We start from the raw sequence: 72,089 nt of genomic DNA on the forward strand, positions 1-72,089 counted from the left end.
TATGGCTTCCTTGAGGTCGGTGTGAAATTTTCATTCTTAAGAGAAGAAAAAATTGGTAAGACCACCCGAATCATTAACAGCGATTTAATAGCGCTGCACTTAAAAGGTGCCTTTGATAACGTGCTCTACAAAGGCATGCTAACTACAGTCAACAGTGTTGAATGTGGTTCGTTCGCTTACAACTACGCTCTCTTCTTTGTAAAAGGACGAGAAGCGCAAATCAGTATGCGTAGCTTGGTGCAAGAGGCCCTTCATATGGATGACATGGGCACCCCGCAACGGGGAGTCTTTTCTCCCCTCTTCCTCTATCTGCCTGTTCCTTACTTATCACAGAAACTACAGCACATCCCAAACTTGGAAGAAGTCTTCTATGCAGGGGACATTACCTTGTTAACTCTCAAACAAGACGTCCTGCGCAAGCTCCAAGATAAACTCAAAGACGTTCCTGACATCACTACCACACACACGCATGGCACGGGCCTCAAATGCGCACCCACAAGACAGAACTACTATTTATGAAGGGAGGCAACTCTCAAGACCCTGCCATCTCGTAAGAATACCTCCCAATCAAAGGCGAAAGGGTATAACCTACTTGCAAGCCAGTCTAAATTCTGGGGCTCCATATTCAACGTAACAGATGTACTCATCAGATGAACCTACTCAGTGAATGAAGGGATCAACTAGGTCACGTGATCCGGAGAGTTACCACTATAATATGCGGAACACAGGAAGCAGATTCTCTTTTCGTAGCCCAAGCATTCGACATTGTGTGCCTAGTCTGCATGACTCCATATATAAATCTGTTGCAAGAGGAGCGGGCGCGAGTGGAAACTAAGATCTGGAAATTAACCAAAACAGCCATGTATCTTCTAGTCTCGTTATCCATGCAGAACCTCTTGTTGTTGAGGCCTGCCGCGTCAACCAACTGATTAGACAAGGTAAAACACCTCCAAAAAGACCATCGTAACTCACATCACGCTTATCGACACCCACGCTGTACTATTACTCAGGAAAACACGAGCTACCTGAAGGTCCTTTACCGACATCCACCCAATACAAAAAGTGTGCACTCTACCAAGCACAAGGGGAGTCGACAACTACGTAGAAATGCACTCAATAAGATGTTTCAGTACAAAAGCTCTAACAGAGCCTACACAGACCCAGCCCTCGTACCTGATAATGAAGTGGTAGCCGTGGTATGTACTGGAACCCGCCACTGTAAAGTGCATCCTATTACCCCGTCTATAAGAGAAAAACACCAGTTGGTCAGCACGTGGTCACTGCTTTCGCCATTATCCGGTATCCTTGCTTCACCTATATACCGACTTCCTATGTCCCTGTAGTGCTCAGTAACGTGGTTCCATTTGCTCTGGAACTCGTACCAGCCTCAAGATGCAGCAATCACATGAAGTGAAGTGGACCATTAGCATCATCTGGGCTCTGTCCCGTACCTAGAACGAAGTGAGCGGTAATTCTTGATCCCATCACTTGGAACGTCAAGAAACGTACGCCCGCGCTATGGTTTCGGGGTACAAAAGCCTGGAGGAGCGACTGCACTTCCCACCCAACTCGCCAACTATAACAGAATCTCGAAATAGTCGCGGGAGCGACGCGGAACTTTTCCACAGCTTCATAATTTGCGTTGCAAGGGGGATAAGTCAAGTGATGCCTGCTCAAGAGCAACACCTACCCAACGCCATCCCGACCGAACATGCTGTACTTCGAGCTATACTCCCCTCATCTACATTCTCGAACTGTCAATAGGCCCGCAGCGCCAACTACGACTTGTTTCTGCTCTGTCCCAACCTTCCGGCACCTCAATACGCCTCATGGCTGCGCGACCCCTCCAACCCCTGGGAAACTGCCATCGGGGCTTAGGACGCGGAAGATCAGCGTCAGGTGATGTCCTTAGCAAATGAAGCCTGCAAGAGCAGTGCACTTTTGATGTAAGGACCAGCCCACGATAAACTCACGAAGTCGTCGGGGTGCTCCAATGGAGTCCTTTTCTGCTCCTCCTCTTAAAAAGCTCGAAAGCGCGACATCTTTGGTGGCCTAAATCGTGATCCCCTAACGGTGGTTAGTAGGTTTGTGTAGTTTAGGTGGTTAGTAGGTTTGTTTTTTGTAGGTCCAAAATTGCCCGGCTGTAATTTTTCCCTCTATATTTTCCATTATACTGTCCGTAATATTAAGCAGAGCTTGCTGTGTTGACTGTTTTTTTTTTAAGTCGTACTGATACGAGGAAATGACCTTGTGTGTGTTGAAGACGTTTGTTCGTTTATTATGTATTACATCTTGAAATCTTTTTGAAAAGAAAGCTAACACAGAGACTGGCCTGTAATTGGACAACTGATAATCGCCATCTCCTTTGTGAATTGGCCTAAGTCGCACTAGTTTCAATTTTTGAGAAAAAACTCCAGTCGATGAGGTCAAGTTAATAATGAAAGCTAAAACTTGAGTAATTTCACGGAAGATGTATTTGAGGGGAAGCGGTGACTAAATTTAAGAAAAAAAAATTGCCTCGCTTGCGTTTGCCGAAGTTAAAAAGAGCCTGGAAGGTGTGACGGCTCCAGCACAGTCCTACGTGTTCTTCGTCAATATCCGCAAGGTAAGCCCTGCTTTGATAAAATGCATATTCTATATGATTGCCATTTCCGCTAACTCTACCCGTCTGGCGTTCAAGCGAGCAACATGCGACTTGGTGCACTTCTTCCGGCCCGTTATTACATTCGCTGTTTCCCATATCTTTTTCGAATCGTTGCATATATCCTCGAAGAGGCCTTCATACTACCTCAGCATAGAATTTCCAGGTCGCTCTGCAGTTTCTTTCTATACTTATTGAATTGTAGAACCTGGTTAGGGTGAAGGGGGGTGCGCACAAAACCGTGACACATTGTTTTGACGCGATGCCGTTATTAGGGTCATTTTACTACGAAACAGTATATGTCTACCCCCTCCAGTTATCATTCTGGTGTCATTGATTTACTCGGCGCCGCACCGCGACCCTCCTCACCACCGCTTACACCTCTTTCACAACTATTTTCCCCCTCGCCTCCACCGATGCCCCTTTGACAAGTTGAGCAGTCGGCAGCTAACGGCAGCAGTGCGGTTATCAGATGATTCCAAAAAATGAACAGAAGCATGAATGGGCGTAAAAAATGCTGTGAAGATTACTACAATCTCTAAAATTAAATTTCTGCGCAGTGCGAGCGGCAGTCTTTTCGGTCACGGCGCATTTCGGCTGCGCTCAGGAAGTGTTCGCATGATCAGCGAACCTACGGCGGCGTGCGCTACTTCTGCTGCTACCTCGCAGTGTGCCGCCGCCTCCGGCAAGCATGTTGCAAATCGTATGTGAACCTCTCACGCAAATGTCACGTGGTTAGGATTAGCCACACACAAGGGAGCAACGAGCATGTTGTTGCATATCATGTTTTAAAATCCCGCACAAACGTCACGTGATTTTGATTAGCGGAGACCAGAACAGCGTCTGGGGGAAGTGTCAGGGGCAGGGCGCTCCTTGGTGGCGACACATAAAATATGTGTTACAGAAAGGCAGTGAGAGAGATGACGCCGTAGCCGCACGTTTCGTACTCCAGTTCAACCTTCGCTAGAAGCTCCTCTCTGTTTTCTTTCTTTCGTCGCTGCTGCGTTCGCTCCCTCGGTTATGCGGACATAAACCACCACGCTCCCGCGAAGCAAAGGTAACGGCTTCCAAAAGGGCTGCCCCTTAAGACTACGGAAACCGCCGTCACCATTTCCGCTCAAATTCCATTCGCCAAGTAGCTGTGAATCTCTCCCGATAGAAGAGAAACTTCCATATTTGGAACGCCAGCTTGAGCCCATATTGCTTTTTCAGCTTGGAAGGCCTTCTGAACGAACTTTTCGCCGGTGTCTTTCACCGGTGCGCGATCACCGGATGCCGGTTGATGCCTGCACGGTTTGCAGGTAGAAAAAAAGGGCCCATCTCCCCGCGAGGGGGACTCGAGTAAATGCGTCGCTTAGGGGGTGGGTGTATTGCGTTAACGTTTAGTGTTTGGGGAGTTGGTGGTAGTGAATGCGTTGTATCAGCAGCTTCTTGACGTAGTTTGAATGAGTCAAGGATCTAAGGCGCGTTCGTCGCCTTTCATTCTGTGTCGGTTTTGTAGCGCAGTGGGAAGAGCACCATGTACCTCGCGTTCCGCCCACAGGTAGTAAATGCGTTGTATCAGCAGCTTCTTGACGTAGTGTGAATGAGTCAAGGATATAAGGCGCGTTCGTAACCTTCCATTCTGTGTCGGCTTTGTGGCGCAGTGGGTAGAGCACCATGTACCTTGCGTTCCGCCCGCAGGGTCGTTGGATCGAAACCAGGCGCCGGTAAGTATTATTTTTTTATATAGTGTAGGAGGAGGGGTGCGGACCTGTTGTTGAGAGCGAGGAGGGTAGCGTGATGCGGGAGAGGAGGAGTGGGGGAGAGGGCGCACCTGGAATGGCTGCTGCGGACGCCGAGGCACGCCGACAACGCCGGGTGACATCGTGAGTTAAAGAAATGCTCTGCATTCAAAAGGGGGCGTGCACTCACAGCTATGCTTCATGCAGCTACCGATGAAATGCTAGTTATGCTAGTATTTAGGTGTCGGCATTACATCGCTCAATGCGGTTACTTGGCGGTCCTCCTCAATCGAGTGGTTCAGGTGTCGGTTGATGTGTTACACAGACATCCTAAACACACAGTAAGATGGATACAAGGTTGAAGGAAAGCGGACAGCCACATGTTTGTACTCGAGAGTAGACCTCAAGCGCTTTCAGGTTTTAAATCGTTATGGGACGGATGCAAGCCGTTCGTTTGGAGGAAGAACAGCAAGAATCGAAGCGTTGGCCCGAACACAAGCTCGAATAGGTGCAGAAACAACGGAACGCTGCTGGCACCGCCGTTGCTGCCTCAAATTGAGCTCGTAGAGTAACGGTGAATCCCTCCCGGAGAGAGCGAGAGAGAGAAAGAGAGAGAAAAAAACTTTATTTAAAAAAAAACCGGGTTAGCGAGGGGGGGGGGGTGGAGGACCAGAGGTCTGCCGTGACCGCGAGAGCTCGGCAGGTGACCAGCACTTGGGTGGACTCCTCGGAGCTGCCCAGGGCCTGCTTCCAGTGGGATGAGCAGGGGAGTGGGGAATATGGGACAGCAGGACATACGCAAAGAGAGTGATACAGACAAATCCAGCTGACCGCACTTGGGGCAGTAGGGTGTGTGGATTTGATGCGGATGTGTATGTATTTGTTGAGTACGATGAGCGAACGTGTGCGTTTGTAGTATCCGCCACGTGTGGGCAGCCTCGGGGAATATGCGTGGTTTGTGGGGTGGGACAGTACGGCGGAGTAGGCGATAATGAAGGGTAATTTCCCTGATACTGAGAAGAGACTGGGAAGTCTCGGTCTCGGGAGGCCCCTGTATCGGTGTACGAGAAACAGCGGCCCAGGAAGTAAGAGCTCGAGCGTGTGCATTAGCTGCCTCGTTAGCACCTATGCCGGTCTGGGCCGGGGACCACACCAGTTGCACGGGGTCGGTCGGGGGGAACAGCAAATTACCCGCTTGGAAGCCGGCGTGAGCCAATATCACTTCTTCTGGGGGCTTTCAGGGGAAAGTTTTGATGGGGTCGGCGCGATAAAAGTTTTGACGTGCGTGCGCAGGTTTGTAGTGGAAAATAGTGGGAGTGATAAGGGGAGGCGTGCACGTGGAGATATAGGTTTCATGCCCATGCTGATGGACGGCATGTCCGTGATGCTGGTGCGAAATTTAAACACGGACGTTCAACGGCCAAATGGGACCTGTCCGGAGTCCTTAGTGGTAGAGCGTATTCGGTTTCTGTTTTAGGCTATGCTCATAGGTCGGCGCCCTACCTATGAGAACTTCCAGATATTAGCTTAAGCAACATTATGCACTCTCCAAAGACCGGTTCCTGCAGGCAGAACACCCAAATACTTCAAGAACAGTTTCCCGCCTACAAGGATGACAGTTCACAGCACATTAAGAACCGGACAGGAGAGTCTAAATGTTTACGCCGCAGCTAACTAAAAGCCCGCGAACAAGCATCATCCTTCCCCTTGCAGGACACGAACCAACACATATATATACAAATCAAAAGGGTAAAGATGTTTTGTAGGAAATGCCCGACAATACTATAAAACTGGTATGTACGGGAAAACTTACAATTTCTTCCACGCGACCTGGTGATATTTGAATATATGCACGCAGGATAACAAGTGATGCATTACTTCTTCCACTTCCGTCAAAATATGGGCAGCATGCCTGACAACCTCATGGCCATATCAGCGTGAGCCTGTTCAGAGAGAGCCAAAAACGCTGCTGCGTCTGGGGCGTTGCGAATCGGGCTCAACCCCTGAGCTCCTTAGCATCTGTTTGCCTCCTTTTTCGTAACTTCAACCACGTCTTACACAATAAACAGCTTCTCTGTGCCCCCCTTCCGCTAAAAAACAAATGCCAAAAAGATTAGGATGGTCACGACGCTAGAGAATAAAACTTTGAACACCCTGCAAACGCAAATTTCCACGCCGGCTTCTTTGGCTACACAAGCGCAGGTGGCCTCTGTCCTTCCTGTGCCAAGGCAAATAGAAATAATTGCCGCTAGTTTCTCTCTCTTCACTGAACATAAGTACCATGGAAGCATACGTTGTAAAATCAGCAACTCCGTTTCAAAATGCTTCGGCGACGTCTAAGTAACGCTATCGCGTCGTACATTTAAGACCTAAGCGTAGATGCAATCTGCAGCTTTTTGACTTTTAATTCATTTAAAAAAGTTGTTGATCTATTCAGGGCTTCTGCACCCTCCTCCAATTTTTTTGTTGTGCCGCTGGTTGAAACGCTATGTCGCACCACGCTAGTATGTACCTTAAAAATCCCCCATGAGCTTTGTTTGAGCCATTTTGAGCGAAAACATCATTGCAGTCGAAAACTCTGACAATGTTTCTAAACTGCTCTAATCCAAAAGTGGTTATTCTACGTCGAAAACCTATTTAACATATATTGCCACTTCCAGTAATTTCCGTGTTTTGATAGCGCGATTACATCTGCTAATCATTTTTGATTTGTTTAAAATTAATTCGCGTAAAGCCTGGCTATATCATTTTCACTTGTTTGGAGAGCTACTTCCGTTCGAAGGGTCACTGTATTTCTGTTAAGTAGTCGGCCATTTTTAAAATTGTATAAAATTAACAGCTTACGAATGTATTCCTCTATTAGTCTTTATTATTACTTCGAGTTGCCGTTAAAAAGGTATTGCCGTTAAGAAGGCTTCGATATAGTTGAGGGACGGTCTGGGAGAATCATGAGCGAATAAGCGAGGTAGAGCCGATGTGATAATTACCTGATTTCATCTTGACCCGCCAACTTCACTTGTCTTCTCAGTATGGTAAATTGGTTGGTAATTTTTATTTGACTACATTGTTCCTTTAACCCACATAAAACACGTAGCCTAGTAGTGGGCACTTGCTCATCGGTGTAATGTTCCAGTCTCCTGCCGTGAACAATCCGACAACCATGCTTACGTATTTTAAAGATACAATAAGATTCTTCTGTGACCAAATTGCACAGCATGGTACACGGCCAAAGAACCAGTTTAATTGAACCACTGAAGCAACTGAGACTTGGACGGCGCCGCGGCCATCACAACAGGCAAAATCCTTTCAGCATACAGAATAATTCATGCAAGCCGCTGTTTAGTAAAAACAAAATTACGTAAGTAAAACGTAAGCAAAAGCATTCACACAGATTATAAGTCACACGACACATATAAATTAGACAAAAGGTTTTTTTCTTGCAGCCTACGTATTCAAAAAGGTGGCGCTAGCGTTGGTATAAGTTTTTACAGGTATCCTGCTTTATTGTTCACTTCTATGCGGTCTCCAAAAAACAGTTTGATTGTCGGAACTGGAACTGTGCCTAACGTTGTGGTATATCCGAAAAATAGTAACGTATCCGTGCAATGAGGAAATTCTAGGGCAGCCATAGACATCGTGAAAATATTAAATAGAATTGGGTTCGTTAAAGAAATGGAAGGACCAAACTTGTATTTAAATACGAGAAATTAGGGTGGATTCTAGTCCCGCCTGCGTATTGCACGAAGTTCCGAAGGTAAACGACTCTTCGCCAACTTACAACCAATTGTTGTATTGCGTAACCCAGTATGACATTTTATTAATTAAGAATGCTGTTTTCCATAAACGCATTCAATAGACGGCCCTTTGATGAACCTGACTTCAATACTGACGAGCGTTATTTACTGTTTTCTAAATACCTACCGAGCTGATCGTAGCCGATACAACGTGATAATGTATATGTGTATGGCTCTACCACTTTTCCTTTGCACCGCAATATGTTGTTTTGTCAAGAACAACACCTACGCACTATTTATTGTGATAGAAATTCCAATGTATTACAAATATTTTAAGCGACTGCAATCACACTTACAGATGTCAATGTACCGAGAAAAATGTATATTTAAAGCTCCCCAGTTTGGACGACATAGGAGAGCTTTTACAAGACAGTTTCCAAAAAAGCCTGTATCATATTAAGCTGCTTATTTTAGGATTTCTCGGAATAATGTTTGTTTCTGAGGTCGATGTTCTTTGGGGCAGCTCGTAAAACTTAATTCTGCAGGCATGTTCTTCGGCTCTTGGCAGCTAGGCGTAACCTTTACTACGTGAATTCGAAAAAATATTTCCCCCTTCGGATTTTTTATCACGCCAAGTTTCTTATAACATTTTCAGAAAGCGTTTTTTGTTACCCCAGGTATACTGGCCTCACGGTGATAAATGTTTGAACATAAAGTCTGTTTCACTGTAAAAAATCTTTCATGTTGACAATTTATTAACTGCAGGATGTGAAAGAGTTAAATCTTACTGAAATCAAGGTTTCTCCAATTGAAATAAGAATACATGCATCTGCAGTATTGCATTCACCCATTAGTGTAATACACCGTCATATTCGAGTTATGTTTTGCAAAAATGAATCAAACTGAAACAATACGCTTGATGTTGTAACGTGATCGATTAACCTAGTTGGTATTCCACTGTTTGTATAGTTGAGCGCAAACAAAAGACAGGGACTTGTGTAGTGTTCCTTCACAGTCCCTCTCTAGTTTTTTGCGCACAACTGTCTCCAGGCATTCGCGGATGATCTCCTTTCAATATTAGAACAAACACAATTTAATTAGAGTATCTGTCTCTTCAGATTACAAATTGAAGTTAGGGTTACAACCGTATTGGCAATGACATAGCAGTTATCATTATGCCACACGTAACTTCGCCAATAAGACCTGACACATACTAAAGTGGGCGGTAGCAGAGCGTCACTAATGACTTTATTACTCCTTTGCAGTACGCAGATTCAAGACTGGTAGATTACAAAAGAATTAAAAAGAATTTCCGGGAACCATTCTGTCGTTGTTGATGTCGACTGTTGATGTCGACTGTTGATGTCGTCTGTTGATGTCGCCACTATACCCCGCTCTACTCCGTCGACCCAGAATGTACTTTCACGAGGCTACCGGGTCTCACGAAACACGACGAAGCCGTAATAGATCACATACGCCTGAAGGTCGCCTAAACAAGCCTTTTTTGTTTCAATGCTTAAGCAGACCATCTCACCCTTCTGTCGACACTGTGGCTGTCTCGAAGATATTCACCATGTAGTATGTGTGTTACAACGATATGACGCACCCACACGCTCCTAGATAGTGACTTTGGGCAGGCTACCCATATCGCATCTTGGATTGCATGATGTGCTTGGTCCCTGGTCATGCACAAAAATGGCTTCACGTGCGACCAAGTCCTTCCTCAACTTCCTTCCCAGTTCAGGCGTAGTTCGTATTCTTTAACAGTGCCGATCATTTGATTCGACGTGTGGCACAGGACCGTGCTCATGGCCTTTTCACCCTCAAAATCTACATGGTGTCCCAGTGAACATTTCGGGTTTGTGTTCAGTATGGCTGCTATGCCAGCGCTGAACGTGCGATGACAACGTGTGGTCGCTCCGCGATTTTCTGAACAGTAGTCAAATTGAAACCAAAAATTTTTTAGCGCGTTTTACCACTACTTTTATTTTTACCCCGAAATCCTGAACTCTGCCTCCGAACCTCAAACGTCATTTTTTTTTCGTTTGCCTTATTATTCACCTGACGTAGCATGTTAGGCTATCTGCTGGACAGACCTCGTCAGCATCAATAAACTGCATTCTCTATCACTCTGTGTCAATGTAACGGGATCCATTAACCCGTCCGCAGATGTAAACATTTTGCAGGTAAACCTATTCACAAAGAAAAGGCATCCCTACAGTGTTAGATAAAGGAAGGGAAAGTTATTCTTTTTTTTCAAAAGGAAGACGGACTCAGACAAAAGACGGTAAAGACTGACGAGGCTATCTTCACCTGAAGTAGTTGACGGAACAGATATAAGCTGCAAAAACACTTTGCACGTAGAAGGTGCGGGGAACATATAAATACATAGGTGTAGGAGTGACACTTAGAAAAAACAACATTTGACAACATTGGCACAATAAAACCCAGAGCAAAAGTTTGTTCAAGTAAAAGTAGAAATATGCACACTATTGGTGAAACAAATTATACACATAACGTGCCAGTAAAGTACTTCAGCTGAAACAAAAATAAAAAATAAAAATGCACAACATATACGAATAGATACGCACGCAACTAGAAAACCATAGTTCAGATTTTTATATTTGAATGTTGCTTTTATGAGAGGTGGTTTGGTGTTTTTCTTGAAGATGTTTTACGATAAAAATTTCCCGCATTTCCCCGCGGGGAAGAATGTGTAAGTGCGATGCACGAGTTGAATTTGCGCGGTTCGGTAATGTTCGCGAAATAGAGATCCCACACACACACAACTACAAAGAAAGAAAGATGCATTTATTCACAGACACCTATTTGTGTTGTCGTTGTACTTGATTGCTAGAGCGGATCTCAGCTTTGAAATTTCGTCAGTACTCCTTTAAGCAGGTGCATTAGCCCTTCTCACGCCCGATTCTTGGCCAATCCCCCACGTGGGTATGTGCCATGTCAGCGGCCAGGCAGCATGCGCCCATCTCCCCCCGTTGCCAAGGAAGACGAGGAGATTCCTGGCCAATCCCCCACGTGGGTATGTGCTATGTCAGCGGCCAGGCTGCGCGCGCCCATCTCCACGTGCGCAGACATCGCCGGTGGACGCAGGTTCAGGGTCACTTAAGAAGTGCATTGCACTTAAAAGAATCGCCACTAAAGGGGAATTTGTTTAGGTCGTTGGGCACTTCAACTCTCATCTATTCCTTGGCGTAGTTCGTGTGCGTTCAAGGAATTGTTACTTTTAGCGCATGAAGATTGTAACTCCTTTTGCTATTAGACACATAGTGCAAGCGATTCCAGTGAATATATTGAAGTAGCAGCCGATAATACACATGGTAGGATTGTAATATGCCAAATTTAATAAACGAGGCATGCGTGCGTAAGTTGTTTTGTGCACCACAATTTCCCTGAATAGCATCTAAGGCGGTTTTCTTGCAGGAAAGATAGTTTTTGTTATGCTGTCATCAGACCAAACCCCATTGGGGGGGGACAGAATTTAGAAAGTAAACGAACACGGGTATGCTTTCCTGAATGTCTATATCGTCTTGTCGGCTGCAACCACTTCCATATGTCCTAGTTACTGCACCAGATGTCCATCGCATTGACTTTAAAAACACTTTCTTGGTGTCTATCAAGCAGAGGCAGCACGCGGGATTTAAGTCCTGCCAAAGTAGACGGCTTCAGTTTGCATATTTACCAACCCTTGCACATTTTTGCTGGGCGAAATTCTAATGTACAGGTATTTTTGTTCCGCTTATGCACCAGAAAAACGGGCACCGGTCCTGCGATAGAAGATAGCAAATCCTCGTCCTAATCAGCATACTTGTCCTCTGTGTGACAATGATTCGTATGGTGCTGAGTGCACCTCTATAACAATTTTTCTTACGAAACAGCAGCACCGCAGAACCTTAGAGCTCGCTGTTTCCACGCGGCTGGTATTATAGCTCCTTTCTTTCACTGATACCACCTCGTGTGATGGAATCAAAAAGCGCGTATGAGTCTGAGCCTATGAACGTATGAACGCTGGAGGCAGTCAAAACCATGCGTTTTTGTGTCGTTGAATCAGTGGTAGTAGTAAGATCCTAATGACTGTGGATCAGCTTTTTCGGGCCCTCTGCCGGGTTTTATGGGGGGGGAGGATCGAGAGTGGGGGGGGGGGGGGGGGGGGCTCCTTTCCTCCTGCTACGTTCCGAATGGGTGCAGCGTTGGGATTTTTCTAGCAACACATTACGCGGGTTTCTGAGTATCCCTCCTGCAGCGTCCCGAAAGTGAATAGCGGGGGGTCTGGTTAAACAGGTAACGTAAGCCTGCACTTAGCACTTCTTAAGGGTCGGTTGCGCAAGCGAATGGCGAAGGGGAGGGGCGCCAGCAGGAGTCCCGGTTCATGGCGCATCACGTTCTCTGAGCTAGGAGCTGGTGGCGTTTTTTCCCAGGTGATTGCCAAGTGATTTTCCCAAGGCGTTGAATATACCTCTCTACGTCCCATGTATCTCAACGCACTCCCAGTGCTTGCCGTTCGCAGACACCAACAACTACGCCAAGCACAATAACACTCACAAAATACCGCACACAAGTTCTTTTCAACCCGGGTACGCCAAAGTGAAGGCTTTGCTTCTTATCAGTTTCCATCTATGTGTGGGTCCACCAATCTTTAGAATAATTTTATGCGCAGGTTGCTATTGGCCGCCGACACAAACTTCCTTAATCAGAATTCTGGGTTCTTGAATTTGTTTTAGGGGCTGGGTGACTGCAACCAAGAAGTTATGGTACAGGAACACGCACTGCGCTTCCAACAGAGTATAGACGGTTAGGGGCCGCCAGACGCTGGCGAAAAAACACACAAAGCAGGAGAACAAGCAATACCCTGGTTCCCGTTTACTTTATTCAATGCCGATTTACTCTCGTAAAAGCTTACAATAGCAGCACCGTCATCATTGTAGCTCGACGTCCGTGCATGGGCTTGTCCTGTCTTTCGGGTTGTACAACCTGCTAGCTTGCTTTTACTGATGCTGTAGGATATCTGTAACTTCTTAATAATAATATGGGGACCAGGAATCAAACTTGCGCAATAACACATTTCACACACTACTTATTCCCGTCTGCGCAACCATCCGCGCTCAGCAAACATGTCTTGCGAGCGTGCCAGTTCGCGCTCGTCGTTCTCCTACCCCTTCACCCCAAAAGCTTTACGGAATGCTCAACACTTAACAAACAGACTGAAAAACCGAACCTCCTAGACCACGCACTCACAGAACAAGTGGAGGAACTATCTCAAACACGGAGCGCAGACGACGAAAGTATAGGTATGGTGGCCAACAAAGACACCTCACGGGATTCGTCACCTGCAGAAACCACAGCAACCGAGCATCAAACACCCACCCCGCCCTCGACACAGCCATCGGCATCGACTATTCCAAACATAACAAAGATTTTGACCCAAATGGCCACCGAAGTGACACAAATGGCCACACATTTCATATCCCGGTATTCTGAATCTTTCCTCGCACTCGAGCCTCCAGTGGAGACCCTTCAAATCGATTTCCCCATGTATAAGCATTGCGGCATCTTCCCCTCAGCCGAGTGGAGGTAGCCAATGGAGAAGAGGACCGACTCACAATATGGCCCTAAAAGGAGAACAATATGGCAGGGCACACACGGCTGATACCCTCAGAAACGACGTACGCAGCCTCGGCGAAGACGAATAACCAAAACAAAAGCTGCAACGCCAATTTACCATTGGAACTGCAGAGGAATAAAAAAGAAACTCAGTGAGCTTCACCTCCAGATCGACTACCTTGATCCTAACGGTGCGATCATTGCCCTTCAGGGAAGCAACGGTGGGCGCATGTTGTCGGAATAAAAGCACTCTTAGTCTGCAGCAATATTGTCACACAACACGTAACTCCTCAATGCGGTTGTGAACACGTCCTCATCGAAACCTTAAACCGCAGCATAGGCAACGAGCAAACCATTTTCGTCCCAAACGCCTGCTGCCACCCATAGAAAAAATCCTGATTTCGATAACAATTTGTCGCTGATAGCGACGAAAGAAGGCAGCCCGACAGCCGGTGTTGAGCCAGAGGGCCCGGCCCAAATTCGTTGCACGAGGCGACGCTCCAACAGCCGGGTCGATTCACGCGCTGACCAAACCAGACCAAACCGCCCGCGGCCGACAGGCCTAAACTTTCATCCCTGCAGAGTCGCGTCTACTTTTTCCGTCGTGGCGGCTCGACCGAGTTGTCTCGGGTGAGCGACCGGCAACTGACATGCGGCTACTTGCTTGGAGGTGGCTTTGCTGAGACGGCGACGGTGTAGTCTTCCCTTTCGCCGCCGGGATGAATCGGCTGACGCAACCGCTTCGCCTCCATTGGGCGGATTTGAAACTTCGGCCAGCGACAGTCCTGATTGCAGCGATTCAAAATTTCCTGAGGTGGCAACGGACTCCCGGGGGTATGAAAACCCGTCCGGAAGCATTCTTCCGTGGCTCTTGATGCCGGCACTTTTCGGAGGCACCGACTGGGGCGGCGCTGTCGCCTTTGTGCGGGCCATGTAGCGCTGTTGTTACCCTTTTACATACTATATAAATGTTGCTTCAAGTGTTCGTCGGCTCGAGATATTCATCGTTCGGTGCTGCGCCGCGTCGGTAGCGGACTGGTAGCGGTAGGGCACCGCTGCCACAACAGAGGTCGCAGCGGTGGTATGGCCAGTAGCAACACTGGTCAGCCTTTCGCTGGGCTGGTAATGAGGCCCTGCCCCTGCGGAAGGTGCGAGCTAGGCCCGTGAAGCCGTTCCCGTGCCATCGGCCTTTTTATCACAATCATCAACACACACTCCCCCGCCGCCAAGGTGCGCAGTGAATCGCGAGACAACATCTGATAGGCGCTAGCCGACCAAACAAATGCACTCATGCTCAATAGATTTAACCAGCCGGTCAAGTGCAGCACTAGGAAGTTGTGGCGGAGAAATGCGATTTAAATGCAGCAGCCAAAGACGAGCACAGTTGCATGTGGAGCCGAAAATCTTAATACAGGCCACAAGTGCGTCCAACGGAGTAAGTTTATCCCTGAGCCTTCCGCACCGGTGCGTCGCCCGTGGAGCTGGGCTTAAAGGACAAGCACCCTATGGTGTCGTTTGCTCACTTATATGCCAGGGTGGCACTTGCGATCCGAAAATCCATCCCATTCGAACCAATTAGAGCTCTTTCAGCATTCTTTGTACACTCTACAGTGCACGGGCCAAGAATTTGGGCCCGAGCCCAGCCCGGGCCCGGGCTTATCGCAGTATGCCCGGCTCGACCCGACGAAGAAGGCTGGCCCGAGACCTTAACATTTATGGCACGGGCCCGACCCAGCCGGCTGCGTATTCCCAAACCATATCCCGTAGGGGCCCAGGCCGACCACACTCCCCAAGCAGGGGCTCAGCCAAAGAGGTTAAAAAAATTGCAATTTTTTAACCTCCTTGGACGCAGCACCGTGACGTCTCTACCTATATGTGCGCGACATCATGCGAGGTGGATTTTTTCTTTTTTCCCCTTCCCCTCGTTTCGACTGCTTGGCAGGCGGCCGGTGGTTTCGCTCCGTGGGCGGGGCTGGCCTGCGGCGCTGGGGAAGCTGACGCACATGTGGTAGAAGCTAACCTTTTGTACCCGAGCCCCTGATCTCTCCGCGCTCTTCTTGCGCACCTTGACGCTTACCTCCGATCGTGTTCCTAGATAAGCGCTCGACTCGGTGGTCGAAGTGCTTGCGCGCGGATGGACGCTTTCCGGAAAGCAAACACCCTCATTGAAAGCTGATTCTACAGCACACAGAAGGGTATACAATTGAGTTGGGTGCTCTTTCACTATACACACCTCGAAACAAGATTTGGTGCTGCAGGTAAGGATTACAAGAAAGGCAGCCAATTACCCATGACTACATTTACAAACTGTCCTACTTTTGCGAAATATTACAGCTGCATGAGCTGCTACATTCTGGCACTTTCATAAGCACTATTACATTGAATTTCGTTAACATTAACTTCATTGCATTATTGTTTATCAGGAACAGTGCCACTAAGGAAAACATTGATATTTTGTTAACAGCAATAGAAGGTGGGAATCGTTCTTGCAAGGGTGATACATTCATAAGAAAGACACGAGCTCAAACGTACACGTTTTACACTCGGTCATGAATTCTGCATAATTTTCACTGCAGGTCATAACAATTTAGGGAAACAATATCGAAAATATATACCAACCAAGGGCTAAGTAATAGTCGGATTGTACAGCAACTGAAGTACTCGAAGAGTTTGATATATGTCTTCTCTACAGGGCTATTGACCACAGTCTCTTCACTGACGCCATCAGGGCGCAGTTTGATATCAGTAATCATGCGTGCTACCACTCACACTGTTGCCAATGTCCACTGGAGATTTTTGAGAATTTGTGCCTCATGCACACACAGATTTTGCTGCATAAGATACGATATTTATAAACAGACAGCTCCAGCAGGATCCGAATGGCGCCGATGCCGCCTCCCCCCCCCCCCCCCGTAATCGGAAAGGCTCACGAAATCGTTACCAGTTAATTTGGCTCTGTCCATTATACGACCGTAATCGCCACCAGCTTTTAACTCTACGTCCCGCCCCTGCGACTGAACAGGAACATGTTAGTCTGGTCCGTGACGATCCCCCCGCACTAGAAGCAATTACCGAGTACGCCCTTGAAAACAGACTCTACAAATTGGTGTAGCAGCCTGGCCGACTTCCCCGTTCGGTCTACAATGTTAACTGTCTGCAGCGTGCACTGTTTTCAGTGTGAACCTCATTGTCCACAGTGTGAACTAAATTTAAGTGTAAACTGTGCGTTTTGCTGCCACTGACTGACTTTAATGTGTTCATTTTGCGATTAGGACCCCAAGACTGCAACTGTGTTCATTGTGCGAGTTGTGACCTTCCCCTTTTCTCCTCATCCTTGCTCCCCCGGGGCCCCATGGCCTCTCATTTAATGCAGTGTTACACTCACTCAGATACGTATATTCTTTTCGCTGGGACTAATGAGCAGTTGCCCGTGAGCTTGAAGTCACGGTAGTCGCAGCAGAGATAAAATTGTCACTTTTAGAGATCCACTGATGGGTATAGATGAGCAGTTTGTGTCTGTTTCCTGCGACGCATTTTTAGCTACCACATATATATATTTCTGTAGTGTCTGGCCTTTTCATTCGCCAACATTGTGTCACAGCTCGTGCCTCAACTGTACGCCACACACGCAAAAAAGTATACAAATGTATAAACAAGAAATAGCAGGAATAAAAATATAAATAGTACAACACAAGTTGCCCACGGAGCGAAACCATCGGCCGTCCGCAAAGCAGCTGAAACGAGGGTAGGGGGAAAAGAGAAACAATCCACCTCGCATGAAGTCGCGCATATATAGGTAGAGACGTCACGGTGCTGCGTCCAAGGAGGTTAAAAAATTGCAATTTTTTAACCTGATAGGCTGCGCTCCTGCTTAACGGGTGTGGTCGGCATGTGTCCCTACGGGATATGGTTTAGGAATACGCAGCCCGGCTGCGTGTTGCCAACCCAAATACCGTATGGGCCCGCGCCTGATTGGGGCACCTTTGGAAGCAAAAACTACCTTAAGGCAGTAAAATGCATCGTAAGGGAAATGATAACACGTAAAAATTAAACGGGCAAAATAACCCCAATTAAACATAAGAATCATGCACATATACCTACTGCAGCTGTCCTTCGCTCCGCTACATACGCAAGAATTGAAACCGACATAATGGCGACCGAACTGCCGAACTAAAAAAAAAAAAGATGAACCAAAAACCCCCCAACTACAAATTCATGGTAATATTTAAAAATATTCAAGAAAAGTAGACAAAACCGAAATGGCCCAAGCCACTGAAAAGTAACAAAATAGAGCTGGAGCTCACCTAAAGGGAACAAAACCACCCGTATTCTGAGTAGAATTTCAAAATGTGCCATACATAAATTAAATCAAGCAATTAAAAATAAAATGGAACCTTGGGCATTTGAACCCTATTCTTACGATTGCTATCCAGAAATGGAACCTGTATGTAAGGGGACCAGCCGGTTCGTGTTTGTTTAAACAGGGTGTTTACTTGCTTTGTTGTTTCGTCCGTAGACGTTTTCTTTTCTCAAGAGTATATCGGGCTGTCCCAATCGGTCTCTTTTCTTTATCGAGGCGCAAAGTACACGCGTGCATTTATGCATATTTTATCGTTGCCGCTTTACTACGTTCTATACCGACTCATATCGCTTATCTATAAAGTTTCAATCATAATAAGTGTTACAGTTTAGGCAGCTGTTTACGCATTTAAACCACCCTACTCCCCTGTTGCCCTTTTCCTTTCGTCTTCATCTGCCGGCCACGACGCCCAAGGGCACAGGCCACCTTCTAATACCAGCTACCCTTGCCACAATGTTTTCTCGCCGAAACAAAGAGCAAAACTAAAGTTGAATTGACACCTCAGTCTTTGACAGCTTCACTTTTGTTGGCTCAGAGAAGGAAGAGCACCTCTGAATAGGGCACTGCTACAGAAAACAGATGGAGACGCAGGTGTATCTAGCAGTGTTTGCAGTTCAAAGTGTTCCATCTTCAAAATTCATTTTCACCGAAACTTAGAGCTGAAAACTTGTCACGCTGAATTGTCATTCGTTGTACTTCCTTGAGCGGTGTGTCGCTGAGCCGCATGTGTTGCTCAGTTCATCCCAAGACATGCAGTTGCAGATCTCTCACACTTACCGGCTTGCCTTACGCCCAAATGTGCCTCAGGGCCTAACGATCAGTCCCGTGGAATGTAAAGAGAAACCTGACCCGTGCTTTTACCGCGTCAGCAACATGCAGTTTCTGTAATATCATAGAAAACCTAACTATTGCATCACTGTGCCGGGCCAGCTCGGGCCGTCAGGACGGCCCGGCCCAGCCGAAGCATTTACATTTCGTGCCGAGTCCGGCCCGGGCACGGGTGAAAAGTAAGTCGGGCCGGCCCGGACTCGGGACGAAATCGGCCCAGGCTTTCAGGTAAGTCCGACCCCGTGCATACCTCTACTCTACAGTACGATTACTTGTCTAGCTGAAAATTCGATCCGTTGCTTGATAAGATTCTTTAAGCCTCCGTGTTAGCCGGAGATTTAAACGCACACATTAACTTTGGGGCTCTGGAAGAACTGATACCAGTGGCCGTTTAATAAAAACATCTTCTTCTCTCGCCTGAGGCATGTCTTTGTATTTAAAATCACAGAACATATTTTAACACCCTACACAACACGGACTCACGCGGACTAGGCAATCGATTCTGGTATTCTCTTTCCTTTCGTTGGGTGGGGGCCAGGCACTGAACCTTCAGATGTGACCATTTTCAGGTCGTCTTGATATGCCTAGACAAAGACTCCTGCAGTATCATCTGTTATAAAAAAATTAAGGAAAACGCTGCTGACTGGAAAAAAATGAGAGATCTCAGCCGTCGCTTAGAACACTTGGTTGTTTGTGAAGCCTGTAGCCCTGTCACAGCGCATAACCTTGAATTTGCAGAAACCTTCCTTCCAAAGACATGCGGTAACACACGTAGCCAAAGGCAGCCCTGGTGTAATAAAGTGTGTCGAAAAGCGCGCCAGATACTGCATAAGGCGTAGGTATTCTTAGAAGGTACCCGACTGCACAGAAACTTGAAGCTATCTACCCCAGGAGAGCCATGTGAAAGCTCACTTCCTGTTAGGCCAAAAGCAACACCACGAGGTCATTTTTCACAATGGTAAATGCTTCCACACAAACACGAATGGTTTGGAACAATATCAGAAAACTTAATAAACTTAACGGAGAAAGGACACACAACTGGCCTCTTCTACCACCATTGGTGACACTATAAAGGACCTGGAAACTGCGTTGGGACAACAGTTCCTACACGTCTCTAGCGATTCACACTACACAAGCACGAATATGCACTACAAAACGGCGGCCGAGCAAAAGGCCATACTTGACCATAAGCATTCAATCGACCCCCAAATCTCCATTCTCCTTCCGAGAGCTCACGACTGCGCTGACAAGTTATATACATTGTTTACACCATATTATATACACCATAATCAGACACCTTCATACTTACACAACGAATAGTCTCTTTTTTAACACAATATTGCCTTAAAGCATGCATTTGTTTGTTTATTTGTGTTTTGTTTTTGCCGCCCGTCTGCGCCGGCCTGTGTTATCGCTGATGTCTCTGTGCCAAGGGAGTAACGTGTTCTGTTCTTTCTTTCTGTGCTGGATGTGTTAATTCTTCTGATAGGGAGAGCGTTCCGAACAAATGTGAACAGCCTAGAGTAATCTTTGTTAATCCACAGTGTTCTGTTTCGACTATTCCAGAAACCTTCGCGCCGAGTGATAAATTCCCGCTGAGCAGATGCCGCGGCATTCTAATCGCCGACACCAGACTACGCACGTCACTTTGTTGACTGCTGTTTCGCCGCCTGTGTAATCTTTGAGTGGTTAGGGGAGCGCAAGTTTGCTCCTATAAACTTGTTTTTTTCTTTAAGACAGCTGCGTTGTCTTTGGCTACGTGACAATATCGCTTGCCGGACACTTTTCTAACGCATGGAAACAGGATATCGTGGTTCCACTGCTCAAGCGGGGAAAGGATGCCTCCTGTGTTTCAAGTTATTGTCCCACTGCCGTAACCATCTGATTGCATAACCTATTCAAAAAATAGATCAACACAACACTTTACTTCCTGCAATACAATGGTCTTCTTGACAGCTGCCAGGCAGGCTTTCAGCATAGCAGTTGAACAACGGACCAAGTTGAAGCTTTTGAATCGAATGTGGACAATCCCTTTGTTAACGCGAAACAATGTATATCGATTTTTTTTTATCTTGGGAAGGCCTACTACACTACTTTGCTCTACTGCATCCGGCGGACCTAAAATATTTGGCATTTTTTAGGGGCATGCGAATAGTCAATGGTTTAGTACTCGAATATAAATATGTTATAATCGTATTCGCTTCGAAAACTACGTTTCTGAAGCATTTGGAATATTCGAAATTGTTGGAATAATCGGCTATTGTTAAGGGGAGGACGCCGCTTTCAACTTTTAAAAAACCACGAAACGATCGTTTTCTTTAAAACCACATATTCGGCTTCTATGTTTTCTATCGTATGCGTTTGCAAAGTTTTTCAGCCAACAACCGCCGCAGAGTGGCTAAATAAATAGTTTTGCCTGCTGCGGTGACAAAATGTCATCTTGAAACAGCGAAAAAACGGCAATTTTCGGAGCGCTGAATCGCCGCAACGGTGCCACCAGGCGCGGCGATTTTAGTACCATTTGGTCGGCAGACGATCTTCTTTCTTTTCCTGGCCGTCTCTGTTATCTTCGTTTATTAACAAACGCACGAACGGCAGAAAAAGAAAGACGCACAAACGGTTTTCTCAAAACAGTTTTTTTTGCCACCTACGTCTCTGTTGCAGTTATTTATTCGTGACCGCTATGCCTATTTTTGATTCCATTCTTTGCATTACATTCTTTGATGAATAGTTCAAGTCGTGACAATCTTGGTTTCGGAGGTTTACTTTTTAAGTGCGAATCACTTTGTAAGCGACCCCAAACCATCCACCGCCGGCGGCGGCGGCGGCATCCGCAGTGCTTCTCTATATTTAAAAAAGAAACAGCATCCGGCGCCAGGTTTCGATCCGAGGACTTTGAGGCCGCAGCGCGACGCTCTACCGACCAAGCCACGGACGCGACGCTGATATCAGTGTTAGTGACGCGCCTAATATCTTTAACGCATTCAAACTACGTCGTCAGCGGCGTGCGTTGGCGACTCAGCGGCGTTATAGCGGCTTGATAAGTGCGCGGTGTACACGTGATACTACAAACCCGATGGAAGAGATGGAAGAGAAGGCGGCGAGGCGGTGGGCTGCGGGGGCCGAGCGCAAGCGCCGCAAGCGGGCCGACAACCGTGCATTCGCACTTTCACATTCTCCCCCTCGGGGAAATGCGGGGGAATTGTTTTAATCTTTTTATTCAAGTGGTAGTTCATGGTCTATAGGCATGTTGTACATTCACCTCTGAAAAACTGAAAACGAAATAAAATGTGTTATGAAAAATCTAAGACCGTCACAACCTTGCCCATTCATTTGGGAATGCAAAGCTTTTTGGACAAGATCTATATTATGTTTTATAGGCCGCTCAAGCACGGTACAAGGTGAAAAGAACAAAAAGTTTATCAGTAGCAAAGTTTTCAAAATATTACCTAGAAATTTTTATGCTGTTATCACAGAAGCATTTCCAGCTGCTGTGCTACTTTTTATCAAAAATTTCAAGGAAATCAAGCAGTTGATTTTGAAAGCCACGTCCCCCCTCAATTATTCGATATCCGATTCGATATTCGAATTTAGATATGCGTATTCGATTCGTTTTCGAAAAATTCGAAAAATCGATATTCCCACATCCAAAGTATTTCTGAATATAGGTTTAAACCACTTGAAAGTTACCCCTAAGAACGAACATTTAGAAGGGGGGTTGGAGCTGGAGTATCCGCACTGTACATAGAGGGAGGCGGCGTTCCGCAGGGGGGAGTGCTTCAATCAATCAATCAATCAATCAATCAATCAATCAATCAATCAATCAATCAATCAATCAATCAATCAATCAATCAATCGATCGATCGATCAATCAATCAATCAATCAATCAATCAATCAATCAATCAATCAATCAATCAATCAATCAATCAATAAAACAAACAAACAATAGATCAATCAATCAATCAGTATATTTTACAGAAATACATCTGCAGGCGTTCATTGGCTAAAGGCAGACTTAACAGCTTGACTGCGCCCAGTAACCCTTACATGGCTTGGCAATATAGCAGGGGCGAATTTTACACAAGGTGTAACATTTCAAATAAAGCACAAAAATAGCAAACTACTTTTTACTCAGTGTAATACAAATCAGGTAAATGCACCAGCACACCATGAAACAACCACTGCGGGATACACAATTCGCAAATATCCAGTTTTGTCACGCTCTGAAATACGAGGGAATGCATAAACAAAACTGTGGTATCGTAAAAACCACTTGCGCTTGAAACGGTAAATTGCACTTCCATAATATTAATGACATTTGTTATTCAACCATTGGTAATTTTCAGTTTTACTCTTTACTCGCAAAATAAACTTTTAACTGTCCTAGAGGCAAATACGCTAGTGAATTCTCTCAATTTATAGTTGATGGCAATTTAGGTTCTAGTAACTGCAACATGTACTTATTGCGGAATATAAGAGGGTGCCAGTTGTCGGTGTTACGGGCATTTATACAGCGATATTTCGCTTTGAGTGATGCCGAATGTAGACAAATGCGTTTTATTGGTAAGAAACAAAAGTAGGTGCGAAAAAGTCGGTATTGTGCACGTAATTTCCTTTGATTATGCTGCAATGAAAAAAGAAAATCCGACTGGAAGGACAATATTCCTGGTTTGCGATATTGCGAAAGTCTTTTTTGGATGATTAGTGTTTTACTGGTGGTTCGTTTCGTTGTAGTTGTCCACACCAAGCTAAAGTAAATTATACACAACGCAATTAGGGCATTGTAAAGTGTTCATTTTGCCATCTTCTTCGAGTAGGCGTGGTGTTAGACCTAGCTTGCCAGCCATGCAAGAGAATTTCTACAAGTGCTATCAACATGTTTATTCAAACTTGGTTGGACACTTTTCATCGCTAAGATGGGCACAGTTCGGAAAACTCTGTTTCATACACTTTGTTGCTCCCTTTATGAAAACGGTGTTCATATCCGTTTCAGGTACTGCAGATTGTCTATCTGTGAACGGCACGTACAACTCGCTACTAACAGGCTTGTAAATGGGGGTAACAAAAATGGTTTTAAGCTAAATCCCCAAAAGAGCACGTGTGGCTTACTTTCGAAGAGGCGCGGTAGTCTCTCTGAGTACGCCATCGGGCTTAATAGAGTAGTTGTTCCTGTGAAAAGGAGCACAGGTTTTTAGGCATTGTGGTAGATGAAAAGCCCCGATTTATTCCGTATGCAAAGCTATTAAAAAAAAAGTACACAGGCAATGAATGTATTGCCCCGAACGTTGCATTGGGTTTGTTTAGTTGTGTTTTGTTTTTACCGCACGGTTGGGACGGTCCGAGTAATCTGTGTGCCAAGTAAAACGCTTGTTCCATTCTTTTTTTATGCCACAAGTGTTATATCGTTTGATAGGGCGAGCGTCGGAACTAACGTCAGCAGCCTAGAATAATCCTCTTTGATCTACAATAATCCAGATTTAAAACGATGGTTCGAGAAACACTGGCGCAGAAAGATAAAAGCCTTCAGAGCAGACGCTGCGGTATTAGATTTACCGACACTCGCATGCGCACGCCACTTTGTTGACTGCTGCTTTGCCGCCGGTGTATTCTTTGACTTGTTAGGGGAGCACAAGTTCACTCCAATAAACTTGTTTTTCCTTCAATCCAACTGCATTATCTTTGGCTTTCTGAAATTTGGTAAAGGTGCTGGGTACATACACCCTAAACCTTCTTCAAGTCGCCAGCCAAGCCCAGTTCGTGCCAGCCGCTGAGAGGAAAGACTAAACCGGAGTTTGGACTACTGCTGGATAATATGAAGGTGGAAGACGTCCAGACTGGTGCCATGAACCCTGCATCCGCGATGACCAATGAAGTGAGCACTCCTGTGGTTCTGCAGCAACCCCGGGAGCCACCATCAATTCACGGGTCACCTACGGAAGATCCTCAGGAAGGGCTGGCGCATCTCGAAAGGGTCCGAACGTTCAACCCACGGGATGACGACGAAACACCCAGGCCAGTATTTTAGGCACGAATCTCCTCTTGCTCGTGCCCTATCCCGGCTGTACACGGCAGAATGATGATGATTGTGGCATTATCCCCTAGGGATTGGCCAATCAAAGATTGGCCGAAGATGTCATAACAGTCAACGCGTTCATTGCTTCCCAAAAGTGAGGAGAGGAAGAAGAAGAGGTTTTCGTTCGTCACTTGCGAGCTCAAGACTCTTGCTCGGGCCCTGTCCCGTCTCTCATTGCTGCCATACACGGCGGAATGATGATGACTGCGGCAATATGCCCCTAGGAATTGGCCAACCAAAGATTGGCCGAAGAGTTAAAAACATTCAGCGCGTTCGTTGCTACCCAACAAGGAGGAGAGGAAGAAGAAGAGGTTGTCGTTCGTCGCCTGTGAGCTGAAGACAGTACCGGGGGTACGCGACCCAAGATGCTCTGCAGAAGGCGACAGCGAAGGTGGCTAAAATGTCACACACCGAATTCACCAACTTACCTATGGAGATTCTCATCGTCCCAAACGAGCCCTACATAATCACCACAAACATCGACGTCGTCGACGGGCTTGTCAATGGAGTGGTAGAAAGCTTGACGTGTCGACTGTTTATATGATGTGTGGGCGAATGTTTCACGGTTTTATCGATAAGCATTTCAGCTGCGCCCCTCTCATCATCATTCACTTCGTGAAGATTGCGGGATTTTTTTTTGTACCTTGAAGGCTCAGCACGGATTCGGTTCGAAAACCACGAACTTACGCTAACGACCTGGGAGTTATTCAAGGCGCTACATTTCGAAGACGTTCACGACCCTGGTACCTAAGGAACGGGCCGAGCAGCTGCTGCAGCACCCACGCTGCATACCAATGGAAGCGTGCGCGTGTTCGTTGAGGAGTTGAAGAGACTTTTTCGCCTTGCGGACCCAGAAGAAAAGAAACTAAGGTTTCTGATGCGAAAGGTTAAGCAACTTCTCTTCGCATGCCTTGTCCGCAACACCGCGAATACCCTGGCGGAATTCGCGTCTGAGGCGGCCGTGTTGGAGAAGACGCTTGAAATACGAACGATGCATTACGACCGCCCAATCAATGCGTAGGTTTTGGAGATGATTGGTGCCGGGGCTATTAGCTCCCACAGACTACAAGAGACCACTCGTGCAGTGGTGAGGGGAGAGCTGCTGAAACTTTTCCCGACGACGCCACAACCTCAAGTCACTTCCCTGACTGACGTGGTCCTTGAAGAATTACAGCAGGCTTTGGGAACTTCTATGCCGTCCGAAGCACACCACGAACCACAGGCTATGACCTACTCCGCGGCTGTTTGTCGACCCCGCACTGTTCCAGCACGTCGTCAAGAGGCACAGCTTGTACCACCAACCAATGTCGCCCGCCGAACCCCCTGTAACCCGAAACAGCGCCAAGGAATACCAAGGTGTGGCAAACGGCCGATAATTGGCTGTGTTACCACTGCGGATAGGCCGACCACATCTACCGCCACTGCCCTCGCAAGAGGCTAGGTTTGCAAGGATTCTCCGTCGACGCACCACACTCTCTCCATGGCCTATGACCACGTGATATCGAGGAGTATCTCTCTCAAGCAAGCCGTGGCCCAGCCCATTTGAACCGCTCGCCGTCGCCCTACCCGTACCAATCGCCGAACCGCCGTAGCAATGCTCACTTCACCCGTGGAAGGTCCCCCAGCCCACGCGGGGGAAACTAAAAGCAGCAACTTCTGGAGGTGAAGTTTTTCTACCGCGAAAAACCGGAAAACCTCCAACGACGCAAGGACGCGCCGAAGACAGTGAATCACGACATTCCTTCATCCCGACGACCCGACCTAAGACGACGACTGCTACACGGCGGGATGCGTACCCGACATAGCCGAGACTGCCGCTGAGAAGACGATGACGACGCACAGTGCCCGACCGTCCACACATAAAAGCCGAGATGCTACGCCCCGACGCACCCCGGACTCGAGGAAGGCGGCATCCGACGTCAAGGTGCCCATCGACGGCTTTGATGTAGTCGCCCTCATCGACACGGGAGCCGACTACCTAGTAATGAGTGGGTCATTCGCGTCTAAGTTGAAGAAAGTTACGATAAGATGGGACGGCCTCACATACGCACAGCAGGAGGCCATCTCGTAACGCCAAGTGGAACGTGCACATCGCGCGTCACCATAGAAGTCACCACGTACCCTTCTGAGTTCATCATTTGCCTATCTTCTCCCGCGACGTAATTCTTGGAATGTACTTCTTGACTGACAATGGTGCAATAATTGATCGCGGACCAGGTCAATATTTTTCCTCCGATCATTCCACGACACCGGAACCGAACCCTGAACAGCGTGCTGCTGTAGGGATCGCCGACGATCACGTCACCCTGCCAACACGCGCAAGCTTGATGATCACCGTCTGCTGTGAGGATGGTGCTCCTGATGTTGACGCTATCGTAAAAAGTGACCAAAGTTTGCTTCTCGACCACGGTGTTTTCGTCGCAAGAGGCATTAGGCACTTTAAGCAATGCGAATCCCACGTTTTGCTCACTAATTTCACGGACGGAAAGAGAGAGAAAAAACTTCGTTATTTGGCAGAGCCTTGTGGGAGTGGAGCCTTCTTACATGTAGCTATGTGCCGTCCTTCATGCTACCCCTCTCTCAACCAGCAGGAGCTGATCGCAAAAGAGGGAGCTGAACAACAACATCTCCCACTGCTCGAGGGAATGAGGAGGGGCTCGAGGTGGCAAATCAGGGTTCTGGGTACAATAAAAAGTAATGTGCCTTGGTATTACTGATTGCGTACAGACTTTGCATTGGGCTTCCTGGTGATTTTAAAACATAAGGTGCACCAGTGTTTGAGTACAAGCATATAGACAAGGGCGCTGCAATAGCGTTCCTGAACACACGAATCTAGTGACGTGATTGCGCTAATGGACGTTGGACGCGCACGCGCAGATGCTTCCAAGCTGGCGCATCTTTTCGACGTTAACGCGGCGCTCCTGAGAGAAAATCGCGACAAATTATTGGATTTGCTGCGTCGCTACAGCGAGTGTTTTTCGCCGGGCTCAAAATTATGTCAGACACCTCTAGCGAAGCACCGAATTATAACCGAAGATGGAGCGAGACCAACCCGACAGTCATCGTTCCACGTGTCTTCACACGAGCGGGAAGCCATCCGGACACAATTCGAAGACATGCTCAGCGAGGACATTATATAGCCATCCAAAAGCCTGTGGGCTGCTCCGATCGTACTGGTGAAGAAAAAAGACGGCACATTGAGATTGTGCATTCACTATTGGTGACTGAAAAAAATCACCAAACAGGACGTTCACCCCCCCCCCCCCCCGAATCCACGACGCCCTCAACCACCTCTGCCACGCGAAGTTCTTCTCACCAATGGATCTCAAGACACGCTACTCGCAAATAGCGGGCGAGAGAGATTGAGAGAAGACTGCATTCATAACCCCGGATGGGGATGGCCTGCACGAGCTCAAGGTAATGTCATTTTGGCTATGCATGGCGTGAGGAACGTTTGAAAGATTCATGGACACTGATTGCTGGCCTGAAGTGGCATACCTGCCTCGTATACCTCGACGACGAACACCTTGCAAGGTTGGAGTGTGTAGTCGAGGCCATCCTTACGTCGGGGTTAACGCTGAAGCTTGAAAAGTTCCGCTATGCGTACGAGGAATTCAAGTTTTTGGGCCACGTCGCCAACGCCACGGGAGTCGTGCCTGACCCAGCCAAAACTTCAGCCATAGCGTACTTCCCAGGACCGAAAGACAAGAAGGGCGTGCGAAGATTTCTCGGGTTGTGCGCATACTATCGGCGCTTCGTCGCAAACTTCGCACGCATTGCAGCGCCACGCACGCGCTTAACGAAAGATAGCACCTCTTTCAGCAGGGAAAACGACCACGAAAAAGCATTCGGCGAGCTGCGAAAACGCCTGCAGAGCCCCCCCGTGCTAGCTCATTTCGACGAAAACGCCGACTTGAAAATGCACACGGACACCATTGATATAGGGTTGGGTGCCGTCCTCGCCCAAAGTCAAAGCGGTTGTGAAAAAGTAATCGCCTTTGCCAGCCGTGTTTGTGGAAGGGGGAGAAAAACTACTCTGCCTCCGAAGAGTGCCTAGCTAGCATATGGGACATTTCAAAATCTCGCCCATACGGCATGGTAGACCCTTGAAGGTTGAGGCAGAGCACCGTGCGCTGTGTTGACTCGGCAATTTGAAGGACCCGTGTGGCCGTTTTGGGATGGAGTTTGAACCTACAAGAATTTGACGTTACAATCGTCTATAAATACGGTAGGAAACACTCCGACACCGACTGCCTGTCCCGCGCCCCCGTCGACGCACCACCTCAAGACCCCCATGCAGACTGCTGGTTCTTCGGAGTTGTGACAGAGAGCGACCTAGCGGTCGGGAAGCGTGCCCACCCCCAGTTACGCGTCTTGATCGACTACCTCGAAGGACGCAATGTCGCCGTGCCTAGGGCCTTCAAATTCAACTTACAAGCATTGAGCCTCAAAAACTCCGTACTGGTGAAGAAAATTTTCAACCCCCGAACGAAAAGATGTTATGTTCTTTTAATCCCTGCAGACCTTCACGACGAAATTTTGGAAGCGTGCCACGACGGCCCGTCGTCCGGCCATCTCGGCACAGCACGCACAATTGGGAAAATCAAGGCGAAGTTCTTCTGGCCGCGCCTTACAACCGATGTGTCCCACTACAACCGGAGTAGCCGTGACTTCTAGCAACGAAAAACGTCGCCGGCAAGACTCGCCGGACTTTTGTAGCCGATCGCCATCCCATCGAGGCCGTTCCAACAGATTGGAATGGACCTTCTGGGCCCGTTCCCTGCGTCACGATCCGAGAACAAGTGGATTGTCGTAGCAACAGACTACATGACGCGCTACGCAGAGCAGTCGCAAAAATTCACAAAGTTTTTGATAAAACAAGTTGTGATGCGGCATGGAGCCCCTGAAGTCCAAATCACGGACCGCGCAACGGCCCTTACTGCGGCGCTGATGCAAGGAATATTACGCTACCACAACAAGGATCACTGAAGTACGACGGCGTACAACCGTCAAACGAACGGACTAACGGAACGTCAGAACAAGACGATTGCGGATATGCTGTCTATGTACGTCGACGTTGAACATACGACCTGGGACGAAGTACTCCCGTATGGCACGTTTGCGTACAACACGGCTATCCAAGAAACAACTCGGATGACGCCGTTTGAGCTTGTCGACAGAAACTTGCCGACTACGATGCTTGGCGACATGCTTGAGCGTGTAGAAGACGCCGCCTCAATGCCGGCGTCGCACGATACCTTCATCGTGTGGAGGATACCGGCCAACTCGCTCGAGTTCGCACAACGGACTAGCACCTCACCCCGGCGCCCCCATCTGACAAACAACGGCTATATATACATGAAGTGCACCTTAGGAGTATGTCTCATTCCATTGTCGCGTTTAAGTGCGTGTCTGTCGTTTCTGCTGTGGTGTGTTTCTGACGTTGTGGTTATGGTGTTTAATTGCAGAGAGTGATGCGTGCGAATGTGTGTCTCTCTGAATGACAGGTACCTCCCACAAGTCTTCTGAGGCCGTCACTTGAGTGTTTTGTGCCACTAAGTTTTAGCGCAAGAGTATTGGATCTCGAACTAAGCTCTGGTGTTGAGCAATCAAATGAGAGCACGGTCAACGGAGGATCTTTTTTTCTATCAATAAACAAACGCTTTCAGCACACTAAACCATGAGCGTAGCGATTCCCGTAGCGCTAAAAAATGCACCTCAAAGTATTCGAGCATGTTCATAGTAGCATGTTTGTACCGCTTAGGCGGTGCTTACATACGCTCAGCCATGCTCGCGATGAGATATACGTACGGTTCTGCGTTTTCGGATACATCCGATAAAATCCGAAAAAAAACTCGCCTGTAAATATGTTGGCCAGCTCGCGCTCCCACTGCTCAGGTAGGAAGAACGCCTCATCACTCGCGCCCAAGCAGCTGCGCTAGCTCGCGGCTATCTGGACTGAGAAAGCCACCCACTTTTATGCTCATTAAATGTTTTCCAATCCAATTCTGTAAATATGCTGTGAATTTGGATTTATCTGAAAAACTCCGAATACAGGGACCGCTGCCTGTGAAAACCAGACAACCTTTTTTTATTCGCCGGCATACTTGAACAACTTTTCCTATTCTATTTTTATATTTCCACTTTTGTTCGTTCTACTTACGTTCCCAAGCTTCACAAAGGAAGGCGCAGTTGGATCATTCTCATGAAAAACAAAATCTCTCCCCACAACAATAGTCGAACCAAGGTAAAGCACTTCTCACGTTCTCTGCCACTCCACTTCGGGCCATTTTTCCGTATATGTTCTTTACCTAAAATTTCATTCGCCCTTCTCTGACCTAATTACGCTAAAGATTGAACGTTTGCGTAAGCGCAAAGGAACCAGGACGAACGAAGTGGACGGGAGACTGCGCTACTATCAACTCGTTTAGTTTCACTGTGACGCCCTCTTTCATACGGCACGGTACACTGCGAATGAAAGAAAAGAGGGAAATAGAGGAGCACAAGCAAATACAACAAAAAAAAACTAAAAAGTGGAAGATTACAGTTCAAACACCCGCGTTAAAAATGTAGTTTAAGAATGCAAAAACTAGTGATTGTATAGGAATTTCAGTTCTTTCTTTGTCAGTGTTATGGAATCTGTGCTAACGCATTTGTCTTTCAATGAAACAATCTGGTAGGCCTCGATGATTTCTCTTGTTAGCTGATCCTCATCAGCTAACACTAACAGTGGAAAATATGCCTGCATATACTACGATGAGTTGTAAATGGATGTCACCACGAATGTTACAAATATTGACTGTGCAATAAAAAATTCTCTGCTGTTTGATTTTTTTATTGTTGTAAATGGCATTTCTTAAGAATGAATCCTCTACTACCCTAGTAATCCAAAAAAAAAACTCCGAATTCTGTGTACTTTGAAAGGACGCTCCGAAAAACCCCGCATTTGCAAAAATACATAAATTGCGACAAACGCCTTCCGAATTTGCTCAAAAATAAACTTCGAAAACGCAGAACCGTAGATATACAAAATCAGAAGTAAAAAGGAGCCCCGCATTGATCGCGCGTATTTACCAGTGGCCATTGTGGTTGAAGGGAGCATAATTACTCCCTCCGCTACAGGAGCAACGTTGCTCCTTTTGGGGAGGAACATTTATTACATCGAAGTTATTCCTTTTAGGGAGAACCTGTTACCCTTATTTTCTTAGAGTGCCGCATGCACAATGTTGCAAAGCTGGAGAAACAGCAGAGCTGAATGCCCCTTTACTTTCGTTGCATACCCGGCTGTTGCACCTCGTATTGTTTTTCCCAAACTTGCCGCTGCTATTTTTTTTAATGGCTGCCTCGGATCGTTCGTCCGCAGGCTTCCACATGTCTCCCAACGTGGACTGCGTTGGTGTTCGTAAACTGGTAGGTGTCTGTGCGACAATATGGCTAAGCATTGCAGCTGCCTTGCGGTCGGTCTTCAATCAATGGTATGCACTGCAATACCACTTCGATGCAAGGAAAAGTAAGGAACGCTGATATGTGGCAAATGTGCTTATTGAAATGCGCACTGATCCGCAAAGTTTACTTGTTTTAATATTTAAGCACAATCATTGAACAATTCGAGCAAATGTACAATCTAATTCAGTGCTAGGACCAGGACCCTGTCAGGGTAAATGAAGAAATAATTTACTCTGTGGAAATACTTCCGGCAAGAGTTGTAATGCCTTTCTTGATAGATCCTGACAAAACTGAATGGGGATCTCACACACTGCATGTCCAAGCACGTGGTTTGGGAGTTCTTTTTCTCGACACTCTTGACTAGGCTTCGCTCATTGATTCTGACAAAGTTTTCCTCTTGGAAAGGTGCTGCAAGTTCATTCTAGCTTGTATCAAAAGTGTGGTCAAGCTACTTTTTGAACCTAAAGTTTTTGAGGGACCTGCAGCTTCTTGAACCAAAAAATATAACAAAGCACTGATTCGATTTTTTCTACCTGTCGTTAGGCGCTTTTATCGAGAAAAGTGGAATTCCGGCTCTAGAATCTGAGTATCGCTTGTTCCAAACGAAAGTCGACAATCTGGCAGAGGGTACCCAGACCATGAGCGAATTCTGGGTGAGGATGAAAAAAGCAAGAAACGTTGTCGTTGAACAAGTTTTTAGCCAAGTATGGCTTACTAAAACCAACCTTCGAAATAGAATATACAACGAGACATTAGTAGCTCTCTTTCACTTGAAGTTTGGTCTGGCCAGGAACGGAGGCTGCTGCAAAAGATTTGACCTGGGCCAAGACGTTTTGTCCCGTTTTACTTCAAGCATTATGTATGGGGCAAGCAGTTACACCCCCACATAACATCATGAGGGCTAAGATCCTTCTCCAGCTAATGTATTCTATGTATACTCTCTAGCTTAGCGTATCTTCTTTGTTATGATGTTTATTTCCTTTAGTTTTTGCAGATATGAACCCGTGCTTGTAAATAAACTCTTACCCTGTTGTACATCCCTATGTGATTCTACGAAGCCTTGTCAGTTTCTGTATGTATATACTGGAAATAGATAGTTCTGTGTGCTGTTTTTTCCTTAGACTTTTGTTTGTAGCGTCAACAAATGTGATTCCACGAAGCGTTGCAGTTACTCTATGTAGCTGTATAGATTGTACATAGGTGTTGTGTCTGCTGTTTGTCTCTTAAGGTATTGGCTTGGTTGCATTAGTTATGCGACTCGACGTAGCCTAGTCAGTTTCTGTATGCAGCTCTATTGATTGTAAATAGAAGTTCTGTGTGCTGTTTTTCTCTCGACGTTTTGTTTGGGTTGCGTCAAGTTATGTGATTCTACGAAGCCTAGCCCTTTTCTGTATCTGTCTGTACATATTGTAAATAATTGTTCGCGGTGGTGTCTTTCTCTAATGCTTTGTGTGTGTTTTGCGAAGGGACAATATACTTTTTTTCTAAATCGTTCACAGGTATTGCTGGATCCTTTTCTGTAAACCATGTGACACAATACAGCTATTCCTGATTTGGAGTTTTTACTGGGAGGCGTATAGCAAAAATATCGAAACATCGTATAGTTGGGCGGGCAGTTATGCGCCGTACATTCTGACCCCGGTGAACTTCCGGCGGCGCATGACCTTCGTGATGGTATTTTACCTAGAATAAATACATGGTACGTGTGGGGAGATAACTACGCCGTTGGCACTTCAAATGTTATTGCTAAGAAAATGTTCTTGCCGAAAACTATTTTGTAAGCGCAAAAAAAGCACTGTCGGAAAAATTGTCATTTGGGATACTTATAATTTTATGCATTGGGCTACTTTAGGCTATTGCGTAGGCCGATTTAGCGGTTTGCGGTTGCAACGACTTGGCAACCCAGCAGGCGGAGCGAATTTGTGCCGGGTGCTAGATGCCACGAGCGGCCCGGGCTCCACCATCCCCTCTCTAACACCCCTCGATCCTACATACAATGCCATCCTATCCCACTACCTGCACTCCAGAAGGATCTATCCCCCTACTCTTAGCAACCAACAGTCTTATATTTGGCGCCGGCTACAAACCGGTACTTACTTTAACCACACGGTCCTCTCCCACATTTCTCCATCACTCTTTCAACACGACTGCCGCACTTGCAACATCGCTCTCACTACCTACCACTTGGTGCACTCATGCCTAGACAACCCTAAACCCCTCCTCAACCCATCACCTGAGCAGTGGGAGTCTGCGCTGACGAGCTCGGCTCTGGATCAACAACAAGCTATTGTCAACTGGGCACTGGAATCAGCGCGCGATCACGCAAACTAGCATTTACTTGAAATTACTGTATGTAGTTGTTTATGCATTGTAGAATGTTTATTTTTTGATTCCATTTATCAAAAAAATAACATGCACTAGTACGAGGTGTACATTTAATATGTACTTTAAATTGCTTTTGTGTAAAATGGAAAGTTCCCGTCACTCATTTTTGACTTATGGCTTGATAGTTGAAGTGATGAGCGTTCTGCGTATCTGTACATTGTGCCAAATTGGTACGGTTTCAGTAGAGACCCTCAGTATTGTAAATAAACAAAATAAAGAAATGTCTGCATAATGCCCCTAAAGGTCAACTCGCAAGAGTTCACTAAATAGGTTTGGGGGCAGCACCACATACAACATAAAAAATGATTAATGAGTCGAACAACGGCAAAAACGGAAAAATTGTAGTCCTTCAAAATACAGTGCGCAATACTTTTTTTCATATGAATAAGAATATTATTACTCAGTATATAAAAAAGAGTATACGTCAACGGTACACAAAAACGAAGTGTAGTAAAAATTGATTGAAGTGCTGCCGCCATCTAATCCCATTGCCGACTAATCAATCCCTGCATAAAAATTTAGCACTGGCCGACGGCTCACATCACCGGTGCGTGACCGCGCTGCCCAAGTCCAATGCTCCGGCGGCTGGTTCGCGTTGGACTCTGCCTTTTGATTCTTCTCCAGAGAACTCTGTTTTCCTTCTAATAAATCCCCTTGAAATTGGTGGAGGAGCCGGGTTTTGAAGTGAACCGTCCTACAGCCTTGGACTCCTCTGTCAGAAGCTACCAATGCCCGTCCCCCCCATTGACGCTGCTGACCAACCACCTCACCAGTTGCCATCGGTCATTTGCGCTGGGGCGTTCCTTCAGCGCAGCCCGCCGTTTTTCAGCAGCACGGGTGACCATGACGTTGAAGAATACTTGTCTTTTTACGAGCGAGTTAGCACCTACAACAAATGTGACGACGCTAGAAAGCTGAACAACTTCATATTTTGCCGCAAACAAGCCGCGCTCTTGTGGCATAACAACCAGTTAGCTTCCATCAACACCTGATCGGACTTCAAGACCAACTTCACTCGGTGCTTCGATTGATCCGCCGTAGAAAGCTCCGCACTGAACAACGCCTGCTTGCACGAGTGCTGCAACCGGGTGAGAACTTCTCTAGTTACATTGAAGACGTTGTGGATCTTTGTCGGCTCGTCAACACGTCGATGTCCGATGCTGACAATATCAAGCACATTCTAAAAGGAGTAGACGACGTCGCCCTTCAGATTCTCGTCTCCAATTAGCCTCAATGCCTGATTGACGTGGTTGGCCCGCGTCAAAGTTTTGATGAACTGCGCCGGCAAAAGACATTGGTACGCCATTCATTTGCGATGACCGAAACTATCTCGGGTCTCACATTCTCCAGTAACCAACTGCAACTCGAGGTGAAAATCAAAACATTTGTCCGCGAAGAGGCCGCACTTCAGCTATCGGTGGTGCAGTTTGCTGAGGAGGCTTCATCCAGCCTTCCTTCTGCTCGGCAGCCGATCATCAGAGAATAGGTTGCCGAGCACGTACCACCTGCTATCTTCGCTACCACAGTCGTCGCACCCCTGGCTGTTCCGCAGGTGGCAGCTACAGTCGCTGCAGCTTAAGCTGTCATGCTAATGACGTACGTCAACTGTTTCGCACAGGCAGTGCAACCATCTTTCTGCTTGTTTCGGTCAGTGATAATGGCGGTGGCACCTCCCACTTCGCAGCCAGCTCCCGAGTTTCCACCAAAACCACCAGCTGTACAGTACACGAATTCCTGGCGCACTCCTGACAACTGGCCTATATGTTTTTCTTGCTGCTGCCCCGGTCTGGTTTCCCATTACTGCCGCCTTGCAGTTTCATCTCCGGGCGTGTCCCAGATGTTCGCACATGCCCCACGACCAGCACATCATGACATGTCCTCGGAATCACCTCAATCCTCGTTTCCAGCCGACCGTCAGAGACCTCGGATTGTTGTCGCCCCATCGCCGCTCCCTATCGCCCATGAATAGCCACTCAGCCCCCACTCCAGAGGGAAACTGACTCACGCAGTTCCTGAGCCATGAGCTCCGTACCTGTCGAAATTCCGGAGCCATCACGTTCCTCCGCAAAATGTAATTGACGTGTTAATAAATAGAGTTCCAGCGCTGGTGGTTATTGATACCGAAGAAGCCGTGTTGGTCATCAGTGCTAAACTATGTCGCACCCTGAAGAAAAACACGGCGCCACTTCTGGAACTTTCTCTCCAAACTGCAAGCACAGAACATGTTACACCTTCGGCTGCGTGTACTGCTCGAGTCGCCATTCAAGACATTCTCTACCCAATTGAATTCGCCGTATGGCCTATGTGCTCGCATGAGGTTGCCCTTGGGTGGAATTTTTGTCGAACCATAACGCCGTAATGGACTACGCTCGCGCTGAAGTCGAATTCTGCTCACAAAATGATGCTCTAGCCCCAAACAATTCCTCTACTACCGGAGAAAAGCGGGTCGTCGAAGAAGGCGTGAATATCCCGCCGCAAAGTTCAGTTATCGTCGCCGTTTTTGCCACCACTCTGGCAGATGGACCTGTTTTATTTACGGCATCAGACGTTTCCGTTGCTCGTAAGGGTTTCCCGCTTCCGTTAGCTGGACTGACATTCCTATCTTGCCGCACAGCGATGTTTGTTTGGAATCAGGCGACCCGCCTTTTCAGCTTGCTTCGTTGGGAAACTGTCGGCAATATCAAACCGGTTGACTAATTTATTTAGCCTCAACGTTTCCGACAATGCACATTCACCGAAGCTAAATACGGTGAACTTGACTCATCCTACCGATACACCAACATCGGACAACATGTTCCAGAAGTTGATCCCCTCCCATTTACACTGCACGCAGCGCGAAGATCTTCTGGCTCTTCTAGGAAGTTTAGCCTACTTTTTAGTGCAAGAAAGCTCCTTTGAGCATAACATCAACGGTCGCCTATCACGTTGACACAGGTACCCACATGCTGTTGCGACAGCGACCCTACAATGTGTCGGCACCGGAAAGTTCCGTTATTACTGAGCATGTCGATGACATGCTCCAACGTTGCGTGATCCGACCTTCTCAATGCCTTTGGTCATTGCGTGTGCTGCTGGAGAAAAAAAAAGTTTGGTCCCTCAGATGCGGTGTTTGCTATCGCCGCCTTAACAAGATGACCCGGAAAGACGTTTATCCCCTGCCTGAAATAGATGGCGCCTTAAATTGTTTGCATGGCACCAAATCTTTCTCCAGCCTTGATTTACGCTCAGATTAATGACAGGTCCCGGTTGCTGAATCTGATCAACAAAAAAACAGCTTTTTTCACTCTAGATGGCTCATATGAATTTTAAGTCGTGCCGTTTCGCCTATGCAACGCACCTGCCACGTTTGAAAGAATGATGGATAACGTGTTGCGAGGTCTAAATAGTGGACATGTTTCTCTTACCTAGACAAACCGTCGTGTTTTCTTCGAATTTCATGACTCACCTGACTCGCCTGCACCAAAGATTGACATGCATAACTGCTGCTATAGTTCAACACAACCTTGGAAAGTGTAGCTTTGGTGCTCGCACATTGACTATTCTCTGCCATGTCATGTGAAAGGATGGCATCCTACCCGATCTCGAAAAGCTGCGTGCTGTCGCCGAGTTTCCCCAACCGACGTCAATGGCTGTGTTCGTGCTTTCGGCGCTTCGTACGAAATTTCGCGTCTATGTTTGCGCCACTGACCAAACTCTTATGTGGTGACAACGCCGTCTACTCCTGTTCCAAGGAGTGTGATGGAGTGTTCACAACCGTGCGGTGCATGTCGATTTAACCATCCATACTGTGGCACTACGATCTGGACGCTCTTACCGAAGTCAGTACTGATGCCAGCGGCGCAGGCCTTGGTGAAGTGTTCGCTCAACGCAGGCCTCACTACGAAGAGTATGTAGTCGCGTACGCTAACCAAACTGTAACAAAAGATGAACAAAACTACTCGGTCACCGAAAAGAATGTCTTGTCATCGTATGCACTATTTCCAAATTTCGACCCTATCTCTGCGGCCACCCTTTTCATAAAGGTACCGACCGTCAGGCGCTGTGATGGCTGTCGTCCTTCAAAGACCCCATGGGACGCCTTGCAGGAATGAGGTATTCGAGTTGTTCATAGAGCTGGCTGCAAGCACTTTGATGCCGACGCACTCTCTGGCTTTCATCTGCCTGCTAACCCGGGCCGTCTTGTGGGAACCTATACGCTCGTATCGTCATTGACCTTTACCGACATAGCGTCCCAGCAGCGTGATGATCCATAGATAGCGAAGATCATCGAGTTTCTGTCCACTACACCAACCTCTAAACAGCCTAGCGCCTTCGAAGCCAAACCTCCCACTTCGCCGTACGGGACGACCACCTTCCCTATCGCCACAATTATATGGGGAAGTGGCTTCTTGTGGTTCAGCGCAGTTTTCGTGGACATGTGTCCGCTGCTTACCACGCCGATCCCCAAATCACTCTCGCTGGACTTCTTAAAATGTACACGCGACTCTGCTAACAATACTATTGGGGAGCAATATACAGCTTCGTCCGCGAATACATTCGTGCCTGCATTGACTGTCAGCGCCGCCAGACGCCTGCTCCGCAACCAGCCAGCCCTCTGAAGCCTTTGTCATGCCCGCTTCGTCCTTACGACCGTGTTGGCATCGACCTGTACGGCCCCTTTCTATGTACTCTTTCTTGCAACGTGGCTCCAGCTCCCCACGATAGCAACGTACAAACAACCGGAGCTATTTAAAGATGCAGGAGCAAAATACTTCTTTTATAAGGCGCACACTGCTGCACACCGATGAAAGAAAACATTTAGGTGCTCCGCTGTCCCTGCCGTCATGCTGTAAACACAGGGACACGCAAGCAACGTAAAAGGGCGGTATCGTACGCACACTACTTTGTGAAATCGCGCGCGCTCGTTTTACGGCCGCTAAAATCAATACAAACTTTGGGTGCTGCGCGTGCGCAGTTAAACCGACGCAAAGGAATAGCGACCGGTAACACTTTCCGTAAGGTTGAAAAAACTCTCTAATGTTGACGGAAACTCTCGCGCATGCAAAGTCGACTCCCGCAATCACGGTATACGCAGTTCACAGTCCGTAAGAACTAGGAAACTAGCTCAACAAAAAATGGGGGGCGTCGTCCTTTCATGTGCGACCTACTCGCTCAAGTAACCATGGTAACGACGACGCTGTAAACCAATGCGGGTAGAACCGCCGCCGTCATAAATCGCGGAGATTCCGGCGGCCAACCATGAAATGATGTACTTCGCCTCTGACGAGGTCGGACTTCTAGGTCATAGCCAACCGCCGAACCAACAAATAGTTCTGTCTCGCCGGGGTAATAACGTTTGTTAGAGTGAGCGAATATGCTTACTATTTTTGGAGTTGCTTCTACAATATCTATAGAGTAGATTTCTGACGCAAACAAAACCACTTTGAAATCTATCTTAGGGCCCCTTTAACTCTGTGACGATGCCGCTCTCTGTGTTGTCCCCTTCAGAGCAGACGCCTTAGCAACGCTATGGGGCTGCTCGCTGGGGGTAGGTTTTGTTGCAGTTTGCTCTTGTGTGTGCGCCCAATTGACGTTTGGTGCCATTTACAGGAGTCCTAAAACCCTGTTTTACAACTATGCACCAATTGGGGACGCTTTGCTTTATTTTTTCTCTACAACGGGATATTCGTGCCGAATGAATGCTGCTCTCGCGTACTCGTAGCGCGGTGTTTACGTGTGCGGCATAAAGGTGCATTATGCAGCATCTCAAGATAGTTTGTGAGTACGATAAAATAGAACGTGAGCATCGCGAATTACTCTGTTATGGTGATTCCATTCTTGCATTCGTGTTATGGAGTTTTGGTCGTGCACTGCGGAGACTTCACTGAGGGCTTACGCAGAATTCGAGGCCTTATAGAAGATGTCATTTGTAAATGTCGCAGATGTAGCGTTGCGGTGGATTTCTTGCCTTCTCGGCATTTGTGTGGTGTCAATATTTAGACCAAGCTCAGTTTGCGCCCCGTATTTATTACCGGCATACCTGCAACCTTAATTTCGTGCCGTTTCCAGTGCTCTGACGGCGTTGTAACACATGTTTATTTCATCTCCATGTTTGTGAAGGCTTCTGTGCAAATATTAAAAACATAACGGTTTAAGTTGCCACACATATTCATTGATTTTTACCACGACGGCTGTACTCTTACAAGTGTCCGTGGCAGTGTACATGCGCAAGGCGTTCGCAGTCACGTCGAGCAGCCAGTCTCGATTTAGTCGGGCATATGTGGAACAGGTTGGCACAAAGGAGGTGCATTTCAAGAATGCTTAAATGGCCAACTGACCATTAGCTGTAGTGCCATCTTCTACAATAAGTGCCATACTTCAAGGACAGAAACGAGCTAATAAGCACCATTTTCCGAAATTATACGTCTTTCGGTCAACGTTCATTTGCAAGCTTTGCCGTCGCGCAGTATCCAAATTAGCAACCTGATTTTGAGCGTTAATCAGTAGCTTCCTTTAATTGTACTTTTCCCATATTGTTGTTATAATAAGTACCTAACCTTATTGAACAAATACGTTCATATAACCGGCCGATCAACCTCATCATCGTTATCCAATCTGTGTTGTAGATGTAGCTAGGTAAATCATAAGTATATGAATTTCACGGCATAAGTCATATTGAAACCGACAGAATAGGATTTATTGGTTGCTCGAAATATACTTTATAGGCTAACACTTTTCGATTAGCGGTTGGAGACTTGGAGCCGTATGTTAATATGTAGTTAGCTGAAGAAGCCTTTATGGATGGAGGCTTGTAAGTCCTTCGCCAAACGCTGTCTTAATGCCGGCAAAATGTTGCCTAATTATCACACGTCTAAAGGTTTACAGTTATATATTGCACTGTACCCAGCCGCAGAAGCTTTTATGGCTGCTTCTATTTAGCTTTAAATCAAATTCTCTCCAATAGCTGGCAGAAGACAGCCGTATGGTTCCAAGTTTGTAGACTTAGAGCGAAACAATAGCCCATAGCCAGCCAAATGAGCTTTTATGGCTTTCTCTCTATAGCTTTAGGACGAACTCTTTTCAATAGATGGCAAAGACAGCTGAACGGTTTCAAGTCTGTAGACTTAGAGCGAAACAACGGCCTATAGCCAGCCGAATGAGCTTTTATGGTTTTCTCTCTATAGCTTTAGGACGAACTCTTTTCAAAAGTTGGCAAAAGACAGCTGAACGGTTTTGCGTCTGTAGAGTTACAGCTAAACAACAGCCCATAGCCAGCCATAAGAGCTTTTGTGGCTGTCTGTCTTTAGCTTGAGGTCATATTTTTTCCAATAGGTGGCAAAAGACAGCTGAATGGTTTCAAGTCTGTAGACTTAAATCTAAACTATTGTCTATAGCCAGCCAAAGGAGCTTTGCCACGGCTGGTCTATAGAACTAAAGCCATACATATTTCTTTAGCTGGCTACAGTAACCTGAATAGCTGTGACTCTATAGACTAAACACACTAGGATGTTCTATAATCGTCTAACGATAATTGTATGGTTTACAGTCTTTAGTGCAGGATCTATAAAAACTTCAATAACTGGCTATAGCCTAATTTATGCCTTTTAATGGTGACCATAGAGACCCATAGGCGGCCATAGCTCACCATACATTTTTCAATAGACGCCCATAAGTCATTTTTGTATTGGTAAGTAGCTAGTGACCTACGTATCACCTGTAGAAACCTCATTTGCTTCAGCGTGCGACGGTTGTTTAATTACAGGCATATTCAATACGGCCAGTCGCAGTTTCGGTTTCAGCGGGTGCCGCTAAACGATGGATGTTGTGTGAACAAAGCTGACCACGTGACCATCGGAGGGATATCACAGAGCAGAGCTGCCGTAAAACTGTCGAATCCGCATCGCCGGCAGTTTGTGCGAATGCCCCCCTGTACTATCTCGTGAGCCGCTTAATTAAAAAGAGACCGTACGTGGGCGTAACGCAGGCGCTGCGAGTGCAAATGCTACCGCGGCTAATGAGCGTCGCTGGAGACAGTGGGTGGCAAGACGCGCGCTGGGAGCAGCCGATCGGTCTGCCTACAGGCCCGCCTACAGATGTGTTCGGCTGAGCACTGCGGCGGATATTCGATTGCCTCTGTCGTAAGCGGTGCAGATGACAATTTTAATGCAACCCGCTATCGCATCATTAACTCCTTTCTCATATAAGCTGCCATGGTTGGGACTTTGGTAGAATTTCCTGCAGCGATAACAAGCTATCACTCGAGCTACCTGCACCGGCCTGCGCCACTTCGCGGCCGTGACCGCCGCCTGCACAGCGACCGCGCGGCTCGCTCAGTGGGCTTTTCGTGTCTCCGGCGCGTTTTGGCGTCCAATGTAAATAAAAAGTAATAAAAACAGAGTGCTTGGAATCGCTGTAGAACTTAAGGTCTCGGCCAGCTGCCCGATGAGCCGACGAAATCACGGCGCCTCCGCCGCCAACGATCGGGTCGTTTGTTCTCGAGAGGAGAAGATCCGCCCTCCGATTAGAGCGGCGAGCCGGGCGAGCCGGCGAAAAACGCCGGCAGTGCGGAAGCAGCAAACGCAAACTCGTGACATGTTTGGATGTTGTTTATTTACGAAATATCCACGGGATGTCGATTGCGCGTCGTCCTCTGCTGCTGCTCTGTTGCGTTTCGCACACTTTAAACTTGATTTTAAATATGTTTTAGGCTGTATTCGCCGCTGATATTTTGCAGATGATGTATGGGTGTTACCACCGATCTATCTCCGAAGTTGTCTCGCCTTCAAAATTTTGTGTCAGTACCCCTATAAGGTTGACACAGGCTCACAAGCCAACTTGTTGCCTCAGTCTGTGTTCCAAGTCTAAATGCGAAGTCTAGGTTAAAGAAAAGCTCCTCTGTTCTGCTCTCATACAGTGGCGACGCTATCAAGCATATCGGGGTTACTACGCTACAAGTTGCCGCGAACGGCCACAGCGGTTACTTCGACTTCTTCATTGTTCAGAAGAGCAACCAGGCCATCTTGGGGCTGTCGGCGAGTGAAGACTTAGGACTAGTCTCTTGTCCTGTCGATGTAGTGAATGCAAGCAGCACCGCCCAAGTGATGACAGAATTTTCCGAGTTGTTTCAGGGCATCGGCTGTCTAGCACGCCAGTACCACATGGTTCTGCGTGAGGATGCAACACCGGTGGTCCAACCGGTAGGACGGGTGCCCCAGACGCTGCTCCAGCCCTTGCGAGAGGAACTGGACCGCATGGAGCATGAAGGCTTTGTGGTCAAAGTCAGCGAACCGACGGATTGGGCGAGCCCCTTTGTCACCGGGTGAAAAAAAGATTGTAATCTGCGTATCTGCATTGACCCCAGGCGCATTAATGAGTGCTTAAAACGAGAGCACTATCAAATGCCGAAAAGAGAGGACATTGTGGCTGAGCTGGCCGATGCCACATTTTCTCTCGCCTCGACGCGCAGTCCGGCTTTCATCAAATTCCGCTAGATGAAGCTAGTTCGAAGGTGTGCACAATGGGCACGCCGTTTTGGCGCTATCGCTTTCTAAGGCTACCTTTTGGGATCGCTTCAGCACCTGAGGTTTTTCAAAAGAACATGAATAAAATGTTCGACCAGGTCCCAGGAGTGCGAATATATATCGACGATATATTGATACGGAGTAGCACGAGGGAAGAGCACAATGCCCGCCTCCGCACAGCCTTGCAGTTGGCCAAGTGCGCCGGCCTAACGCTCAATGCTACTAAGTGGAATTCGGGGTCACCGAAACCGACTTCTTGGGCGACATGATAAGCAAAGGCGGGATCAGATCAAACCCCACAATGACAACACCATTAAGCGAGATGCCGCAACCAGTTGACAAAGCTGGTGTCCACAGGGTGCTAGGGGTGGTCAACTATTTTGGTAAATACATATCGCATCTGGCGCAAAGAACGACGCTCCTGCGAAGCCTCCTTAAGAAAGACACCATCTTCGAATGGTATGAGAAGCATTTCCGCGAATGGAAATCTCTTTCCGCTTAACTGAGCAATGCACCGTTCCTAGTCATTTTTCATCCTCCTAGGCAAACAAAGGTCGTCGCAAATGCTTCGAAAAACGGCATCGGTGCTGCTCTCCATCAGCGTTATGATGACAATTGGCGGCCCTTAGCCTAGGCGTCCCGCACAATGACCGAGACCGAGCAACGATACGCACAAATAGAAAAAGAGGCAATGGCGATTACTTTTGGGGGCGGGAAGTTTTTTCGCTTCGTATACGGTCGCAAATTCGTCATTGAAACGGACCCCAGACCGCTGATAGCGATTGTTTCGAGCGCCATTGGTGACATGCCGCCACGACTACAGCGGTTTTTTCTGCGCTGGCTGATATTCGATTATATTCTTCACTTTGTCCAAGGTAAACAGCTGCTCCTGGACGATAGTTACCTGGATCGTCGCAAGTTGAACTGGTTACTATGAATGGCTTCCCGAAAGATGTTGACGTTCATGCAGTGAGCGTGTCTTCAGAACTGGTAAGCAAGAAAATGTTTGCTCGTCTATCTGAAGCAACAGCCGCTGACCCAGATTTACGAACTGTGCTACACTGCATGAGAAACGGCGAAGAACTAAAAAGCTGCTTGAAACCACTCAGTTCAGAGTTGACCGAAGTTCAAGGAATTGTTCTGAAGGGAACAAAGGTAATCATCCCAAAAGAAAATCAGAGCTGAAATACTGGGTCGCATTTATGAAGGTCACTTAGACATAAATAGGTGCAAAGCAAGGGCCCGTCGACTCGTAGTCTGGCCCGGTCTGAATGGGGACATCGAAAAGCTCGTAAAAAGCTTTGCTGTTTGCCAAACATACGCGTACAGGCAACAAAGTGAACCAATAGTGCTCAGGGCAACACCAGACCATGCCTGGTACAGAATTGGCGTCGGCATCTTTATGTACGCCGGGAGCTCCTACATGTGCGTGTTTGATGGGTTTTCGAACTTTCCTCAAGTCGAAATGCTGCCGGACACAACGGCGGGTACTGTCATAAATAAACTTATCTCAAGTTTTCTAGATGTGGAATTCCGTTTGAAGTCTGCACTGATAACGGTCCCCCGTTCGCATGCTATCGCATCCCAGTTCTCTGTTTGCCTCCAGGTATGACTTCACACACGTGACTTCCAATCCAACATTACCGCGGTCAAACGGGCTCTCAGAAAAGAGAGTTCAAAGCGTCAAAAGGATCATGAAGAATACTGGTGAAAGGAAGGAAGACTTCTGGCTTGGTCTACTCAGCTAGCGCTCGATGCCACTGGACGTCGAGCGATAGTAGAATTGCTGGAGGGCAGGAGATTGCGTAATCGGCTGCCGGAATCGAGACGGTGCTCTGGACGCCAGGACATCAGGCCCCAGTCGTTCCAACTGAAGTCGTCGAGAGGGAAAACTGCCAGAACTGAACAAAGATGCAGTCGTAAGTGTTCCTGGGGATACATGGGATCGCAAGGTTCGTGTTTTCGATAAGGTGGCGCCAAGGCATTATCGCGTCCTTACAGAAGACAATCGGGTGTTTCGACGTAACCGGCAACACCTTTTCGCCACACGTGAATCTTTCCAGAGGAACGAATCGGAAGACTCATCCCACGACGAAGACATGTTCCAGGAAATTCGTTGTCGCAGTCAACGGTACAACCTGCATCAATGGGAAGTTCGCCGGAGCCGATGTCAACCCCAAAGCTAGAACACCAACCAAGGCAGTCCACCCGGCAAAGGCGAAAACCCTGCCGCCTTCGTTACGATGAGGACTTCAACCAAGTCACGTGTATATTCATGTCAAAGTTCTAACCTATCATACGGAGGGAGATGTATCGTGTTAGCTGCGCATGTGCCTTTTTTATGAGCTTTTGCTTATCACTACTTCTGTACCGCTTGGCTGTGATAATACAGCTGCCTCACGCTATATATACCAGCATGCTACCACAAAAACACGCTCGTGCATTTGTTGCTTCAACGCTGCGAGCTTACTGCTAGACGCCTGAGCAGTTCTACGTCGGAAGATTCTTTAACATATATTGCCACTTCCAGTAATTTTCGCGTTGTGATACGTTGATTGCACCTGCTACTCATTGTTGATTTGTTTAGAATTAATTCGCGTAAAGCCTAGTTGTATCATTCGCACTTGTTTACAGCGCTACTTCCGTTCGAATGGGCCCCTGTATTTCTGTTAAATAGTCGGCCATTGTCAAAATAGAATCAAATGAGCAGCTCATGAATGCATTTCTCTATTAGTCTTTATTTTTGCTTCAAGTTTCCGTTAAAAAGGTATGCAAAAGGCTTAGATATAATTGAGAGACGGTGTGTGAGAATTATGACCGAATAACCGAGGTAGAGCTGGTGTGATAATTACCTCATTTCATCTTGACCCGCAAACTTCACTTGTCTTATAAGAGGGTAAATTACTTGGTAAAGATTAGTAGACTACATTGCTTTTACCCACCCAAAACACGTAGCGTAGTAGTTGGCACATGCTCATCGGTGTACACCATTCCAGGCTCCTCTATCCGACGACCACGCTTACATGTTTAAGAGATACAATAACATCCTTCTGCGACCAAAATAAAGCGTGCCATGCAATTCGTGCACAGCATGGTACACGGCCAAAGAGGCAGTTTAACTGATCCACTGAAGCAATAAAGACTTTGACAGCGCTGTGGCCAGCACAACAGACAAAATCTTTCCACCAGACAGAATATATCATGCAAGCTGTTGTTTAGTAAAAACAAAATTATGTAAGTAAAACGTAAGCAAACGCATTCACACAGATAATGTCACACGACAAATGTAAATTAGACAAAAGGTTTGTTTGTAGCAGCCTACGTATCCAAAAAGGTGGCGCTGGCGTCGTTATAAGTTTTTATAGGTATCCTGCATCGTTGTTGTATTCTATGCGGTCTTCGAAAAGCAGTTCGATTTACGGAACTGGAACAGTGCCTACCGTTGTGGAATATCCGAAAAACGGCAAGCTATCCGCTTAATGAGGAAATTGTAAGGTGGCCATAATCTTCATGGATATGTTATATAGAAGTGGATACGCTAAGAAAAATGAAAGGCCCAATCTTGTCTTTAAATACCTCTAATTAGGCTGGTTTCTAGTTTTGCCTCCATATTACACGCCGTTCAGAAAGTGAAAACGACAGTTCACACACTTAGCACTACTTCTTGTACTACGTAACCCCGTATGAATATTTAGTAATTATGAATGTTTTTTTCGAATAAACGCTTTTAATAGACTGTCATTTCAGGTTCCTGACTTCATTGCTGACGAGCGTTATTTACTGGTCTCTAAATTCCTTCCGAGCTCATCGTAACCGATACGGCGTGATAATGTACATGTGTTTGGCTTTACCACTTTTCCTTTGGACCGCAAAATGTTGTTTTGTCAAGAACAACACCTCCGCACTATTTATTGTGATGCAAATTCAAATGCATTATAAATATTTCAGGCAAGTGCAATCACACTTACACATGTCAATGTACCGAAAAAAATGTCGTATATTTAAACCTCTACAGTTTCGACGACACAAGGAAGCTTTTAGAAGACAGTTTAGTAAAAAACCCTGTAGCATACCTAGCATCTTATTTTAGGCTTATTCGAATTTGTTTTTCTTTCTGAGGTCGATGTTCTTTGGTGTAGCTCCTAAAACTTTATTTTGCAGGCATGTTCTTCGGTTCGTGGCGGTTAGGCGTAACCTTTACGACGTAAATTCGAAAAAATATTGCCCCCTTCGCATTTTTCATCACGGCAAGTTTCTTATACTATTTTCAGAACGCGGTTTTTGTTAGCCCCCGTATACCGGCCTCACGGTGATAAATGCTTGAACATAAAGTCTGTTTCACTTTAAGACATCTGTCATGTCGGCAGTTTATTAAATGTAGGCTGTTAAGCAGTTAGATCTTACTGAAATCAAGGTTTCTCCAATTGAAATAACCATACATGCATCTGCACTATTTCATTCACCCATTAGGGCAATACACCGTCATATTCGAGTTACGTTTTGCAAAAATGTATCAAACTGAAACAATAGGCTCAATGTAGTAACGTGATCGATTGACCTAGTTGGTATTCCACTGTTTGTATAGTTGAGCGAAAACAAAAGACAGGGACTTGTGTAGTGTTCCTTCACAATCCCTCTCTAGTTTTTTGCGCACAACTGTTCCAACAAGAGGCTCCGGGCTTTCCCGGATGATCTCCTTTCAATATTATAGAAAACACAACGTATTTGTTGTATCTATCGATTTAAAGTTCACAAATGAAAGCTAGGGTCACAAGCGTATCGGCAATGAGATAGCAGTTATCATGCTGCCACACGTACCTTAAAAAGCTCTGACATACCATATTGGGTGGTAGTAGAGCGTCACTAATGACTTTATTACTCGAGTACGCATATTCAAGACTGGTGGATTGCAAAAAAAAAGGAGAAAAAGTTCCCAGAACCACGCTGCCATTGTTGATGTCACATGTTGATGTCGTGTGGTGATGTCGCCGCTACACCCCGCTCCACTCCGTCGACACGGAATGAACTTTCATGTTGCCACCTGGTCTCACCAAACACGACGAAGCCGTAATACATCACATAAGCCTGCATGTCGCCTGCACTCGCCTTTTCCGTTTCAATGCTTCAGCAGACCATCTCACCCTTCTGTCGACACTGTGGCTGTCTCGAAGATATTCACCATGTATTATGTGTGTTACAACGATATGACGCATCCCGACGCTCCTAGATAGTGGCTTTGTGCATGCTATCCGTATAGCGTGTTACATTGCATGATGTGCTTGGTCCCTGTTCATGCACAAAAATTGCTTCACGTGCGACCAAGGCCTTCCTCAACCTCCTTCACAGTTCAGGCTTAGTTCGGATTCTTTACAGTGCCGATCATTCGATGCGACGGGTGGCACAGGACCGTGTCAATCGCCTTTACACCCTCAAGCTCTACGTGGTGTCCCAGTAAACGCTTCGGGTTTGTGTTCAGTACGGTTTCTATGCAAGCGCTGATCGTGCCATGACCGCGTGTGGTCGCTCCACGGTTTTTCAAACCGTGGTGTAATTGAAAGCGAACATTTTCTTGCGCGTTTTACTATTACCTTTATTTTTACCCCGAACTACTGAACTCTGTCTCCAGACCTGAAATGTAATTTTTTTTTCGTTAGCCTTATTATTCACCTGAAGTAGCATGTTAGGCTATCTGCTGGACACACCTCGTCAGCATCAACAAACTGCATTCTCTATCACTCTGTGTCAATGTAACGGGATCCATTAACCCGTCCGCAGATGTAAAAATTTTGCAGGTAAACCAATTCACAAAGAAAAGGCTTCCCTACAGTGTTAGATAAAGGAAGGGAAAGTTATTCTTTTTTTCAAAGGAAGACGGACTCAGACAAAAGGCGGTAAAGACTGACGAGGCCATCTTCCCCTGAAGTAGTTGACAGAACAGATATAAGCTGCAAAAACACTTTGCACGTAGAAGGTGCGGGAAACATATAAATACATAGGTGTAGGAGTGACACTTAGGAAAAACAACATTTAACAACATTGGCACAATAAAAAGCAGAACAAAAGTTCGAACATGTAAAGTACAATTATGCGTATGATTGGTGAAAGAAACTAGACACATAACGTGCGACTAAAGTACTTCAGTTGAAACAAAAATAAAAAATAAAAAGGCACAACATATACGAATAGATACGCATATAACTAGAAAACCATAGTTTCGATTTTTATATTTGAATGTTCTTTTATGAGAGGTGGTTTGGTGTTTTCTTGAAGATGTTTTATGATAAAAAGAATCGCCAGTAAAGGGGAATTTGTTTAGGTAGTTGGGCACTTAATCTCTCATCTATTCCTTGGCGTAGTTCGTGAGCGTTCAAGGAATTGTTAGTTTTAGTACATGAAGATTGTAACTCCTTTTGCTATTACACAGAGTGCAAGCGATTCCAGTGAGTATATTGAAGTAGCAGCCGATAATACACATAGTAGGGTTGTAATATGCCTAATTTAATAAAGGAGGCATGCGTGCGTAAGTTGTTTTGTGCACCACAATATCCCTGAATAGCATCTAAGGCGGTTTTTTATCGGAAAGGTAGTTTTTGGTATGCTGTCCTCAGACCAAACCCCATTCGGGGGAATATGATTTAGAAAGTAAGCGATCACGGGACTGCTTTCCTGAATGTGTATATCATCTTGTCGGCTGCAACCACTTCCATATGTCCTAGTTACTGCGCCAGATGTCAATCGCGTTGACTTTAAAAACACTTTCTTGGTGTCTATCAAGCAGAGGCAGCACGCGGGATTTAAGGCCTGCCAAAGTAGACGGCTTCAGTTTGCATATTTACCAACCCATGCACAATTTTGCTGGGCGAAATTTTAATGCACATGTATTTTTGTTCCGCTTATGCACCAGAAAAACGGGCACCGGTCCTGCGATAGAAGATAGCAAATCCTCGTCCTAATCAGCAAACATACTTGTCCTCTGTGTGACTAAGACCCGTATGGCGCTGAATGCTCCTCAGTAACAATTTCTCTTGCGAAAGAGCAGTACCGCAGAATCATAGAGCTCGATGTTTCCCACGAGGCTGGTATTATAGCTCCTTTCTTTCACTGATACCACCCCGTGTGAGGGAATCAGAAAGAGCGTATGAATCTGAGCGTATGAACGTCTGAGCGTATGAGTGTATAAACGCTGGAGGCAGTCAAAACCATGCGTCTTCCGTCGTCGAATGAGCCGTAGTAGTAAGATCCTAATGTCTATGGAGCGGCTTTTTTGGGCCCTCTGCCCGGTTTCAAGGGGGGGGGGGAAGGGGAGGGGGGCGGGCAGAGCTCCTCTCCTCCTGCTACGTTCCGAATGGGTGCCCCGTTGGGATTTATCTAGCACCACATTACGCGAGTTTCCGAGTATCCATCCTTTGGCGTCCCGAAAGGGAATCACGGGGGTCTAGTTACACGGGTAACGTAGGCCTGTACTTAGCACTTCTGAAGTGTCGGTTGCGCAAGCGAATGGCGAAGGGGAGGGGCGCCAGCAGGAGTCCGTGTTCATGCTGCATCACGTTCTCTGAGCTAGGAGCTGGTGGCGCTTTTTCCCAAGTGATTTAGGCGTTGAAACTTTCTGTCTACGTCCCATGTATCTGAACGCACTCCCACTGCTTACTGTTCGCAGACATCAGCAACTGCGCCAAGCACAATAACACTCACAAAATACCCCACACAAGCTCATTCCACAACTGGTAGGCCAAAATGAAAGCTTTGCTTCCTATCAGTTTTCATCTATGAGTGGGTCCACCATGCTTTAGAATAATTCTATGCCCATGTTGCTATTGGCCGCCGACACAAACTTCCTTAATCAGAATTCTGGGTTGTTGAATTTGTTTTAGGGGCTGGGTGACTGCCACCAAGAAGTTATGGTAAAGGAACACGCACTTCGCTTCCAACAGAGTATAGACGGTACCGGCCTCCAGACGCTGGCGACAAAACACACAAAGCATGAGTAGCAGCAATACCCTGGTCCCCGTTTACTTTATTCAATGCCGATTTACTCTCGTAGAAGCTTCCAATAGCAGCACCGTCATCATTGTAGCTCAACGTCAGTGCATGGGCCTGTCCTGTCTTTCGTTTTGTACAACCTGCTAGCTTGCTTTTACTGATGCTGTAGGATATCTCTAACTTCTTAATATTAATATGGGGACCAGGAATCAAACTTGTGCAATAACACATTTCACACACTACTTATTCCCGTCTGCGCAACCATCCGCGCTCAGCACACATGTCTTGCGAGAGTGCCAGTTCGCGCTCTTCTTTCTCCTACCCTTTCACCCCAAAACCCCGAAAGCTTTACGGATTGCTCAACACTTAACAAACAGACTGAAAAACCGAACCTCCTAGACCAGGCACTCACAGAACAAGTGGAGGAACTATCTCGAACTCGGAGTGCAGACGACGAAAGTATAGTTACGGTGGCCAACAAAGACACCTCACGGGATTCGTCACCTGCAGAAACCACAGCAACCGAGCATCAAACACCCACTCCGCCCTCGACACAGCCATCGGCATCCACTATTTCGAACAAAATACATATTTCTACCCAAATGGCCACCGAAGTGACACAAATCGCCATACATTTCATATCCCGGTATTCTGAATCTTTCCTCGCACTCGAGAATCCAGTGGAGACCCTTGAAATCGATTTCGCCATGTATAAGCATTGCGGCATCGTACCCTCAGCCCAGTGCAGGTAGCAAATGGAGGAGAGGACGGACTCACAATACGGCCCTAAAAGGAGAACAATACGGCAGGGCACACACGGCTGATACCCTCAGAAACGACGCACGCAGCCTCGGCGGAGACGAATAACCAAAACAAGCTACAACGCTATTTACCATTGGAACTGCAGAGGAATAAAAAAGAAACTCATAGAGCTTCACCTCCACATCGACTACCTTGATCCTAACGGTGCGATCATTGCCCTTCAGGGAAGCAACGGCGGGCGCATGTTGTCGGAATAAAAGCACTCTTAGTCTGCAGCAATATTGTCACACAACACGTAACTCCTCATCGCGGTTGTGAACACGTCCTCATCGTAACCCTTAACCGCAGCATAGGCAACGAGCAAAACATTTTCGTCCAAAACGCCTGCTGCCACCCATAGAAAATATTCGCCGCGTATCTGCTCCTTTCGTTGCAAATGCCGTCAAAAGACGATAGTCTTTATCGGCTTTTGCGAAGTACATGCCCCCTTTCGCTTTCCCGCTCACCTCTCATGTTGTTCCTCTTGCGTCGCGCTCCTCCCAAGGTAAAGACACCAAAGGTTTGCCTAAATCATTTTAAATTTCCCGCGTTCCACTGCTCCAAACCGGGTGTCTCGATGCGAACGCTGCCGTACGGTGAAGACGCGCGTTAATCGAGGCGCCCTACTTCAACGTTTATATAACCGCGTTTCCCTACTCCACGCGCGTTGCAAGCAAAACGTGGAACCTATCTAGTGGAACCTTGCCTAACTGTTGCCGGTTGATTTCTTAAAATGGCGCCAGAAGCTATAGTGGCGTGGGCGACAGCAGGCGACGGCGGAGTGAATTCATTTTCTGCAGTTGATGAAGTATTTAATTTCGCAAAAGTCAAGCATGTTTGATTTTTTATAAAGGAACACTGCAAATATCACTTCTGTATTGATTTGTTGTCTCATATTGGCGTAATCTCTTGTTCTTCTTCAACAATGTTGAGAAGTATGAACATTACACCGGACATAGACGGGTAGATTTTGCTGTGACTATATAAGACTATTGCGCAGGCATTGTTTCGCTTTGGCCGGGCGGCTGAATCGAGTCACACAGAGACAGACGGAGAGACCGACAGACATACAGACAGACCAAAATTTCTGGGTTTAAGTAGCCCAAGAAAGACTATCGTCTTTAAAAATCTTGATTTCGAGAACAATTGGTCGCTGATAGCAACGAATGAAGGCAGCCCGACAGCCGGTGTTGAGCCGGTGGGCCCGGCCCAAATTCTTTGCATGGGGCGACGCGCCGACAGCCGGGTCGATTCACGCGTTGACCAAACCAGACCAAACCGCACGCGGCCGACAGGCCTAAACTTTCATCCCTGCAGAGTCGCGTCTCCTTTTTCCGTCGTGGCGGCTCGTCCGAGTCATGTCTCGGGTGTACGACCGGCAACTGACCTGCCGCTACTTGCTTGGAGGTGGCTTCGCTTAGACGGCGACGGTGTAGTCTTCTCTTTCGCCACCTGGATGAATCGGCTGACGCAACCGCTTCGCTTCCATTGGGCGGATTTGAAACTTCGGCCAGCGAGAGTCCTGATTGCAGTGATTCAAACTTCCCGAGGTGGCAACGGACTCCCGGGGGTATGAAAACCCGTCCGGAAGCACTCTTCGGCGGCACTTGACGCCGGCACTTTTCGGAGGCACCGAGTGGGGAGGCGCTGTCGCCTTTGTGCGGGCCATGTAGCGCTGTTGTTACCCTTTTACATACTATATAAATGTTGCTTCAACTGTTCGTCGGCTCGAGATCTTCATCGCTCGGCTCTGCGCCGCGTCTATAGCGGACTGGTAGCGGTAGGGCACCGCTGCCACAACAGTGGTCGCAGCGGTGGGATGGCCACTAGCAACACCGGTCTCCCCTTCGCTGGGCTGTTAACGATCCCGTGCCCCTGCAGAAGGCGCTAGCTAGGCCCGTGCCGCTGTTCCCGTGCCATCTGCCTTTTTATCACAATCATCAAAACACACTCCCCCGCCGCCAAGGTGCGCAGTGAATCGCGAGACAACAGCTGATAGGCGCTAGCCGATCACACAAATGCACTCATGCTCAATAGATAAACCAGTCGGTCAAGCGCAGAACTAGGAAGTTGTGGCGGAGAAATGCGATAAAAATGCAGCAGCCATAGACGCGCACAGTTGCATGTGGGGCCGAAAATCTTAATACCGACCACAAGTGCGTCCAACGGAGTAAGTTTATCCCTGAGCCTTCCGCACCGGTGCGTCGCCCGAGGAGCTGGGCTTAACGGACAAGCATCCTTTGGTGTCCTTTGATCACTTATATGCCAGGGTGGCACTTGCGATCCCAAAATCCATCCCATTCGAACCAACTAAAGCTCTTTCAACATTATTTGTACACACTATAGTAGAGCTGTTCATGGGCCAAGAATTTGGGCCCGAGCCCCGCCCGGGCCCGGTGATTATCGCAGTAGGCCCGGCTCGACCCGACGAAGAAGGCTGACTGGCCGCCCGGCCCGGCCCGAGACCTTAACAATTATGGCCCGGGACCGACCCGGCCCGGCTGCGTGTTGCCAACCCAAATACCGTACGGGCCACGCCTGATTGGGGCACCTTTGGAAGCAAAAACTACCTTAAGGCGGTAAAATTCATCGTAAGGGAAGTGATAACACGTAAAAATTAAACGGGCAAAATAACCCCAATTAAACATAAGAATCATGCACATATCCCTACCGCAGCTGTCCTTCGCTCCACTACATACGAAAGAATTGAACCCGACATAATGGCGACCGAACCGCCGAACTAAAAAAAAAGATGAACCAAAAACCCCCCAACTACAAATTCATGGTAATATTTTAAAATATTCAAGAAAAGTAGACAAAACCGAAATGACCCAAGCCACTGAAAAGCAACAAAAAAGAGTTGGAGCTCACCTAAAGGGAACAAAACCATACGGTATTTTGAGTAGAATTTCATAATGTGCGATACATAAATTAAATCAAGATATTAAAAATAGAATGGAACCTAGGGCATTTGAACCCCATTCCTACGATTGCTATCCAGAAATGGAACATGTATGTTAGGGGACCAACCGGTTCGTGTTTGTTTAAACAGGGTGTCTACTTGCTTTGTTGTTTCGTCCATATACGTTTTCTTTTCTCAAGAGTATATAGGGCTGTCCCACTCGGTCCCTTCTCTTTATCGAGGCGCAAAGTACACGCGTGCATTTATGCACATTTTATCGTTGCCGCTTTACTACGTTCTATACCGACTCATATCGCTTATTTATAAAGTTTCAATCATAATAAGTGTTACAGTTTAGGCAGCTGTTTACGCATTTAAACCACCATACTCCCCTGTTACCCTTTTCTCTTCGTCTTCCTGTGCCGGCCACGACGCCCGAGGGCACAGACCACCTTCTAATACCAGCTACCCTCGCCACAATGTTTTCTCGCCGAAACAACGCGCGAAACTAAAGTTGAATTGACCCCTCAGTCTTTGACAGCTTCACTTTTGTTGGCTCAGAGAAGGAAACGCACCTCTGAATAGGACACTGCTACAGAAAACAGATCGAGACGCAGGTGTCTCTAGTAGTGTTTGCAGTTCAAAGTGTTCCATCTTCAAAATTTCTTTTAACCGAAACTTAGAGCTGGAAACTTGTCACGCTGAATTGTCATTCGTTGTACTTCCCTGAGCGGTGTGTCGCTGAGCCGCATGTGTTGCTCAGTTCATCCCAAGACATGCAGTTGCAGATCTCTCACACTTACCGGCTTGCCTTACGCCCGCATGTGCCTCAGGGCCAAACGATAAGTCCCGTGGAATGTAAACAGAAACCTGTGCCGTGGTTTTACCGCGTCTGCAACATGCAGTTTCTGTAATATCATACAAAACCAAAGTATTGCTTCACTGTGGCGGGTCAGCCCGGGCCGTCAAGATGGCCCGGCCCAGCCGAAGCATTTACATTTCGTACCGAGTCCGGCCCGGGCCCGGGTGAAAAGTAAGTCGGGCCCGGCCCGGACTCGGGACGAAATGGGCCCAGGCTCTCAGGTAAGCCCGAGCCCGGGCATACCTCTACTCTACAGTACGATCTCTTGTCTAGCTGAAAATTCGAGCCGTTGCTTGATAAGATTCTTTAAGCCTCCGTGTTAGCCGGAGATTTAAACCCACACATTAACTTTGGGGCTCTGGAAGAACCGACACCAGTGGCCGTTTAATAAAAACATCTTCTCTCGCCTGAGTCATATCTTTGTATTTAAAATCACAGAACATATTTTAACACCCTATACAACACGGACTCACGCGCACTAGGCAATCGATTCTGGTATTCTCCTTCCTTTCGTTGGGTGGGGGCCAGACACTGAACCTTCAGATGTGACCATTTTAAGGTGCTCTTGATATACCTAGACAAAGACTCCTGCAGTATCATCTGTTATAAAAAAATTAAGGAAAGCGCTGCTGACTGGAAAAAATTAGAGATCTCAGCCGTCGCTTAGAACACTTGGTTGTTTGTGAAGCCTGTAGCCCTGTCACAGCGCATAACCTTGACTTTGCAGAAAACTTCCTAAGGCAGCCCTGGTGTAAGAAAGAGTGTCGAAAAGCGCGCCAGATACTGCATAAGGCGTAGGTATTCTTAGAAGGTACCCGACTGCACAGAAACTTGAAGCTATCTACCGCAGGAGAGCCATGGGAAAGCTTACTTGCTGTTATACCAAAAGCAACACCACGAGGTCCTTTTTTGCAATGGTAAATGCTTCCACACAAACACGAATGATTTGGAACAATATCAGAAAACTTAATAGAGAAAGGACACACAACAGGCCTCTTGTTACCACCATTGGTGACACTTTAAAGGACCTGGAAACTGCGTTACCACAACAGTTCCAACACGTCTCTGGCGATTCACACTACACAAGCATGAATATGCACTACAAAAAGTCGGCCGAGCAAAAGGCCATACCTGACCATAAGCATTCAATCAACTGCCAAATCTCCATTCTCCTTCCAAGAGCTCACGACTGCGCATACAAGTTATATACATTGTTTACACCATAATATATACACCATAATCAGACACCTTCATACTTACACACCGAATAGTCTTTTTTTTAAACATAATATTGCCTTAAAGCATGAATTTGGTTTGTTTATTTGTATTTTGCTTTTGCCGCTTGGCTGCGCTAGCCTGTGTTATCGCTGTTGTCTCTGTGCCAAGGGAGGAAAGTCTTCCGTTCTTTCTTTCTGTGCCGCGTGTGTTATCTCTTCTGATAGGGAGAGCGTTCCGAACAAATGTAAACAGCCTAGAATAATCGTCGTTGATCCACTGCGTTCTGGATAAAATTCGACTATTCCAGAAACCCTCGCGCCGAGTGATAAATTCCCGCTGAGCAGATGCTGCGGCATCCTAATCGCCGACACCAGTCTACGCACGTCACTTTGTTGACTGCTGTTTCGCCGCCTAAGTATTCTTTGAATATTTAGTGGAGCACGTGTTCGCTCCAATAAACTTGTTTTTTAATCTAAACAGCTGCGTCGTGTTTGGCTACGTGACATCTGGTGGGGGTGCTAGGTACGCACCTTTTATGCTACCAACAACCTCTGGAAGCCACCAAGCCCGTCCAATTAGAGCCAGCCGCCGACTGCAATGCCTCCCGCCTGATTTTGGACCACCGCCAGATAAATTGAAGGCGAAAGACGTCACGACCGGTGACATGAACAATGCATCCACGATGACCAACGCATCGAGCACCCCCGTACATCTGCAGCAACCCCGGGAACCACCATCATTTCATGTGTCACCTACGGAAGATCCTGAGGAATGGCTAGAGCATCTTGAGAGGGTCCGAACGTTTAACCGATGGGATGACGATGAAGATTTGGTTCGAGAACCACGAATGTACGCCGACATCCTGGGAGTTATTCGCGACCGAGCTCTCGAAAACGTTCACGACTCTGGTACTCAAGAAACGGGCCGACCAGCTGCCGCAGACACGCACGCATCATCCCAATGAAAGCGTTCTCGTGTTCGTTGAGGCAATGAAGCGATTTTTTGCCGTGCGGATCTAGAAATGACTGAAGAAAAGAAACTAAGGTTGCTGATGTGAGGAGTTAAGCAAGAGCTCCTCGCATGCCTTGTCCGCAACCCCCCGAAGACTGTGTCCGAACTTACGCATTAGGTGGCCGCGTTGGAGAAGACGCTTGAAATACTAATGAGGCATTAAGACAACCGCAAACAATGCGCTGGTTTCGGATAAAATTGGTGCCGTAACTATTAACTCCTATTCACTACGCGAGACCATCCATGCGGGGATGAGGAAGGAGGTGAGGAAACTTTTCCAGACGACGCCAGGACTTCAAGTCGCTTCCCTGACAGACGTGATCCTTGAAGAAATACTGCAGGCTTTGGGAACTTCTATGCCGTCCGAAGCACACCGCGAGCCAGAGGCTATGACCTACTCCGCGGCTGTTTGTCGACCCCGCCCTGTTCGAACACACCGTCAAAAGGCCCAGCCGTACCGCCGCCCAATGTCGCCCGCCCGACCTCCTGTAACCCAAAACCAGGCACCAAGGAAGACCGAGGTGTGGCAAACGCCTGATAATCGTCCGCTGTGTTACCAGTGTGGAGAGGACGACCACATCTACCGCCACTGCCCTTACAAGAGGCTAGGTATGCGAGGGTTCTCTGTCGACGCACCTCACCCTCTCCCTGGCCAACGACCACGTGATATCGACGAGTATCTCTCTCAAGCAAGCTGTGGCCCAGCCCGTTTCAACCGCTCGCCGTCACCCAGCCCGTGCCAATCGCCGACCCGCCGTAGCAATGCTGACTTCGCCCGTGGAAGGTCCCCCAGCCCACGCGGGGGAAACTAAAAGCAGCAACTTCTGGAGGTGAAGTTGTTCTACCGCGAAAAACCGGAAACCTTCCAACGACGCAAGGACGCGCCGAAGAGAGTGATTCACATTCCCTCATCCCGACGACCCGACCTCACCCTGACGAGACTCCCGAACACGACGACAGCTACACGGTGGGATGCGTACCCGACATGGCCGAGACTGCCGCTGAGAAGATCACGACGACGCACAGTGCCCTACCGTCAACACACACAAGCCGAGATGCGACGCCTCGACGCACACGGAACTCAAGGAAGGCGGCATCCCACGTCAAGGTGCCGTTGCCTTTGTAGACATGGGAGCCGACTACTCAGTAATGAGCGGACCATTTGCGTCTAAGCTGAAGAAAGTTCTGACCAGATGGGAGTGTCCGCACATACGCGCAGCAGGAGGCCACCTCGTGACGCCAAGTGGAAGGTGGACATCCCGCGTCACCATAGACGGAACGACGTACTCTGCCCCGTTCGTTATCTTGCCTAACTGCTCCCGCGACGTAATTCTCGGAATGGACTTTTTAACAGACAACGATAATTGATCTACAGGCCAAGTCTGTAACGTTTTCCTCCCATCACTCCATGACGCCGGAACCGAACCCCGAAAACCGTACTGATGAAAGGATCGCCGATGATCATGTCACCCTGCCACCCCGCACAATCTTGATTATCACCGTCTACTGTGAAGATGCTGTTCCTGACGTCGACGCAATCGTAGAAGGTTACCAAGCTTGCTCCTCAACCGCGGTGTCTCCGTTGCAAAAGGCATTGCGCGCTTTAAGCAACGCCAGTCTCAACATTTGGTCACCAATTTCCCCGAGGAGTTCCAACATTCAAACAAGGGAGCTTCAATTGCGTTCCTCGAAGAAACGAAACAAGCAAGTGACGTGAAAGCAGTCACCGACTTTGAACGCCCACCTGAAGAAACCTTCAAGCTTCCACATCCTCTCGACGTAACTCCGGCGCTACCGCATAAAGAAAGGAACAAGTTATTGGATTTGCTTCATCGCTAGAGCGACTGTTTTTTGTCGAACTCAAATTTCCATCAGACACCTCTGGCGATCTGGCGAAGCACCGGATAATAACCGAAGATGGAGCCGGACCACCCGACAGTCACCGTACCGCGTCTCTTCACACGAGCGCGAAGCCATCCGGACTCAAGTAGACAACATTCTCCACGACGACATAATACAGCCAACGAAAAGTCTGCGGGCTGCGCCGGTCGTAGTCGTCAAGTAAAGAGACGGCACTTTAAGGTTTTGGGTTGGCTACAGGAGACTGAAACAAATCACCAATAAAGACGTGTACCCCCCCCCCCCCGCACGAATCAGCGACGCCCTCGACCACCTCTGCCACGCGAAGTACTTCTCATCGATGGATCTGGTGACCAGCTACTGGCCAATTGACGTAGAAGATAGAGGCCAAGAAAAGACTGCATTTATAACTCGGGACGGTCTATACGAGTTCAAGGTGATGCCGTTTGGGCTGTGCCCGCCACCCGCAACGTTTCAAAGAGTCATGGACACTGTGCTAGCTGGCCTCAAGGGGAACACCTGCCTCGTAAACCTTGACGACGTTTTGGTAGTCGCCCCGATTTTCGATGAACACCTTGCAAGGTTGGAGTCTGTACTCGAGGCTATTCACTCTTTGGGGTTAACGCTGAATCCCGAAAAGTACCGCTTCGCTTACGAGGAACTCAAGTTTTTGGGACACGTCGTCAACGCCGCGGGAGTCATGCCGGACCCAGCGAAAGCATTAGCCATAGCGAACTTCCCAAGATGGAAAGACAAAAAGATCGCGCCAAAATTTCCCGGGATATGGGCATACTTCCGGTGCTTCGTCGCAAGCTTCCCACGCATTGCAGAGCCACTCACGCCCTTGACGAAAGATAGCACCCCTTTCGCCTGGGAAAACACCCAAGAAAAAGCATTTTAAGAGCTGCAACAACGCCTCCAACACCCGCCCGTGGTCGCTCATTTCGACGAAAACGCCGGAACGGAAATGCACACGGACTCCAGCGATATAGGTTTGGGTGCCGTCATCGTCCAAAAGCAAACCGGTTGCGAAGAGGTAATCTTCTATGCAAGCCGTGGTCTGTCGCAGGAGAAAAACTACTCTGCCTTCGAAAAAGAGTGCCTGGCTATTATATGGGTCATTTCTAAATTTCGCCCATACGTGTATGGTAGACCGTTCAAGGTTGTGACGGGTCACCATGCGCTGTGTTGGCTGGCCAATTTGAAGGACCCCTCTGGCCGTCTTCGGTGGTGGAGGTTGCGCCTGCAAGAGTTCAACGTCACAATCGTCTACAAATACGCCAGGAAACACTCCGATGCCGACTGCCTGTCCCGCGCCCCCGTCGGCCCACCACTACCAGACTCCGTTGAAGACAGCGTGTTCTTCGGAGTCGTGGTAGAGAGCAACCTAGCCGCCCAGCAGCGTGCCGACTCTGACCTGCGCGTCATGATCGACTACCTCGAAGTACGCAACGTCGCCGTGCCTAGGGTGTTCAAGCAGAACTTGCCAGCATTCAGCCTGAAGAACTCCGTCCTCGTGAAGAAAAATTTTAGCCCCGGAACGAGAACAAATTATCTACTTGTCATCCCCGCAGACCTTAGTGACGAACTTTTGGAAGCCTCCCATGACGGCCCGTCTTCCGGACATCTCGGAACAGCTCGCTGTATTGCAAAAATCAAGGGGACGTACTTCTAGCCCCGCCATACGTCCGATGTCGCCCTCTACGTTCAGAGTTTCCATGACTGCCAGCAACGAAAAACGCCGCCCGCCGACAAGACCCACCGGACTACTGAAACCGATCGCCGTCCTGTCGAGGCCATTTCAACCGATTGGAATGGACCTTCTAGGCCCGTTCGCTACGTTACGATCACACAGCCAGTGGATTGTCGTAGCGACAGACAACATGACATGTTACGCAGAGACCGTCGCTCTTCTGAGGGGGACTGCACAAGAAGTCGCCAAATTCTTCATAAACCAAATTGTGGTGTGACATGGAGCCCCTGAAGTCCTCATCACGGACCGCGGAACGGCCTTCACTGCGGAGCATATGCAAGGAACCTCACGCTACAGCAACACGGATCACTATAGTACGACGGCGTGCCACCCCTAAACGAACGGACCAACAGAACGCTTGAACAAGACAATCTCGCGGATATGCTGTCTGTGTACATCGTCGTTGAACATATGACTTGGCATGAAGTCCCACCGTATGTCAGGAAACCACACGGATTAAACCGTTCGAGCTTGTACACGGAAGATGGCCCGACTACGATTCTTGACGCCATCCTTCCCCACGTGGAAAAAGACGACCTCAACGCCTACGTCCAAGTATACGTTCAGCGTGCGGAGGAGGCCCGCCAGCTCGCTCTAGAACGCACAACGGACCAGCAGCTGGTGGATGCGAGACGCTACAACCTCCGACGCCGAGACGCCGAGTACCGCCCAGGGGATCGTGTGTGGGTTTGGACTCCCATCCGACGACGTAAACTCAGTGACAAACTTCTACGAAGGTATTTCGGACACTACAAGATTCTACAACGTGTTCGCCACCATACCTATGAGGTGATCCCCGATGGTGATTCCGGAACATCACGACGACGCACGCGGCCTGAAGTCGTCCAGGTGGTTCGCTTAAAACCTTTCTACGCACGATGACGGACGTCTATTTTTTATTTGTTCGGACTGTCGCTTGTGTTAGCATCGGGTCGATGCACTCTTAGAGGGGGGTAATTGCGCGAACCATGCAATAGGTTTGTTTATTTGTGTTTTGCTTTCGTCGCCCGGCTGCTCCGGCCTGTGTTATCGCTGTTGTCTCTGTGCCAAGGGAGGAAAGTCTTCCGTTCTTTCTTTCTGTGCCGCGTGTGTTATCTCTTCTGATAGGGAGAGCGTTCCGAACAAATGTGAACAGCCTAGAGTAATCTTCGTTGATTTACAGTGTTCTGGATACAATTCGACTATTCCAGAAACCTTCGTGCCGAGTGATAAATTCCCGCTGAGCAGATGCCGCGGCATTCTAATCGCCGACACCAGACTACGCACGTCACTTTGTTGACTGCTGTTTCGCCACCTGTGTATACTTTGAGTTGTTAGGGGAGCACAAGTTTGCTCCTATAAACTTGTTTTTTTCTTTAAGACATCTGCGTTCTCTTTGGCAACGTCACAATATCGCTTGCCGGACACTTTTCTAACGCATGGAAACAGGATATCGTAGTGCCACGGCTCAAGCGGGGAAAGGATGCCGCCTGTGTTTCAAGGTATTGTCCCACTGCCGTAACCATCTGATTGCATAACCTATTCAAAAAATAGATCAACACAACACTTTACTTCCTGCAATACAATGGTCTTCTTGACAGCTGCCAGGCAGGCTTTCGGTATGGCAGTTGAACAACGGACCAAGTTGAAGCTTTTCAATCTAATGTGGACAATCCCTTTGTTGACGTGCCACAATGTATTTCGTTTTTTTTATCTTGGGAAGGCCTACTACACTACTTGGCTCTACTGCATCCGGCGGACCTAAAATATTTGGTATTTTTTACGGAAATGCGAATAGTCAATGGTTTCGAATAGTACTCGTATATAAATATGTTATAATCGTATTCGCTTCGAAAACTACGTTTCCGAAGCATTTGGAGTATTTGAAAGTGTTCGAATAATCGGCTATTGTTAAGGGGAGGACGCGGCTTTCAGCTTTTAAAAAATGACGAAACGACCGTTTTCTACAAAGCCACATATTCGGCTTCTATGTTTTCTATCCTATGCGTGTGCAACGTTTTTCCGCTGACAACCGCCGCAGAGTGGCTAAAAAAATACTTTTGCCTGCTGCGATGACAAAATGTCAGCTTAAAACGGCGAAAAAACGGCAATTTTAGGAGCGCTGGATCGCCGCAACCGTGCCACCGGGCGCGGCGATTTTAGTACCATTTGGTCGGCCGAGCGATCCTCTTTCCAGTCCTGGCCGTCTCTTTTATATTCGTTTATTAAAAAACGAACGAACGGCAGAAAGAGAAACAGGCACAAACGGTTTTCTCAAAACAGTTTTTTTTCCACCTACGTCTCTACGTGACCGCTATGCCTATTTTTGATTCCATTCTTTGCATTACATTCCTTGATGAAGAGTTCAAGTCGTGACAATCTTGGTTTCAAAGGTTTACTTTTTTAAATCTTTTTATTCAAGTGTTAGTTCATGGTCTATAGGCCTGTTGTACATTCACCTCTGAAAAACTGAAAACGAAATAAAATGTGTTCTTATAAAAAAATCTAAGACTGTCACCACCTCGCCCATTCATTTGGGAATGCAAAGCTCTTTGGACAAGATCTATATTATGTTTTATGGGCCGCTCAAGCACGGTACAAGGTGAAAAGAACAAAAATTTTACCAATAGCAAAGTTTTCAAAATATTACCTAGAAATTTTTATGGTGTTATCACAGAAGCATTTCCAGCTGCTGTGCTAATTTTTACAAAGAATTTCAAGGAAATCAAGCAGTTGATTTTGAAAGCCACGTCCCCCCTCAATTATTCGATATCCGATTCGATATTCGAATTTAGATATTCGTATTCGATTCGTATTCGAAAAATTCGAAAAATCGATATTCGCACATCCAAAGTATTTCTGAATATAGGTTTAAACCACTTGAAAGTTACCCCTAAGAACGAACATTTAAAAGGAGGGTTGGAGCTGGAGTATCCGCACTGTACATAGAGGGAGGCGGCGTTCCGCAGGTGGGAGTGCTTCAATCAATCAATCAATCAATCAATCAATCAATCAATCAATCAATCAATCAATCAATCAATCAATCAATCAATCAATCAATCAATCAATCAATCAATCCATCAATCAAACAAACAATTGATCAATCAATCAGTATATTTTGCAGAAATACATCTGGAAGCGTTCTCTGGCTAAAGGCAGAATTAACAGCTTGACTGCGCCCAGTAACCCTTACATGGCTTAGCAGTATAGCAGCTGTAACATTTCAAATTAAGCACAAAAATAGCAAACTATTTTTTACTCATTGTAATACAAATGAGGTAAATGCACCAGTACACCATGAAACAACCACTGCGGGATGCACAATTCGCAAACATCCAGTTTTGTCACGCTCTGAAATAGGAGGGAATGCATAAAGAAAACTGTGGTATCGTAAAAACCACTTGCGCTTGAAACGGTAAATTGCACTTCCATAATATTAATGACATTTGTTATTTAACCATTGGTAATTTTCATTTTTACTCTTTACTCGCAAAATAACCTTTTAACTGTCCTAGAGGCAAATACGCTAGCGAATTCTGTCTATTTAGAGTTGATGGCAATTTAGGTTCTAGTAACTGCAACATGTACTTATGGCGGAATTTCAGATGGTGCCAGTTGTCGGTGTTACGGGCATTTATACAGCGAGATTTCACCTTGAGTGATGCCGAATGTATAAAAATGCGTTTTATTGGTAAGAAACAAAAGTAGGTGCGACAAAGTCGTTATTGTACACGTAATTTCCTTTGATTATCCTGCTATGTAAAAAGGAAATTCGACTGGAAGGACAATATTCCTGGTTTGCGATATTACGAAAGTCTTTTTTGGATGGTTAGTGTTTTATTGATGGTTCGTTTCGTTGTAGTTGTCCACACCAAGCTAAAGTAAATCATACACAAGGCAATTCGGGCATTGTAAATTGTTCATTTTGCCTTCTTCGAATACGCGTCATGTTAGCTTGCCACCCATACAAGAGAGTTTCTACAAGTGCTATCCACATGTTTATTCCAACTTAGTTGCACACTTTTCATCGCTAAGATGAACACGGTTCGGAAAACTCTGTCGCATACAATTTGTTGCTCCCTTTATGAAAACGGTGTTCATATCCGTTTCAGGTACTGCAGATTGTCTATCTGTGAACGGCAGGTACAACTCGCCACTAACAGGCTTGTCAAGTGGGCTAACGACAATGGTTTCAAGCTAAATCCCCAAAAGAGCAGGTGTGGCTTACTTTCGAAGAGGCGCGGTAATCTCTCTGAGCCCGCCATCGGGCCTAATAGAGTAGTTGTTCCTGTGAAAAAGGAGCACAGGTTTTTAGGCATTGTGGTAGATGAAAAGCCCTGATTTATTGCATATGCAAAGCTATTCAAAATAAAAAGTACAGAGGCAATGAATATATTGCCCCGAACGTTGCATTGGGTTTGTTTAGCTGTGTTTTGTTTTACCGCACTGTTGGGCCAATCGGAGTTATCTGTGTGCCACGTGAAGCGCTTGTTCCATTCTTTTTTTATGCCACAAGTGTTATCTCTTTTGATACGGCGACCGTCGGAACTAACGTCAGCAGCTTAGAATAATCCTCTTTGGTCTACAATGCTCTGGATTTAAAACGATGGTTCGAGAAACACTCACGCCGAAAGATAAAAGCCTTAAGAGCAGACGCTTTGGTAGTAGATTTACCGAAACTCGCATGCGCACGCCAGTTTGTTGACTGCTGTTTTGCCGACTGTGTATTTTTTGAGTTGTTAGGAAGCACAAGTTCACTCCAATAAACTTGTTTTTCTTTCAAGCCAACTGCATTATCATTGGCTTTCTGACATCTGGTAGAGGTGCTGGTTACATACACCCTAAACCTTCTTCAAGTCGTCAGCCAAGCCCAGCTGGTGCCAGCCGCCGAGAGGAAAGACTAAAGCCGGAGTTTGGACTACTGCCGGATAAATTAAAGGCGGAAGACGTCCAGACTGGTGCCATGAACCATGCATCCACGATGACCAACGCAGTGAGCACTCCTGTGGTTCTGCAGCAACCCCGGGAGCCACCATGAATTCACGGGTCACCTACGGAAGATCCTCAGGAATGGCTGGAGCGTCTTGAGAGGGTCCCAATGTTTAACCGATGGGATGATGACGAAACACCCAGGCAAGTATTTTAGGCGCGAATCTCCTCTTGCTCCTATCCCGGCTGTACATGGCAGAATGATGATGATTGTGGCAGGATCCCCCTAGGGATTGGCCAATCAATGGTTGGACGGAAAGGTCAAAACGTTCAACCCGTTCGTTGCTACCCAAAATGGAGGAGAGGAAGAAGAAAAGGTTGTCGTTCATCGCTTGCGAGCTCAAGACTCTTGCTCGGGCCCTGTCCCGTCCCTCGTTGCTGCCATACATTGCGGATTGATGATGATTGTGGCAATATGCCCCTAGGAATTGGCCAACCAAATATTTTGGCCGAAGAGGTCAAAACATTCAACGCGTTCGTTGCTAGCCAACAAGGAGGAGATGAAGAAGAAGAAGTTGCCGTTCGTCGCCTGCGAGCTGAAGACACGTGCCGGAGGTACGCGACACAAGACGCTCTGCAGAAGGCGACAACCAAGGTGGCTGAAATGTCACACACCGAATTCGCCAACTTACCTATGGAGATTCTCATCGTCCCAAACAAGCCCTACATAATCACCACAAACATCGACGTCTCGACGGGCTTGTCTACGAAGCGGTGCAAAGCTTGACGTGTCGACTTTTTATATGATGTGTGGGCGAATTTTTCATGGTTTTACCGATAAGCATCTTACCTTCGCCCCTCTCGTCATCATTCACTTCGTGAAGATGGCGGGATTTTTTTTGTACCTTGAAGGCTCAGCACGGATGCGGTTCGAAAACCACGAACTTACGCTAACGACCTGGGAGTTATTCAAGGCCGACATTTCGAAGACGTTCACGACCCTGGTACCTGAGAAACGGGCCGAGCAGCTGCTGCAGCACCCACGCTGCATGCCAATGGAAGCGTGCGCATGTTCGTTGAGGACTTGAAGAGATTTTTTGCCTTGCGTACCCAGAAGAAAAGAAAGTAATGTTTCTCGAGGGGTTAAGCAACATCTCTTCGCATGCCTTGTTCGCAACAACGCGAATACCCTGGCCGAATTCGCGTCTGAGGCGGCCGCGTTGGAGAAGACGCTTGGAATGCGAACGACGCATTACGACCGCCAATCAATGCGTTGGTTTCGGAGACAATTGGTGCCGGGGCTATTCGCTCCCACAGACTACACGAGACCACTCTTGCAGTGGTGAGGGGGGAGCTGCTGAAACTTTTCCCAACGACGCCACAACCTCAAGTCTCTTCCCTGACTGACGTGGTCCTTGAAGAAGTACAGCAGGCTTTGGGGACTTCTATGCCGTCCGAAGCACACCACGAGCCAGAGGCTATGACCTACTCCGCGGCTGTTTGTCAACCCCGCCCTGTTCCAACACGTCGTCAAGAGGCACAGCTTGTACCACCAACCAATGTCGCCCACACAACCCCCTGTAACCCGAAACCAGGCGCCAAGGAATCCAAGGTGTGGCGAACGCCCGATAATCGCCCGCTGTGTTACCACTGCAGAGAGGCCGACCACATCTACCTCCGCTGCCCTTGCAAGAGGCTAGGTTTGCGAGTATTCTCCGTCGACGCTCCTCACCCTCTCAATGGCCAACGACCACGTGATATCGACGAGTATATCTCTCAAGCAAGCCGTGGCCCTGTCCGTTTCAACCGCTCGTCGTCGCCTTGACCGTGCCCATCGCCGAACCGCCGTAGCAATGCTGACTTCGCCCGTGGAAGGTCCCCCAGCCCACGCGGGGAAAACTAAAAGCAGCAACTTCTGGAGGTGAAGTTGTTCTACCGCGAAAAACCGGAAACGCTCCAACGACGCAAGGACGCGCCGAAGACAGTGATTCACAACATTCCCTCATCCCGAAGACTCGACCTAAGACAACGACAGCTACACGGCGGGATGCGTACCCGACATGGCCAAGACTGCCGCTGAGAAGACGATGACGACGCACAATGCCCGACCGTCCACACACAATAGCCGAGGTGCGACGCCCCGAAGCACCCGGAACTCGAGGAAGGCGGCATCCGACGTCAAGGTGCCCATCGACGGCTTTGATGTAGTCGCCATCGTCGACACGGGAGCCGACTACCTAGTAATGAGTGGGTCATTCGCGTCTAAGCTGAAGAAAGTTACGATAAGATGGGACGATCTCAAATACGCACAGTTGGAGGCCATCTCGTAACGCCATGTGGAACGTGCACATCGCGCGTCACCATAGAAGGCACCACGTACATTCTGAGTTCGTCATTTGCCTATCTTCCCCCGCGACGCAATTCTTGGAATATACTTCTTGACTGACAATGGTGCAATAACTGATCGCGGACCAGGTCAATATCTTTTTCCTCCGATCATTCCACGACGCCGGAACCGAACCCTGAACAGCGTGCTGCTGTAAGGATCGCCGACGATCACGTCACCCTGCCACCACGTGCAAGCTTGATGATCACCGTCTGCTGTGAGGATGCTGCTCCTGACGTCGACGCTATCGTAGAAAGTGACCAAAGTTTGCTTCTCGAGCGCGGTGTCTTTGTCGCAAGAGGCATTGGGCACTTTAAGCAATGCAAATCCCACGTTTTGCTCACTAATTTCACCGAGGGAGAGAGAGAGAGAAAAAAACTTCGTTATTTGGCAGAGCCTTGTGGGTGTGGAGCCTTCTTACAGGTAGCTATGTGCCGTCCTTCGTGCTCCCCTCTCTCAACCAGCAGGAGCTAATCGCAAAAGAGGGAGCTGAACAACAATATCTCCCACTGCTCGGGGGAATGAGGAGGGGCTGGAGGTGGCAAATCAGGGTTCTGGGTACAATAAAAATAATGTGCCTAAGTGTTCCTGGTTGCGTACAGAATTTGCATTGGGCTTCGTGTTGATTTTGAAACATCAGGTGCATCAGTGTTTGAGTACAAGCATATAGACAAGGGCGCTGCAATTGCGTTCCTCGAAGGAACACACGAATCGAGTGACGTGATTGCGCTCGTGCACTTTGGAGGAGCACGCGCAGATGCTTTCAAGCTGGCGCATCCTTTCGACCTTAACGCGGCGCTCCTGAGAGAAAGTCGCGACAAATTATTTGATTTGCTGCTTCGCTACAGCGAGTGGTTTTCGCCGGACTCAAAATTACGTCAGACACCTCGAGCGAAGCACCGAATTATAAACGAAGATGGAGCGAAACCAACCCGACAGTCATCGCTCCACGAGCGGGAAGCCATGCGGACACAATTCGAAGACATGCGCCGCGAGGACATTATATAGCCATCCAAAAGCCTGTGGGCTGCTCCGATCGTGCTGGTGAAGAAAAAAGACTGCATATTGAGGTTCTGCGTTCACTATTGGTGACTGAACAAAATCACCAAACAGGACGTTTACGCCTTCCCACGAATCGACGACACCCTCGACCACCTCTGCCACTCAAAGTTCTTCTCAATAATGGATCTCAAGACAAGTTACTGGCAAATAGCGGGCTAGAGAGATTGAGAGAAGACTGCATTCATAACCCCGGATGGCCTGCACGAGTTTAAGTTAAAGTCATTTGGGCTATTCATGGCGCGAGGAATGTTTGAAAGATTCATGGACACTGTGATAGCTGGCCTGAAGTGGCATATCTGCCTCGTACACCTCGACGACGAACACCTTGCAAGGTTGGAGTGTGTAGTGGAGGCCATCCATACGTCGGGGTTAACGCTGAAGCTTGAAAACTTCCGCTATGCGTACGAGGAACTCAAGTTTTTGGGCCACGTCGCCAACGCCACGGGAGCCTTGCCTGACCCAGCCAACAGTTAAGCCGTAGCGTACTTCCCAGGACCGAAAGACAAGACGAGCGTGCGAAGATTTCTAGAACCTTGCGCATACTACCGGCGCTCCGCCGCAAACATTCACACGCATTGCCCAGCAACTGGCACGCGTGATGAAAGATAGCACCACTTTCAGCTGGGAAAGTGCCCAAGATGAAGCATTCTGCGAGCTGTAGCAACGTCTGCGAAGCCTGCCCGCGCTCGCTCATTTCTACGAAAACACCGACTTGAAAATGCACACGGACACCATTGATATAGGCTTAGGTGCCGTCCTCGTCCAAAGTCAAAGCGGTTGCGAAAAAGTAATCGCCTTCGCCAGCCGTGTTTGTGGAAGGGGGAGAAAAACTACTCTGCCTCCGAAGAAGAGTGCCTAGCTATCGTATGGGCCATTTCAAAATTTCGCCCATACGGCATGGTAGACCGTTCAAGGTGGAGGCAGAGCACAATGCGCTGTGTTGGCTCGGCAATTCGAAGGACCCGTCTGACCGTATTGGGCGATGGAGCTCGCGCCTACAAGCATTTGACGTTACAATCGTCCATAAATACGGCA

The sequence above is a fragment of the Haemaphysalis longicornis genome, unplaced genomic scaffold (assembly GCF_048455015.1).
Source record: "Haemaphysalis longicornis isolate Haplotype H1 unplaced genomic scaffold, Haemaphysalis longicornis Haplotype H1 scaffold_6, whole genome shotgun sequence".
Classification (NCBI taxonomy): domain Eukaryota; kingdom Metazoa; phylum Arthropoda; class Arachnida; order Ixodida; family Ixodidae; genus Haemaphysalis; species Haemaphysalis longicornis.